The following is a 72,089-nucleotide window of genomic DNA, read 5'->3' as shown; positions in this document are numbered from 1 at the left end:
AAGAAATGAAAAGGACAGGCATTTTCAATAACTTTCCAAGATTACACAGCTAATGGCAGAGCCAGTACCAATTAAGTAACTTGGGCAATACATGTACAATGAACTCATGTTATGAAATTATCCAATATCCAAGGCTTCAAATTATATTATAGTGAATATTTTAAAGTGGAAAGGGTTTTTTTCCACTGGTGTGTTGAAAAAAATAAACCTATCAATACTATTCAATAAGAAGTAGGCTTTAGACTATTCTATAGTAGTTATTTAATCTTTTATTTGTAGAGATTCTCATAATAAAAAGGTGTGGCTCACAGCCTCTTGTAATATTGACAGTAAATTCTCTGAGATAGGTAGAGTAGGAAGCATCACTTTTTGACAAAAACAAAACAAAACTAAATAACAACAAAAAAAAACTGCCCTCAGGTTCAGGGAAGTCAAATCCTTTTCATGGTCATACCTCCAGGAAGTAGGGAGGATGGAATCAGAACCTTTCCTATCACAGTCTGCACTCTGGCTGTTCTGCTTTACAGAAGTATCTCCTGGATTGGCCTTTTGCTCTATGTGCTCCTTTGGGTTTCCTTATCTGAGCAATATCGTGTTTAATTTCCCCAGAGAATTAAGGTCTCTGAATTCTGCTCTAAGAAGTTTTCAGGTGGGAGAAGAGCAAGAATTTAAGAGCATAAGAAGCTTATTTTTATCTTTCATCACAACAAACACCCTGTAATTAAGGCATAAGAGATGGACAGAATTGTTAGCCTTAAACTCAAGGATGAATACAGTTTTTCCTTTTTCTTCAGAAATGTAGCTCATTAGAACAACTTGACTTTTTTTAAAAATTACCCAGCACAGATAAAAATTCCTTCTTTCATAGTCTTGTATTTTTCCAGTAGTAACCATAATCTAGTTCCGAAAAGAGAAAATGGACTCATGTTGCCATGCTGACCAGATGTATTTGTCAAGTCATCAAGTTCCCTTAAAGGCAGTGACATCCTTGAAATCGGTGTCAGTTTTATGACACAATAACTTTACAAACCATATACTCTATGTTAATTCTATTTTAGATGATAAATTTGATTAATTTTTAGCTACACCGACCTTCTTAAGATTATTATTATTTTGTAAATAATTGAATCAATAAATGTTTTAGATATTAATTTTAAGATATCTAATAAAAAGTAATAATTGCTACTTTTTCATTTTGAGGCCTATTGAATGTTTGGGGTGCACTTTTAAAATAATACATTTTAATTCAAAAGCAGGTATAGAATATTGAAAGGAACTCCAGCAAATAAAGATCCTGAAACTCAAGTTATATTAGCTTCTTGGTAAATCAACTTTTACTGACATATATTGAATGCTTTTACAATAGGCTTTATGGAAAATGCTTTTCATGCATTATTTCATTTTTTTTCCATATAGTAACCACAACTGATGCACAAGGATGCTGAGGCAGAGAAAATTTAAGATACTCTTAGCAAATGGTGGAGCTAGAATCAAACCTAGAAGCCTTTCCTAGATTCCTTAAAATATGATTTTTTTAAGTGATGATAAATAAAAACAGAAAAGCCCTTTACCATTTTGTCCAATAGCTTTATCATAAACAAAGAACTCTAAGATCTGAGAAGTTAAGTGACTTACCCAAGGTTGTGTAGCTGTGTCATAAAATTAAAACTGAAATTTAAGTGACATGTGACTTTTAGCTCAGTTACTTTTCCTCTCAAAATTTCTACTGGATTTTAAAAGACAATGGAAGATCACTGGGACACTCAGACATGTTAACTGTTTTCTTTCAAAATGATTTGCTTTCCAGCAATTCCAAGCTTAGCCATTTTATTTTTCACTCAGACTTTATATATATCTTTATATCTTTTGATATTTCCAGTCACAGACATCTAGGCCATAGAAAGCCATAATGTCAGATTCCATTTGTTCTTCTGCCCATTTCAATTTTGTTTCTACAAAGCTTTCTATTCTACTTATTTTTATCCTAGCTTTGGAGTTACTTACTTCACTGTCTGTCTAATTTAGATACTTTCTCTCTTGTCCCACTTGTCCCATATTCAGTGACATATCATTCTAAACTGTTTTGTCAGTCTTGCAAATTTGAATTCAACATCATTCACATTTTGCTTAGTTTTATAGAGATCCTTATGCATATCTTTGACAAGAGAATATCTCACTGATTTGTGGAAATGTGTGCTGTATATGGACAAGCATATAAACTCAATCATTATTTCTATGGCTTACTCCAGTCCTGTTTTCCTATCCAAAACAAGTTTTTATGTTATCAGGTAGATTACAATGAAACATGTACCTGACTGTCATTTGTAACTAACTCCTTGAAAAACATTAAAAATACAGTATTAATTTTACTGGGAAACAGAAAAAGTATTTTATGTACTGTGAAACTTGATCCCATACTTTTTCAAATCATCAGAGGAAAAAACGGGATATGAGATATACTAAAATATAGAAAACACATAACCAGAAATTTTACCTCACCAATATGATACTGCCTGAAATACAGGAGATATCAACCACATCCCAGGAATTCAGGATTTTTGGTTGAAAAAATGAAAAAAAAAAATGAAAGAAAATTCAGAGAAATGAATCATAGTGAATAATGTGTAAACATATTCAGGTAGTGGCACCAATTATAGTCATTTTGTAACAATGAGAGTATTGTTATTAAAACTAATCTATACAAACTTTGGCACTTGGCATGAGGCTATTTATACATGGAAAGCTTTCTTCTCAATCCTCATTAGTAGAGGTGATTGAAAGGACTGTGCAGTTATATGGCAAGAAAAGCAGTGTAACAAATATCTAGGTTAAATCTCCTGTTATCTGTAATTATATGGTCCTGAACCTCTTGTCATTCAGCAGAACATTATGGTGACCCATTATATTAATGAATAGTACCAACTCCACGTGTGAGCAGAAAGTGGCAAATTCCATAGACTTCCTAGGAAGACATAGGTATGACAGGAGGTAGAAAAAATAAATTACAGAAAAAAGAAAGGCCTGTGAACTTTTTTGTAACCTAGGGGTCTAGGATGTACTACCTTATCCCCTTTAAGGTACAAGACAAGTGACTGTACCTTGCATCTCCTGTCACTAAGAAAGAGGCACAGCACTTGGGATTTTATTATACTCTTTTAAAACCTCATTTTTTGGGTGACTTCAACAGTTGTCCAGTTTCAAGTGAGGCCCAGTACACGACAACTCTTAAGAATGTTCAGGCTGTAGGAAAGCTGCTATCTCACTTGGGACTTAAGATTTAATAGATTCAGTCTTGTTAGATGTATCCATGATGAATAACAATGGTCTGTGGAGACAGGAATGCCACCAAATGGACCCCTGGGGTTCTGAAACAAGGTGATATCCTCCTCAGAAGAGAATTCTTTTATTTTCTACAAAGAGCTATTGGTATCCACGTAGAGAATGATTCCTTGATAATAGTACACTAATTGACAAGGTGGCCATGGCTAGCCATCATGAGCTATATGCCATTCAATTCCCCAGTGCATAATGTTAGGCAGGCACAGTAGGAATCCATTGCATGATGGTAGTGGAAGAGTCAGAAAGGAGCCTGATCAGGTGCAGGAGACATGAGAAAGCAGTTGTCTCATAATCATAAACTGCTCATATTCATAGTTCTCATATCACCAATGTCTTTTGCAACAATGCCACACATACAGCTTCATGGGAAGATCCCAACAATCAACTGATGGAAGAAGAAAGGATATGAATCTTCACAAAGGGATTGACATGAAATGTGAGAGTAAGCTGGACAAAGATATCTGCTACATTGCTGTCCCTACGTTAAGTTCATCATGAGAATAAAGCTGAAGGTAAATACTTCCAATCACCAGAGCTGCTAGTAGAACATGTGTGTGTTAATATAACATAAAGAGAGAAGGAAGCTAAGGTACAGATACGCTGTGATGCTGGAGAAATGAAAAATAAACTTGGCTGGTTGATCTAAGGTCTGGCACTTGGGCAAGAATTATGTGAATGGAGCTATGGAACTGACCTTGCAGATTGTTATGTTTCTCATATAATGCCAATCAGAGGTCATCCAGCGCAGAAGGGGCTCTCAAAAACCAAATGGACGGGATTACTCAACCTGGGGGTGTTGTCACCTTCTCTCTTCAGCTTAACCTGGAGTGGACATGGACCCACAAAAAGAGTGGTAATGGTGGCAGGGATGGGGCCGTGAGTGTTGTCAACAGCACAGGTTATCTCACTACAGCTGGTCTAGCTCCTGACATGGTCAATATGCTAGTAGTAGAGGCTGATGCTGGGTTCTTGAGATAACATTATATTTTGGAGAGACCAGCCAGGTACTAGTAGTTAGTTAAAATTTCATACTTTCCACTTACAAGGAGAGTTGATTTATTCGTAACAGAATCAACATGTGACCTGGATATTAGTATAAATTATCTGTCCACAGTGACTTTACCTGTGTATTTTGTCAGTGGTGTTCAACATATGAACTTGAACCAAGAGACACATTTATAGCACAGAAGAGGATCAGTGGGCTCAGAACTATAGGATTATTGTAAATAGAGCTGCAATGAGTATTGGGGTACATGTGTCCTTTTGAATTATGGTGTTCTCAGGGTATATGCCCAGTAGTGGAATTGTTGGGTCATATGGTAGTTCTATAGAGTCTGTCATACAGAGTGAAGTAAGCCAGAAAGAGAAAAACAAATATCGTATATTAATGCATATAGGTGGAATATAGAAAAATGGTACAGATGAACCTGTTTGTAGGGCAGGAATGGAGACGTGGAGGGGAAGGGGAGGGGGGAACGAACTGAGAGGTTAGGTTTTACATAAATACACTATTGTGTGTAAAGTAGATAGCTAGTGAGAACCTGCTGTATAGCACAGGGAGCTCAGCTCAGTGCTCTGTGATGACCTAGATGGTGGGGGAGGGGAAGAGGGGAGGGAGGTCCAAGAGGGAGGGGATATAGGTATACATATAGCTGATTCACCTCATTGTAGAGCAGAAACTAACACAACATTGTAAAGCAATTTTACTCCAATTAAACAAAAAAGAACTAGAGGATTATGTCATATAACACGTATGTCTTAACCTGGAGGCAGCTGGATTTAATAGAGCATTGGAAGGGCCTATACTAAAGGCAAATCTAAGCTGAATCTGCAGCTTGGACAGACCACAATGAAAGGTTAGGATAATGTCAAAATGGACAATGTAGCATACATCTCCCTTATAATGAAAACTTACAGGTCTAAGAATAAGGGATGAAATAGAGTGGACTCATCTTATTATCAATCTCCCTATTCACTCATTTGTGGAATTTGCACCTCCCATCTCTGCAAACTTATATCTGCTAGACTTGAAGTCCATGTTTACAAAGAGTTCAACACTTCTATCAGAGTATACTCTCTGGTTTCACTGAACTGAAGACTGTATGTACGACCTGCCCACTTTGGACTCCTCCTGCCAACAGGTCAGGTGACAGAAAAATAATTTTTCTGTTGGCTGTTGTAATCAACCTTGATAACTATGAGAAGATGTAGTTGTGAATACATAATTTAGAAAGCGAGGAATGTTTGCCACACAGAGCTCATTACCTTATCTCCTAGAATATCTCTGCCCAGTGATAACTGTGAATGGGCAACTGAAGCAACATGCACAAGGCAAATAACTGCTCATATATCTCATGATGAAGATCTGGGTCATCGTAGTACAATTTAGAATGGGAGTTGAAGGAGATTGATGATGAATATTAAATATTTTCCTAGGACCAGTTGCAGAAGCAATTACAGTAGTGAGTTTAGCTAACCCTCTCTAAATTTTTAAGGCAATTACAAGCAATCATATCTTGAAGTTAGACTCCCTCTTAGGTCATATCAAAGCTTAAGAAATAATTGCATCACAGCTATTGTAGCAGGAGCCACACCAACTTCAGCACTCAGGTCAGATACCATGAGAAAACAGAGGCTTTGGTTTTCCCAGATGTAAGCCACATCCTGATTGTGTGGTTGAGTAAATGTTCTGTTGGGTGATCTTTGATCAATGAAAGGGAAAATGAAGAAGTTAGCATATAAATTAGTTGCTTTTTCTTCCCCACATAGACTGTTTTGAGATGCAGGAAATGTATTTACCTTATCTGGAGATATCCAGTATGATTGAGTGACCAGCTATGTTTTCTATGACCATAAAGTCAGTTTGATAAGATACCACCTTCCCTTTCTCATGTTCCTTCTTCTCTCATTCTGGGTCTTTTGAGATTGCTTACCTTAAATAAGTATAATATGTCAGCTTTGTCTCAGCATCTGTTTTCTAAGAACACTGGGATAAATGTGGAGTTACAGTCAAAGAGGAAGGGTCCTCTTTGACACAGCTTTTGACAGTGTGAATGGCTGCTTCAGGTAAAGGCAGAAGATACAAAACTGTGGTTCTCCATCCCAATACTCAGTATCTAATGTTGAGTCTATCTTACACAGCAAGATTATCCTTCTGACTTTCTCTCAAAAATTCCTCTTTACTGTCTTACACTAACAAGTTACCCTGTCTGTTATCAATACACATACAGGTCTCAAGTAAAGTTGTTGACCTGGAACAATTCTTCCCAATTGTACATCTGGGTCCAAACATATGAAAGACCTGTTTCATGAAATAGAACATGACTGTTAAGGAAACAGTTGTGTTTTTTCATGAGAAATAAATGTTGCTAAATACCTTGAAACTTGTTTTAAAAGTTTAGCATATAGGGTTATGGACTAAACTAAGTGGTTTCCTTGAAAAAGGTTTGCACAACCATTTTAATGCTTGGTTCTTCCTAAAAGATCCAGATCTGAAAAATGTTAATAAAAACTTGCATGTCCAGTTTCAAGTTAGTTCCACCTTTATCATTCTAAAACTCACTTCGAGTCCTTTAAGAAAGGGAAAGAATGTGACGATAGGTAAAGGAAAATGACAAGACATCTGGAGGTTCTCCTGCCAGTGCTGAATCCATGACAGTGACATTCTTGTTCTTTCAGATCAGGTCACTATGGTAACCAACTGAGAAGGACTATATCACTGCCAGACTGCCTCACTCTCTCTAAAAGCTGGGAGGTGTTTATATTTCTTTATAAAAACTTCCTTTAAAATTTATATGAGATGAGTAACTGGAGCCTTATCTAACTTAATTCTGTCTATTTGTAGTCAAATTTCAATTAGACTTGTCCTAGGAGTCCAATATTCTGGGACACAAGACATGAATGTTCTTTCAAATGGAACTACATATTTGTAAAAGTAATAAGCTCACTAAGTTTTCTAGACAATAAAAAATATGCTTTTGAAAATATACATATATATGTGTATATGTGAATAATACATGCAACTAAGTATAAATATATGTTTAATATATAAGTAAATATTTAAATATACAAATAAATGTATAAGTAAGTATATATGTGTGCCAGTATATGTGGGCACACCTGTGTGTAAGGAATGAGGGAATGAATGTCAACACAGGGAATGTTAACATTCCAACAAATTACAGTCTTTCCCATAGTTTCCAATAATGCATCCTATACATACTGTACACAGACATAGACACACAGATATGCACCCAAGTTGACAATGACTGGTTATAAATTCCTAGGATTGGACATCTACCCTGTCTTTGTAAACTGAATAATGGGCCCTAACACCTGGAGCAAAGAATTATGAAGGCAGTATCTTAACAGATATTGTATAATACGTACCCACTTCTATTTTTGTAGACTTCCTCATTTTAACTTCCTATGTCTATATTAGCTTATGAACGAAACAATCAATGGTTAAGAAGACGTTTGGAAAATAGTAGCCATTTAATATAAAACAATATTGATATTGAATTTCTATACAAAACCACAAATGTCATATTTTGTCTTGTGCCTAACATACAGCTTATAGCTAATTTCACTGCTGTCTCTTTGCTCCCTACAGTAAGTGCTGAAAAGACTGTATTATCTTCTAGGAAGACCACATAAATATGTAGCTAGTATCTTTTCAAATGTCTGTCTTTCATTTTTTCAAAGATGTTAAAACTGATCCAAATAAAGAGGCAGCAGCTACCATATTTAGAAACTGTAGGTTTGGACATTAATTTACTATGAGTAGTGCAACCTGGAGACTAGACACAAGGCATTAAAGAACTGGGCAATAAAAGCAGAAAAGGAGATTCTTCAGCAAGAATAAAGTGTTCGAATAAAAAAGTATGGCTCTAAGTTATATTTTTTACCCACTTCCTATGTGATTAGTGTATATATCACTCTACTACCCCCACCCATTTGGCTGTAGATTTTATGAATATATAAATTAAGTAATACTATTTCATTGATCCAGATAAAAGTAGTTAGCATTGCTGTCCTTAGTTACAAAATAAAAGGAAAACATTTTACACTCTAACACTTATTTATCTTAAAACTGAAAGTTTGTACTTTTTGACCACTTTCATCCTATTCCTCTTGTAAATATAAATCTGATCTCATTTTTTATGAGTTTGTTTGTTTGTTTTCTGAAATATAACTGACATACAACACTGCATTAGTTCCTGGTGCACAACATAGTGATTTGATATTACTATACAATACAAAATGATTATGTCACATTATTGAAAATTTAAAATAGTAAAATAGCTACCATTTATTGATCATTTAGTATGTACCCATATTGACTTATATGCGTTATCTGTAATTCTCTTCAGAGTAGATATTACTGTTCAAATTTTATGAAGGAAGATATAGGGGCTCATAAAAAATTAAATCCTTTCCACATACTCACAGCTAGTAAGTGGTAAAGTCAAGATCTAAACCTATAGGTTTCCAACTCCAAATGTCATGTCTGTTATAATTCCATTCTAACCTAACCATTTCTATAAGACTTTTCTATGTCCATAAAAAATCTTTTACCATGTGTGTACAAGATTTCTTAATGTTTGGTTACAATTTTTTTTTGGAAGAAAGGGAAAAAGAGCAAGTGTGAGCCTCTATATGGGGAAATAATCAGACTTTAAAAATGATTACTTCATGCTAAAGAAATAAAAGTATTCATTATCAAACATTATTTCCCTAGGAATATATTGTTTTGAGTAACAGAGATAAAGTTGTATGAGACTAGATCACTGGCATATTTTACATTCTAATATTTGTTAACCTTTGTTTTCCTAGGTGAGCTAAAACAGCTGAGACAGTAATATTTACTACTTCCTCCATGGCAATGGTCCAGTGAAGAGCAAGCTGCTCTGTTCATGTTTGGGAAGAACAAATGGAGAAGAGCCTCTGCTTTTTGCAGACACTGGAGGAGAGAGAATACTATCAAGGGACTGAGATACAGCTTGGTGCATCCTTTCCCTGATGCCTTATTTTTTCTCTGCACACATCTTGGCAGAACCATAAGCATGATCCAAAATTCCTATATTTCAAAGGGAATCACTGTATAGAGAGAGCTGTTAACCCCTTTTACATGCACAGGTAGTATCCAAGGGCTGCACTGTAAACAGGATTGGGAGAAGTGAACGAGAATAGTTGGTAATCTTTTTTTAATCTACAATACACAATTAACAAATGTGTCTTCTTTATGGAAGGGGTTGATTTGATTGCTCAATTTGCAATAAAAATTTGTCCTAAACTCAGAAATCTATCTTTAAATTTCTTAAATTAGAAGTTATTCTACAATATATGGGGGCGTTTATCATTTGGTGGTCTGCTATTTTTGTGTGATGTTTTCTGTGTTGCTACTGGGCTCACAATCATAATTTTAATGGCTCCATACAATTAAGATTATATCTATATAATTACCTTAATGAAAAATATTTAATTGCTCCTGTTGTTTACCTTTTTTAACCACCTCTAATTATTCTTTTTATGGAAATCAGATAAGACATTCATCTTTTTCTTTGTGACAGTCAATACCCTCAGAGAGATTCAGAGAAGAAGGAATATTGGCTATGTGCATACCATTTAAAGGTGTTCAAAAGAGAGTATGCCACAAGGGGAGGGGCATTTTGTTCCCTTGATGGACACTCTTCTACATATAATTTTGGAAATATGTACCATATTCTATCATACTTTTCTTAGGCTTGGCATGAATGAGAGCACAATAAAATCTTTTTCTCTGAAAAACTGTAATTAAAAACAAAATTTTGCCCTGTTTTATCAAGCTACAAAAATAGTTCACTAGGATTGTCACCATAAAAATTTTGGCTTAATTTTATTTTTTGCTTAGCTTTCTGTTGTCATATTTTAAAAGCTACGTCTTCAGTATGGAAACTATAGAAATTTTGTGGTACGCGGGCCTCTCACTGTTGTGGCCTCTCCTGTTGCGGAGCACAGGCTCCGGACGTGCAGGCTCAGTGGCCATGGCTCACGGGCCCAGCCACTCCGCGGCATGTGGGATCTTCCCGGACCGGGGCACAAACCCGTGTCCCCTGCATTGGCAGGCAGATTCTCAACCACTGCGCCACCAGGGAAGCCCGGAAACTATAGAAATTTTACAGATAATAATATTCTGAGAGCAAACCACAAATCCTATTTTTTTTCAAGTATTCCTGACAAAAGTTATTTTTGATGTAATTCATGTGATTGTTTTTATCTTTGACTATGCAACTGTATGCTTGAATCATAATTGAAATTGGATCCATTCAGGGCTTTGTTTATTTTGTTTATTACGTGGCATTACAAATGATGTTTGATCCCAAATCTATGTAGTGCTTATTACTAATATTCACACAAAACAGAAATCCCTAATTTCATATATTTTTATATTTGTAGTTGCTTAACCCAGATTATTTTGAAACCGATAAGTAGCTACATTAGCAATTTATATACCCCAAAGCAATTTTGTATACTAAAATTTTGTATATTAAAAGGCACATAAAAGCATTTCATATTTGCATCTTAAAAATGTATTTCAATGTTTAACTTTTATTTTATGTACTATTTTTTCCAGCTTTATTGGGATACAGTTGACACATAACATTGTGTAATTTTAAGGTGTACAGCATGACAATTTAATAGATGCATATACTGCAAAATGATTATCACAATAAGACTAGTTAACATATTCATTACCTCATATAATTACTTTTTTGTTATGGTGAGAGCACTTAAGATTTACTCTCTTAGCAACTTTGAAGTGTATAATACAGTGTTGTTAACTATAGTAATCATGCTTATGATATCAGATGTCCAAAACCTATTCATCTTATAACTGGAAGTTTGCCCCCTTTGACTAACATCCTCTCATTTCCCCCATCCTCCAGCTCCTGATAACCACCATTGTACCCTGTTTCTATCAGTTTGGCTTTTTTTTTTTACAGATTCCACATATAAATGAGATCATGCAGTGTTTGCCTTTCTCTGTCTGACTTATTTCATTTAGCATAATTTTTTGGCTATGTTTATTTACACAATATGCTGTAGTACAAATAAAAAATCAATGTACTAGCAACTAAAATTAATCAATTTTATATGAGTACTTTTCTCAGGTCAGAAGCAAGAGCAAGTTAAGTTACCAAAGAGTACAGGACATTTTACCTATTACTTTGCTTGTAGAACTTAGATGACTAACATATCCCAATAATATTTGTAAAAATTAACACATTGGTTAAATTGCAGAATCACTGACAACTCACAAAATGTTGGCTGATAGCAAGAATCAACATATATTTTTATTTCTTACTTTCCAATCAATTTAGAGACTGTATATGATATATGACACCAATTATGGTGTCATATTTCTGTACTTGAATCTATACACAGCTACATTTTATACTTATGAAAGAGTTTCCTGAATTACATTACTGAAACTAAGTTCCTATATATAAAAATATTACAGTTTGCAGGTTTCTGTGACCTTTGTGTTTATGTGAAGTTGCATACCTGGAATGATACTAGACAGGAGATAGAAAGTGATAATGTTGGCCAAGATGTCATGCTTGCAATGCTTGGTGGCATCTCTCACAAATCAAGATTTGGAGATTACATGTCACTCTTGATACACTGAGACCTTATGGTAGTCTAAGTTCCATGAAATTTAAAAGAAGTCATCCATGTAATGACACTATCTTCATGTTATTAATATTATACATTTTAGGGTGAAATTTTCCACTCAAGCATTGTGAACCGGAATCCACCTGGTGCCACTCTGACCTGTATCAGACATATCTGGTGCAAAGTTAGGTATAAGCTTCTAAGATTATTCACTTGTTTATTTTTCCCATGGGACAGAACAAGACAATGAATCCTGCTCACACTTGCCAAGAAGCCTTCCTCCATCACAATTTTTCTAAGAAGTAGGGGATTTCAGATGGATAATGAAATGGAACAAAAACTATGTATTCCTTGAAGTTGCAATATTGAAAACAGTTTGTTCCATGTTTATATAGTCTTTCTTTGATTAGAGTTCAGCAGGGTCTTGCCGTCAATGATCAATAGAGTGATTCTTAGTTATAGTTTGTCTGGAATAGCCAGGGTAGTTCTGTCCTATTTTCTAAGCATAATTATTAAGTCTTGCCTTCACTCTTACATACTATACTGGATGATAAGTTATATAATCATACTACTTAGAAGACCATCTTGAAATTTCTTCTCCCTATTCCATGGCCTGATATGAAGGTCTCTAGTTCCCTGCCTAAGGGAATTCTAGTCTACTCTTTCATGAGTACTCTGAAAATTTAAGGCAGTGCTTAAGTTTTAGGAGCTTCTTTTATATGAAGGAATCTAATTTTAATATCTCAATCACACGGTAGACTAGAAAAAAACCTTGGTCGTTACAATGGGAGATAACCTACATTTATATTTCAGTTTTTATACTAGTAATTCTATTGTTTTGTCTTACAAAAGGTTTTAATTTCCTTACCAAATATATAATTCATTATTTATAACCTTAATTTTCTTATTACCCTGTATTTTTTACAAAGGCAGGTGTTTTTCTCAAATTTCTAGTTTTGCACTATGTATCTCAGTTCTGGAAACAATACTTTCATATGTTTGATGCTCAATAAGTATTTTTTAAATGAAGAGAAGTAAGGGATGACTTTGGGCTATCAGTTTCCATAGTAATGAGAAGTAAACGTGATACCATGTGTAAGTTTTGGGGGATGTACTAGGCTGTAAATAACTGTAAGTCCTCCTAAAGCATTTGTCAGTACTGTTTAATACTTTTTAGTAAAAAAAAAAAACAACTACCAAGACTTGTTTGGCCTTTGTGATATACATTTTGTTAAATTTACCTATTCTGTTTTATTACATCGTTCAGTCTTATTATTTCACCTAAGTAATTTAATCTTTAAAAATGTTTAATTTGGGGCCACGAAAATATAGAAACAGAAACTGAGTCTCCCAAAACTGAGTTCCCTTGCTGAGTCTATGATTAACCTCTCTATACAAAATTTTATTCCTTTTCTTGTCCTGACCCTCTCCCCCACAGAATTGACAGGTATCAAAGAAAAGGGGGAATTAAAACCGAGTAGGACCTTGCAGGGCCCACCTAGGTACAAAATCCCCTTTGTGTCCCCCAATTTCTTGTTTGTAGAAGAAGGCTTTAGTCTCCTAGGTCTTCCCTGAGTTCCAAAAAGAAAACTCAAACAGTCACTAATTGGAGAAGTGATGGAATGCAGAAACAAAGGAAAAGCAATTAAGCTTGAACAATAGTTCAGTGATAAAACAAAGTCCTAGTTCCTCCTCAAGGGATATACATAACAATCTGATGCATATCTTTGAGTTGTTCTGAAGAAACTAAGAACCACCCACCCCCAGGTGGAAGCTGGTGACTACATGCTGACCACAAGCATGTGGACCCCAGACTGGTTGGAACCAAAAAGTTGATGATTAAGATTCCCAAAACATCACCCTGTTACCTCACCACCAACCAGTCAGACAAAGTCCATGAGCTGCAACCCTCAACCCAAATGTTGCCTCTAAAAACTCTTCCCTGAAAGTCATCAGAGAGTTCCGGTCTTTTGAGCATGAGCTGTTTGTTCTCCTTGCTTAGTGCCCTGCAGTAAACACTGTACTTTTCTTTACCATCACTGCTGTCAGTAGAATGGCTTTGCCATACAGTGGGCAAGCGGACGCAAGTTCTGTTCAATAACAAGACTGTAGATAACTCTGTGCTTTAAAATAGAATACATCTATGAGATGCTTATGGCATTTCAAATAGATGCTCCAAATAATCCAGATGATATAGTGTACTAAATATTGCCTCCTAGACGAATTTTTCAGTCTTACATTTACCTTATATATAAAAAAAAGTCAGAAATTCAGATTAACATTGGAAATTTTGCTCCCCATAACATTGGCAAGGCCAGTTACCAAAAAGTAGTTCAGGATTATAATTTATAAAGTGATATTTAGTCTCCAGGGTCATAAATTCATAAAAACATTTTGGATCTTTATTATACTGATTTCTGCCATTACTTAATCTCCCAGCTGGCCTGTTGCACTACCACTGAAGAGCTTTGTGGTATAAAGTGCTTCCCAGGGTATATTCATGAGTAAACACTTTCTGAATGGTAAATAGTATTGGAAACAAATCAAAAGACAAATAACAAGCTAGAAAAAACATTGAAAGCACACAATAAATTACCAATTTTTTTTTTTTAATTTTTAGAAAGAATACAACTCGTTCTAAAAAAATCAGTTAAAAAAAAGCAAAAACAACAACAAGACAAACACAACATACCCAATAGAAAATAAGCAAAGTAGAGAAGCAAGAAGAACTGCAGTGTTGCAGCCTGAGGAATGAAAACCACATTCACAGAAAGATAGACAAAATGAAAAGGCAGAGGACTATGTACCAGATGAAGGAATAAGATAAACCTGAGAACAACAACTAAATGAAGTGGAGATAGGCAACTTTCCAACAAAGAATTCAGAATAATGATAGTGAAGATGATCCAGGGCCTTGGAAAAAGGATGGAGGCAAAGATCGAGACAATGCAAGAAATGTTTAACAAACACCTAGAAGAATTAAAGAACAAACACCTAGAAGATTTAAAGAACAAACAAACAGAGATGAACAATACAATAACTGATATGAAAAATACACTAGAAAGAATCAATATCAGAATAACTGAGGGAGAAGAACAGATAAGTGACCTGGAAGACAGAATGGTGGAATTCACTGCTGCAGAACAGAGTAATGAAAAGAGAATGAAAGAAATGAAGACATCCTGAGCGACTTTTGGGACAACATTAAATGCAACAACATTCACATCATAGGGGTCCCAGAAGGAGAAAGGACCCAAGAAAATATTTCAAGAGATTATAGTTGAAAACTTCCCTAACATGGGAAATGAAATAACCACTCAAGTCCAGGAAATGCAGAGAGTCCCAGGCAGAACAAACCCAAGGAGAAACATGCCGAGACATGTAGTAATCAAATTGACAAAAATTAAAGACAAAGAAAAATTATTGAAAGCAACAAGGGAAAAATGACAGATAACATACAAGGGAACTCCCATAAAGCTAACAGTTGATTTCTCAGCAGAAACTCTGTAAGCCAGAAGGGAGTGGCATGATATATTTAAAGTGTTGAAAGGGAAGAACCTACAACAAGATTACCTGGCAAGGATCTCATTCATATTCGACAGAGAAATAAAAAGCTTTACAGACAAGAGAAAGCTAAGAGAATTCAGCACCACCAAACCAGCTCTACAACAAATGATAAAGGTACCTCTCTAAGAGAGAAACACAAGAGAAGAAAAAGCCTGCCAAATCAAACCCCAAACAATTAAGAAAATGGTAATAGGAACATACATATCGATAATTACCTTAAACGTGAATGGATTAAATGCTCCAACTAAAAGACACAGGCTCACTGAATGGATAAAAAAACAAGACCCATATATATGCTGTCTAAAAGAGACACACTTAAGACCTAGGGACACATACAGCCTGAAAGTGAGGGAATGGAAAAAGATATTCCATGCAAATGAAAATTGAAAGCAAGCTGGAGTAGCAATATTCATACCAGATAAAATAGACTTTAAAATAAAGAATGCTATAAGATACAAGAAAGGACACTACACAGTGATCAAGGCATCAAACCAAGGAGAAGATATAACAATTATAAATATATATGAACACAACATAGGAGCACCTCAATACATAAGGCAAATAGGCAAATGCTAACAGCCATAAAAGAAGAAACCAACAGTAGCACAATAATAGTGGGGGACTTTAACACCTCACTTACACCAATGGACAGATCATCCAGAGAGAAAATTAAGAAGGAAACACAAGCTTTAAATGACACAATAGACCAGATAGATTTAATTGATATTTATGGGATATTCCATCCAAAAACAGCACATTACACTTTCTTCATTTTCCAGGATAGATCACACCTTGTGTCACAAATAAAGCCTTGGTAAATATAAGAAACTTTAAATCATATAAAGCATCTTTTCCAACCACAACTCTAGGAGATTAGAAATAAATTAAAGGGAAAACAACCCATAAAAACCACAAAGACAAGGAGACTAAACAATACAATACTAAATAACCAAGAAATCAATGAGGAAATCAAAAAATGCCTAGAGACAAATGACAATGAAAACATGATGACCTAAAACCTATGGGATGCAATGAAAGCAGTTCTAAGAGGGAAGTTTATAGCAATACAATCCTACCTCAAGAAACAAGAAAAATCTCAAATAAACAATCTAACTTTATACCTAAAGTAACTAGAGAAAGAAGAACAAACAAAACCCAAAGTTAGTAGAAGGAAAGAAATCATAAAGATCACCTCAGAAATAAATGAAATAGAAACAAAGAAAACAATAGCAAAGATCAATAAAACTAAAAGCTGGCTCTCTGAGAAGATAAACAGAATTGACGAACTTTTAGCCAGACTCATCAAGAAAAAGAGGGAGAGGACTCAAATCAATAAAATTAGAAATGAAAAAGGAGGATTTACAACTGACACCGCAGAAATAAAAAGCATCATAAGAGACTATTAACAAGCAACTCTATATCAATAAAATGGACAACCTGGAAGAAATGGACAAATTATTAGAAAGTTATAACCTTCTAAGACTGAACCAGGAAGAAATAGAAAATATGAACAGACCAATCACAAGTAATGAAATTGAAACTGTGATTAAAAATCTTCCAACAGGGCTTCCCTGGTGGCGCAGTGGTTGAGAGTCCGCCTGCCGATGCAGGGAACGCGGGTTCGTGCCCCGGTCTGGGAGGATCCCACATGCCGTGGAGCGGCTGGGCCCGTGAGCCATGGCCACTGAGCCTGAGCGTCCGGAGCCTGTGCTCCACAACGGGAGAGGCCACAACAGTGAGGCCCGCATACCACAAAAAAAAAAAAAAAAAAAAAAAAAAAAAAAAATCTTCCAACAAACAGCAGTCCAGGACCAGATCGTTTCACAGGTGAATTCTGTCAAACATTTAGAGAAGAGCTAACACCCATCCGTCTCAAACTCTTCCAAAAAATTGCAAAAGAATGAACACACCGAAACTCATTCTATGAGGCCACCATAACCCTGATACCAAAATCAGACAGAGATACTACAAAAAAAGAGAAAATTACAGACCAATATCACTGATGAATATAGATGCAAAAGTCTTCAACAAAATACTAACAAACAGAATCCAACAACACATAAAAAGGATCATACACCATGAACAAGAGGGATTTATCCCAGGGATGAAAGGATTCTTCAATATATGCAAATCAAACAATGTGATACACCATATTAACAAATTGAAGAATAAAAACCATGTGATCATCTCAATAGACGTAGAAAAAGCTTTTGATGAAATTAAATACATATTTATGATAAAAACTCTCCAGAAAGTGGACATAGAGGGAACCTACTTCAACCTAATAAAGGCCATATATGACAAACTCACAACAAACATCATTCTCCATGGTGAAAAACTGAAAACATTTCCTCTGAGATCAGGAAGAAGACAAGGATGTCCACTCTCACCACTATTATTCAACATAGTTTTGGAAATCCTAACCATGACAGAGAAGAAAAAGAAATAAAAGGAATCCAAATTGAAAAGAAGTAAAACTGTCAGTGTTTGCCAATGACATAATACTATACATAGATAATCCTAAAGATACCACCAGAAAACTACTAGAGCTAATCAATAAATTTGGTAAAGTAGCAGGATACAAAATTACACTTACACTTATTATTTTTTGTCTTTTTTATAACAGACATTCTAAAAGAAGTTAGGTGGTAACACATTGTGGATTTGATTTGCATTTCCCTGATAATTATTGCTGTTAACCTTTTTTTCATATATCTATTGGGTGTTTGCATGTCTTCTTTGGGGGAATTTGTATGTCTTTTCATATACTTGTTGGTTATTTGTATGTCTTTATTTTGAGAAATGTCTATTCAGGTCCTTTGCCCATTTTTAAAAGCCAGATTATTTATTGTTTTGCTTATATATTTTAGATATTAAGTCCTTTTCAGATATATGGTTTGCAAATGTTTTCTCCTATTCCGTAGGATAAAATGGATTACCATGTAGATTATTTCCTTTGCTGTGCAGAAGATTTTTAGTGAGATAGCATGACCTAACATGTGACCCATCCTGTGGAATGTTCCATGTGCACTTGAGAAGAATGTGTATTTTTCTGTTGTTGATTGGAAAGTTCTATGCATGTCTTTTAAGTTTATTTGAACTATACTGTTCAGATCAGCTATTTATCGACTTTCCATTTGGATGTTCTATGTATTATTGGAAGTGAGATATTGAAGTCTCCTAGTATTATCATATTGCTGTCAATTTCTCCCTTCAGAGCTAATATTTGTTTTATATATTTAGGTGCTCTGATGTTGGGTGTTATATATTTATAATTTTTATATCTTCTTTTCTTTAATTGACCATTTTATCATTATATTATGTCCTTTTTGTCTCTTGTGACAGTTTTTGACTTAAAGTCTATTTTTCCTAAGTATTGCCCCCTCTCCTCTGTTCTGGTTACCATTTGCATGGAATATCTTTCTCCATCCCTTTACTTTCAGCCTACATGTGTCTCTAAATCTAAGTTGCGTTTCTTGTAGGCAGCATATTTCTGCATCTTGTTTTTGTTTATTTGTTTGTTTTTTATCCATTCAACCACACTATGCCTTTTCATTGGAGAGATTAATCCATTCACATTTAATTATCCATAGATGAGGACTTACTATTGCCATTTTGTTAATTGTTTTCTGTTTCCCATTTCCTGGGAACTTGAGAGAAATACAAATTTTCAGTTAGAAAGCCAGACTTACTGAATCAGAATAGGTGGTTTGTGAGGCCTTGGCATTTATTTTTTAACAAGCACTCCCAGGTGAATCCTATGCACATGGCAGTTTGAGAATTAATGCAGTTATCTCTAATTATTCTAACTTAATATACCATGTTGCTTCACTTGGTGACTTATTTAATTCACATTTGCTCTCTCTGCGTACAGTTTCTCTCCTACTTATTTCCTCTTTTATTCTCCCCCAAAGTCCTCTAGGTTAAAGGCTACTCATCTTTGAAGATGCAGATCTTGCTATACTTCTATTAGGGAGCTTTTCTGGTCTCTCCCAGGTAGAATCTGGCAATTCTTACTTTTCAGACATTTTCTGCATAATTGCATAAGTGTCTCATAAAACTACTAAACTTTATTGTACCATTTGTTCATTTATCTTTCTTAAAAAGACACTGCCTCATTCTTTATGGTAGCTTTATTGTTTGCTATAGTGCCAGAAAAGTTTTAGATGCTGAGTAAATGTTACTTGACCTAATTAATAGGAAAAAAGTTATTTCATAAACTGGTAAATTTTGCTAAATTTTGACCTCATAGAATAATAATATGACAGGCAGTAAATCAGCTTCTTTTTTTCTTTCTATTCAGTACTCCAATCATCCAAAAAGAAATTGGACCGAAATATATTCAAGGTTATGAGATAATCTCTGAAGTGTTGCAATTTGTGGTATCATGGTAGAACAGCTACAATGGTAAGTGGAATTACAATTAAATATGGAACATGATTTTTAATAGACAGATATTTAAGGTTCATTCAAGTATCCATGTGAGTCCACAAAGCAGTTCATGCCCATCTGTTGTCTTCTCTATTCAGTCGTTATCAATGGATGCCAAGGAGGAGTTACTACTTCTGTATGAATCTTAGCACAAAGGCTTTAGATAATTAAAAATGATAGAATTGGGACAGACTGCTAAACATAAACAGAAGGTTAAAATGACATTTGGCATAATTAACAGTGAATAAACCAGGTTTAACTAACCTGGATACAAAGCACATTGAAATACCATGAAAAACTGAAAAACTTCAGTTGAAAGATAATTCTGCTGATATATAACAAAATATTTCTTTTCAATTGAATTTTTATTAATTGGGACATTTCCAGAAAGTGGGATATTTGATTTTTAGATTTATTCCACTCCTGCTGTTTATTTCTCAGTTGAAGGCATAATCCTTTGTTTGTGACACTGAAATTGGCTTATGTAGAGATGATATGATGTACATTCAGAGAATTGTGACTTCAGTTGAGAAATAAGCAGCAGGAATAGATTAACTCTTAGCAACAGAGAAACTATTTTCATGCAAATATCCCCACGGTGACAGAAAGATGAGAAAAGAGAATACAGAGGGCTTACAAAAATATTATTTTATAATATTGAATCATACTCTATTTTTTTATGTAGAAGAGTCAATCAGAGGTGTTTTTTAGAAATATATTCGTATATCTGTATAAATACCATTAAACCAGTCCTTCAAGAGAAATTATATTCACTTGTTTCTGTTACTAAATCAAATCCACTATCAACAGGCCTGTGTGTTCAGGTAGTTTTTGAAAACCAGAACTGGAAGCAGTTCTATAAGCATTTAGAATCCAGTAAGCAAATTCATGTAGTAAAATAATAACTCAATATGTGGTTTGATGTTTGTGTTTGGTTGTTTTTTAAAACAATCTGTTTGTTTTTAAAAAAGAAAAAAAAAAGAGAATTGAAAGGCAGAGTCATCTGGACTAGATATAGCTGCATATACTATCCAAATGGTAACAAATCAAGATAATCAACAAATTAAGATCATCAGTGTAAGCACACTAAGCCTTAATAATGTTCTGGAATTTCCTTTAATCCTTGTCATTTGTCAGTTCTTGAGTGAGCATACAAAATGAAAGGCCAGTTGTAGTAACACCTGCCATATGTTATTTCCTACAGCTTTTGGGTGGGGTATCAAGAAAGTATGAGATTATGCTACAGAAGAAAAAACATAAAACTTTACAATTTTCAATCATACACTGCTTCTTTTTTAATTTTTTTCTTCTTAGATGTATGGCATTGACCTATATAATAATTAGGAGCTTCAATTTTATTAGTAAAAATGGGATAATATCACTCCCTCCTGGCCATACCCAATTTCTTTCAATTAAAACTAAATATAGGCCTCAGGTACTAATCATAGATCAAATGGCACAATGATGGAGAATGGTTAAGAGCTAGAATCTGGAGACACAAGGCCTAAAGTGAAATCCAGGCTCTGCCACTGGATGAAGAAAGTTTCATTGCCAGTCCCATCAAATATGCTGTGCTCCTTGTAGGAGTAAAGTGGGAAGGTCATCTCTCCCTCTTTGTCACTCTCACTCTTGTTTTCTCTCTCTTTCTGTCTCTTCTATATAAATTCCTTTACTTGATATAGATTTTTATACCAGCCCTAGCTTATCTTCTACATTTCTGATTTCTATCCCGGTTGACTACAAAATATTCTCATATTCCCAAGGTGATAGATGTGCTGCTATCCATGGATGTTAGAAAAGGGTTATTTCAAGTTGTTCCTATAGATAATCTTGAGCATCACTTCAATAGTAACATCCTTAGCAGCATGCAGTTGTTGTCTTTACATTTACTATATCCAAAAAATGTCTGTCACCTAAAACGTTTTCAGTGTTTTACATTTCCTCTCTTTATTAATCATTATAACTGTTTATCAAACTTTAACTGTCATTTTGTTTGAGTGCTTCAATGTTCCTGGTTCTTTCCATTTTATGTCAATTAGTAGTTCGATAGGAGTTTACTGAGGACCTAGAGTTGATTAGACACTAGATCAGACTCTACATATTCAGTGGTGAACAACAGAGGCATGGTGCCTGCCTTTACAATACTTACAGGTCAATGGGGGAGAGAGAAAGTTAAACATGTAGCCATTGTAAAAGTTGTGAAGTGCCATTGACAAAAAATGAACAGATAATAAAAGAGAGTAATGGAAATGCATTTGATTAATAAGGAAATGTCTCTTTGTGAAAGTGAATAGACACTTGAAGGAGTCAGATGGAGAGGTCAGATGTGAGGTTTTGCAGAAGAGTATTTCATGAAGAGGAAGCATATACAAAAATCCTAGGTGGGGGCTTCCCTGGTGGCACAGTGGTTGGGGGTCCGCCTGTCGATGCAGGGGGCGCGGGTTCGTGCCCCGATCCGGGAGGATCCCACATGCCGCGGAGCGGCTGGGCCCGTGAGCCATGGCCACTGGGCCTGCGCGTCTGGAGCCTGTGCTCCGCGATGGGAGAGGCCACGGCAGTGAGAGGCCCGCGTACCACACACACACACACACAAAAATCCTAGGTGGGAAAGATCTTGACCTTTTTTTGTTTTCCTTGATATTTCAATTTTATAAAATGAGGTAATTATTTTTGGATACTAATTGTCAAGAGCTATGTGGGAAAATATGAGATTAGGAAGTTATGCAGGATCTAGATAAAATAAGACTCTGTAATCTATGGTATGAATGGTACAAGTGAAGGCCATGTAAAAGGATTAGAAGAATGAAGCAAGAGTAGTTTAGCTAGCTTCAGAAGGAAAGGAATAGTGAGAAGGTTTCACTTATGCAAGATTCAATATACAATTTCTTTAAGAAATCACATCATCTTACTTAGGTAGAGTATTGCTTTATTATTATCATAACCTTGTTGTCACTGCTGTGCTATATCTTAACTCATAGCAAACATAGATTTGGTCCTGGTAATGCCAAGGACACACTAAATAGACTCAGTCGTGTAGTTTATGTCCATTGTCTACCAGTTTCTCTCATCCCTCTTCAGGAAAAACCTCATCTCCATACATGATTTCAGCTTAGGAATATGTCTTAACCTTGCTAGCTGTAACAGCGCTGTCCTTTGTTAAATCTTGCCTGTGTTCTAGCTTTAAAAAAAGAAACTTATACGCAAAACAGCATAAATCCAGAAGAGATTAGCAGAACATTCCTCATATTTATAAGTCCATTTTTTTTCTGCAAAAATTGAATATCAGTTATAAATTCTGTTTTATTTCTGTATAGCTTAAAAGTCATATCAATCCATATAAATAGAATTGAATGTGTGTTTTAGTAACTAGGAAATAAATTAAGTGACTGTGATAAAGAGATGCTAAAATATAGAGCAAAAAAAAAGAGGTGGGTTTTTTGATTGTTTGTTTGTTTCCCTCCTCATATTAAAATGCAGAGGACACAACTCAAGGCTAAGAGTCAGCGCTGTTCTGTGAGGTTATCCAGGGACTCAGGTTCTTTCTATCTTGTTGCTTCATCATCCCCTAGGGTGTTTTCCTCATCCATAGAGTCAGAGCAGGCTTAGTAGGGCCATATCCACATATAGCCCATTAGAAGAGAGGAAGAGCAGGGAGAAATAAACACCCAACCATTTTAAAGGCAAGACTCAGAAGCTGCACATACTAATGGTAGAAGTAATTAGACGGCCATGGAAAGCTACATGGGAGGTTTGGAAATGTTGCTCTAGCTGGGCAGTCATGAGCCCATCTAACACTCAGAAGGATATGGTCCAAGTCACGAAAAGGAAGAAGGAATGAATGGGTATTGCTAAAAAATTAGTCTATGATACTAGGAGTATTTTTAAAACACATGATGACTATCATGTTCTGTTTCATAACTGACATTCAAGATATCACCTATTCTTCAATTATGACAGATATAATCTCAGTCTCTCATATAGGTGTTATGCCTCTAACTGAAACATTCTTGATATTTTTCTTGAACCTTCATTTATCAACTTCTCTAAGAAACATTTCTTGGAGAAATTTATTTTTCTCCAGTTTTTCCTGCACACCATACAAAACCATACCAATGTTAGGTAGTTAGTCAGACATGAGCGGGTCTCGCCCCATCCTGGAAGGGGTCAGCTTTCCCTCCCCGACCTGGACACTGGTAATCAGAGAGTGCCCAGAGATCCTTCCTCTTCTAGTCAAAACCATGCAAAGTTGCCAGCCTATCAGGACCAAACAAGATAAAACTGCCAGCACAGTTTGGCACAGGTGCACCAAGACCTAAAAGGTGACTCAGAGTGACCCTGGGTTCATTACGCTGTATTTGTAATAAATTAGCGTTGTGGTTTTTGTCCCTCGTGGGTGCTTATGGGTAAGCGCCTTGCACTAGAAAAACAATTATATGACCTAAAGCTGTCAATTAACTTGTAAGTCAAATGAGGCAAGACACAGGGAGAGACCACCACTCTAAAAACCCCAACCCTAGCCCATTGCGGGGCTACTTCTGGTTTCCAGACAACCGCTCTCATCCTTTCTTGCTAATGTATTTCCAGTTTTGCTTAATAAAACTCTTGCTACTTAAACTGTCTATGTCTCTCAACTGAATTATTTCCCTAGAATAGGCAAGAAAAGAGGAAATTGCTGTTCCGCTGGTGACACAAACACAATTTATACCTGTGTTAATTTACAAATGTTTATTCAACCAATATTTAATAGGCACTTACTATACACTATATATATATATATATATATATATATATATACATATCATACATCATATGGTAGATTCTAAATATGCACTTGTGTTCATAATACACATGGTCTCTCTTCCAATGAAGCCTGTAGATCAGTGGGAAAGGTAGACATTTAAAATATTCAAATAAGGAAAACTTGTAAGTGTTGTTAAGTGACACGAGGGAAGTAAGTACTGCTATGGAGAGCATAATAGGAAGGTTTTGTCCAATCAAGGAGCTGTGGGGAGGACTCGCTAAAGAACTGTTGGTTAAAGGGATATCTGCTAGAAAAAGTCAGAGCTACCTAAATGAATGAGGTGGATGAGAGTGTTCCTGGCAGAGGGAACAGCAGGTTCCAGGGCCCTGCTGTGGGAGCATGCATGACACTTGTGGGAATAAATAGAGGAAGATGAGTGAGAATAACACACAGTAGGCAAGGGCAAGGATGTGAGATGAGTCCAAGAGCCAAGTAGGGAATAGTTAGCTTGAGCCTTGAGACCTTGCTAAGGGTTTTGTTGTTTATCATTAGAGCATTGGATTGCTATTGAGATGATTATGCAGGAGAGAGAAGTAATCAGATTTCTACTTCAAAAAGATCCTTCTGACTGCAGTGTGGAAAATGGTCTCTTGAGGATAAAACAGTCAGCATGGAGATTTGTTCTTTTCTAGTAACCCAAGTAAGAGTTGACTACTAATGGATATATCATTCTCCAAGTACTATTTTACATATCTGGAAGTTTTACCATATTTTTGAGGAAAAAGAACAGATTTGCTATACATTTTATAACCAACCAATTCTAAAAACAACCTACACCAATACAGCATTTAAAATGGTATTTCTTAGTCATTAGACATTTAAGATAATTTTCCAATGTCTTCATGTAAAAATAGATCTGAATTTGAAGAAAAGTATTTAACTAAAGAAAGATTTTTTAAAATCAATGACATTATTTAAATTGGAAACAAAGGGACATTCAAATGGAAATTATATATGAATACTTTGACTGTATGGATGATATGAGAATTAAAGGAAATTTGAATGTTTTATTAATCTGACTGTATGTTAGAAGCCTCAGCTATGATTAAACTATATTTTTAGATATGGATAAAAGAAAACAAAAGAGAAACATTAAAGAGCTTAAATTTGTTTTATCCAAAAACCACCCACCCCATATCACAAATTCAAATATATATTTAGGTTTGACATTAAAACAAGATGTGGTGCCTAAAAGCACAAACCAAGAAATGAAAGTCCCATTGCTTACTTTTATTTATATGATGTAACTCTTTAATTATATTTTTGCTGGTGTTTTATTTTCTACATGAATTGTTATAAAGTGGGTCAAATAGTTTAAATTAACTATTGAACATTTAAATATTTTAATTCAGCATAAATTCTCACAGATTTAAGTTTTAGGTTAACTGATTAACATCAAACAAAGAAACATTCAGAGGTAGGAGAATTTAAGGAGTAGCTTAAGGAGACAGATGGACCCACTGGGGAATTTGTTACGTCAAAAGATCTAAGAGTGAATGAATGGGAGAATCAGAGTGTATTATTTTCCTCAAAACACATTTTTCCCCTTAATGTGCACATTTCATGATTTCTTGTATTTTATTCTAATAAAACAGGCTCTCTGAATGTAGTTGAAATTAATCAGGCCTTATCTAAAAATTTTTAAAATGTTAATAAAAGTAAATGAGGAAAGAACAGTAGATTTAGCATGCTGGCTTCAATATTAATGAACATTTGATCTATTTATTGCAATCAAAATATAACTTTGGAACTGATTATAATCACTTTGACTTGGGTAGTCTTTGTAGCAAATAACTTTCATTAAGTATCAAGAGACAAACCAAAATGGTTATATCACACTGATGTTCTAATTTAACTTAGAATAATAAATAATACCATGTAAAATGAGAAGAAAAGAAGTATTTTTATGTTTGTATTAACTGTGTATTTAAAAGCACTTTTAAATACATATTTAACAGTATGTAAAATACTGTTAAAAATAACAGTATTTTATGCATTCAATCAAAAGTATTGTTCTTTCTCTATATGCAGAACATGGTGCTTGTCAGCAAGTTGAATGGAAAAACCTGAGGCTTTCTGAAGAGGCAGACTTGGCTCTGAAACCATGTCTGTGTGATGGTTAATTTTATGTGTCAACTTGGCTAGGCCACAGCACTTAACTACGTGGTTAAACACCAGTCCAGATGTTGCTGTGAAGGTATTTTCTTAGATGAGATTAACATTCACATCAGTAACCTTTGAGTAAAGCAGATTACTCTCTATTATGTGGATGGGTCTCTTCCCATCATTTGAATGAATTAAGAGAGGAGACTGAGGTCACCTAAGTAAAAGGTAATTATGCTTCCTGATTACCGAAAATCAACTATTCTTTCAATTTTGGACTTGCCAGTTTCACAATCCTGTGAGCCAATTTCTTAAAATCTTTCTCACTCTAATTGATACATAGACAGATGGATAGATAGATAGATAGATGGATAGACAGATTGATAGCTATATCAATTGATATAGATATATACCCATAATTTAAATATCTTATTGGTTCACTTTCTACAGAGAATCTTGACTAATATAAGCAGGAACAATGTTTATGCCATGTGGTCCATAATGGGTTTTGAACAATGTATGTTCCTTATGATGATGATGATGATGACAATGCTGATATGAAACACAATCAGAATAAAATGGCTTAAGTAGCTGTTACAGTTATATTTATTTGAAAACTTTGATGTTGATGGCATTTGACTTTTTCATATACAGTTGTAATCAAGGAGGTTTACATTGCTTCAAAATTCTTGATCAATTTAACACTGAAAGATTTTGTTTTGTTTTGTTTTTGATAAGCAAGAAAACTGTGTCATTCATAAATGTCTTTAAGTTGGCATCCATGATGCTGTGAGGAACAAGTCTCTAAATGACCCATCCTCAGTGATGGAGAGACTGTTAGGTCTAGGGGTTCTCACCATGACTCAGGATGCAAATAGTAGAATAATGTTAGGAAAAATGTCTTACCAAAAGTGGAGTGTTTCCTTTGTCCATTCATGCATTGATGGACAGCTTGTCTCTACATGCAATGCAATATTATTCAGCATTAAAAAAGAAGGAAATCTTGCTATATGGAACAACATGGATGAACCTAGAGGACTTTATGCTAAGTGAAATAAGCCTGTCACAGAGGGACAAATACTGCATGATTCAATTTATATGAAGAATCTAAAATAATCAAACTCTTAGAAACAGAGTATGGAATAGTAGTTGCCAAGGACTAGGGGAAGAGAGAAATGGAGAATTGTTCCTCAATACGTATAAAGTTTCAGTTACACAAATAAGTTCTAGAGAGCTGCTATACAACATAGTGCTTATAATTAACAATTCAGTATTCTACACTTAAAAAAATTGTTAAGAGGGTAGATCTCATGTTAAGTGTTCTTACAACAAAAACAAACAAGAAAGGGACAAGAGGAAACTTTTGGAGGTGATGGAAATATTTATCACCTTGATTGTGGTGACAGTTTCATGGGTAGAGGCATATCTCCAAACTCATCAAATTGTACACATTAAATACATCCAGTTTATTTATTTATTTTTTTTGTAAATCCACTATACCTCAATAGACCTGTTTTTTAAAAAGTGAAGGAGAAAACAGCCTTGTTGAGGAATAGACTCACAGGCCAACATGCAGTAAATCACGATGGAAATGGAAAATCTGAAAAGGGAGACCACAGTCCACCAACATTAATGCTGTGAGAAAGCAAATGTGATGGTGGCCCAAGCAAAGGATTACACTCTGCTACTTACTAGTAGCTTGACCTGAGAAAGTCACCCACTCCTGCCCTACTTACCGAACTTATTTATCTTATCTACAAAAAAGATAATACCAAACTTACAAAGCTGTTGTACCTATTAAATAGTAAGTACAAATATAAAGGTTTTGTCTATATTGTTCACCTCCATATTCCAAGAGATTAGAACTATGCTTGGAACAGTAAGTCTCAGTGGGATGTACTACTAATTAATGAAATCAAAGGTCTGGCATAGTGAATTCCTCACGGGAGACGATAAGGTTGTGGCGGCTGCTCTTTCTACACCTGCTAGCTCAAATCAGCATGAATAAAGATGGGGAGAGTAAAAACTACTTTTGTAGAAGTCAGGTTACCCTGGGAACAATTCCAGTTGTTGCACATTATTAAATAACAAATCAGTAGTTCACACACTAAAGTGCTATGCAGAAAAAAAGAGATCAGTGGGATTTAGAATAAATGGGAAGGACATTATGCAAAAGTGGGAGGCTTCTTTAGGTCTTTAAAGATGAACATCATTCGGAGACAGGCAGCTATTTAACACAACATGTTTATTGTTCAAGGAAGAGAAGCATCATGAATGCATTCTATTCGAATTGGCAAACTGTAATAATTGTTAAACACCTTGTTAATTAAGCTCACCTAAAACAACTGCAATTGGCATTCTCATTCTTCAGCACAAGTGTCACCCGTGAAATTGCTTTGTGGGAAAATGACTGCTACCAGCAGAAGAATAAAAAAATCAAGTTGGTTAAAACTCTATTCTTAACCACTTGTAGTTATGAGAGACTGAAAGAGTTTTAGTGAATGTGTTAGATTCACAGTAATTTTACTGATGCCCTGATAGGCTGTCATGCTTTACATACTGGGAGGTATTTGTGCTAGTAATAGGATGCTGCTTCTTGGAACTATATGCACACTGAATAGGTTACCTGTAGGATACCTGTACTTTCAATCATTCAAATTAGCTGTGTTTCATTCCCTCAAATTTCTTCAAAACTTGAAGCATTGGAACTCTGTCAAGAGAAGCCACTGCAATGAGAAGCCCATGTACCACAACTAAGAGTAGGCCCCGTCCACAACTAGAGAAAGCCAGCACGCAGCAATGAAGACCCAACACAGCCAAAAACAAATAAAGTAAATAAATTTATCTTTACAGGGAATATAGAAAAGCATCATATAATTTCTTTCTATAAATGTAAAAAAGTTCTAAATCCCAAAGTTATGGAAATGATGGAAGTGATTATACACAGTTTAAAAGAATCCTGTTTTAATCTGTTAAGCCTGCATGTGATCCTTTAGCTTCTCTTCTGACAGGGCAGTTGAAAGTATTAAGATAAATCCTAAAATGACTTTCTAGTCCTAATCATTTAAGAAACAAAATTTTATGAGTCTCTTTCTGATTTGTTTTTTTCAAATATTTTAGTATTAGCTAGGATGAAAATGGAATATGACATAATCATTTACAAATAGTCTCTGCCTTTTCTGAGGTACTATCATTGTTTTCTACTGGTTAGTTTTGGTCTTACGACTTGATTTGGCCAATGAAATGTGGCAGAAAATTATAAGTACTGTCATTCTTTTCCTCTACCTTATCCGTTAGCTATTTTCCAGGACAGAAGTTCTTCCATTAGCCCAATTTACAAAAGCAGTCAATGCAAAATACCATCCACAGCCAACCCATGATGGTTATGTAGAATGTGTGAGAAATGAACTTTTCTTGTTGTAAATCACTGAGATCTGGGGGTCTGTTAACACTGCTACATGTAGTACACTATTATGACACATTAACCTAGATTCTTCATCATGGATTTATTTATTCATGTCACAAATATCTTGAATACTACACCACATCAAGTACTGTACTAGATACTGAGGTTCTAATGGCGAGCAAAGGCAGATATTTTCCTGCAGTTGTGGACCTCTCTTTGGAATGAGCATGTGTCATGATGATATTTTGCTATTGCTCTCTCTCTTTTTCTTTTTATCTCTCTCTTTAAAAATATATACAACATGCTGACTATCACAGCCTCAGGCACACCTCTGTTTGTCAAATTGTAAAAGTAGTAGTATCCGAACACTAAGGCTGAAAGGAATTTGAAAAATCAGAGAGTAGGTAAAAGACAAGGCAGGAAGAGGATGGTGGTATTTTAGTCCATACAAAAGTCCTCAGATCTTATTATATGTGTGTCTGTGAGGACTGATCAAAGCAGATGAAGTTGGAGCCCTGTTTATCTTCTTTTTGTCTCCCCTCTATAGGAAGTTTCAAATTGTCCTTTGGGTTATTTTATTTTATGTGGTATCTGAGGCTCAGCCTTGAACTTTCTTACTCCTAGGTTTAGGATTAACAGTGTTTTGTAACTGTCAATAACTCTAAAACAAATCTCTACAAATACAGAGGCTGAATTGTGCAGCAAATTATTGTCCTGGGAATCTTTGCAGTATTATAACAATAAATCTCATTGTAACTGCAATACCTTTCTTACAGCTTGACTCTTAAATTTATATGATGATGTGTTGTTATATATAATCTATATCTATTTTATCTATATAATACCTATATATATTAAAGATATATACCTTATTATATGTTACACATCTATCTATATCTATATTTATATCTATATCTATCTATCTATATCTATATCAATCTCTGTATCTATATCTATAACTATATCTATCTATAGCTATATCTACCTATATCTATCTATAGCTATATCTATCTATATCTATATCTATCTCTATCTCTATATCTATCTATATCTCTCTAAAGTAGATTTGGTCTAACTGTTCTAACAGATTTATTTCTAATTTTGATTTTCTCAAGAATTTGGAAATGCTGACAAATTCATAGTGTGAGGTAATTATTTTTCTATATTTTTCCAGCATAATGAGTAAGTGAAAATGAGTCCTGCTGAGAATTAGATCATTAGAACATAAACATTGTTTCTCACAGGACATAGTCAAGGCCATAATGTAGCTGCAAACATGACTAATCTCCTCCTTCTGAGCAATGATTTCTTTTACTTTTTTATCAATGCCTCCATTCCCCCCTGATTTAATCATCCTTCTGCCTGGATAAAAATGATTAAAACATAAACTCAAGATATTTCCCCACTTTTTGACAGTATCCAATCTAGCTCTGGTCCCTACTTCTCTAATTTCTTCATAAAATTATTGAATGTAACCCAAACCCTAGAAGTCCTCTCAACTCCCTCTTGCTAGGGAACACAAAATTTCCCCTGGTGTGTGTTCCCTATTGCTGCAGACAGCTAAACAAACTGACCTGGCTTGAGTGCAAGAGTGTCATTTTTGATCTTTGGTTGGTGGATTTGAGCAATAATGATATAGGGCTGAAAGAAATTTTTTAACTAGTTGTTAAACATACACCCCTCCACACACACATGGATAGATATGATTTCCTAAGTGTCAATAAGTCTATACACCACAGGAAAAAATATTTGTGTATTTTATGTAGGAAAGTGAATTTTTCTAAGAAAGAACATTTTAGTACCATTCAGATTTAAAATGAATGGAAAATGCTCCTTTGTACATGTTTCAAAGCCTCTGAAAAGACTCCATTCTCTTTTGGCTTCCTTACAGCCAAAGTGATTGGTCATGTAAGGTGCTGAGCCATTTTTAAATAATGCTAGGAATACAACTCAGTGGGCACAGAGAGTCCTGAGAAGATCAAGCATATTGCATTTACTGCTAAAACCAATATTTCCATTGTTTATTATTTCAACCCCATGCTTCCCTGGCAGAAACAATGAACTGAATGGGACAGATTCTGAGAATTTTACTAGCAACAAATATATATCAGACATTATTCACCCAAAGTATATATTCCAATGAAAAAATAAATAGGATTTATACATTTTCTCCAAGAAAGGATGAAAATTTCTGAGTGTTTAGTTTCCTAGTCAGAATTCTGTGAACGCTTTCTGCTATAGTCACAACTTGAGATTTGTTACTTTAAGGATATAAAGGAAGACCATGAAAAAGATTCATAACCTCACATTACATTAACCGTACATTAAGGGAGATGCACAAATCCCCAGAAATAATGAAATGTCAGGGTTAGAATCTTCCCTTTTCAGGTTTAGTGCTCAATCTCCTATGATCTTGCATAAAATGCTATTGCTGTTCACCTTTCTATTAGGAAGTGCAATTGATTTGCTTGCAATATTTATTAGTGCATTAGTCATGTACATTAGCACCAAACTGGAAACAAATAATGCTTTACTTCCCCAAGTCTGTGGCAAGCCAATGCAAGTAAAAACATAGGTGCCAATATAAATAAAACCGTGACTCATGTTCCTGAAATATCCTTTCTTTACCCAGATTTACCAGAAAAAGTTAGAGAGATAAACATACTCCAACAAATTCAATCTCTGATAAGTTAGAACAGTTCACATTAGTCAGACTATTTTTTTGTTCTTTCAGCTTGCTGTCGTTTTGACAAATTAACCGGAAGAGGTCAAAAAGGTAAACCCAAACTGCAAGGAACCTTCTGTCTAATGTTAATAAATAGGATAAGCTAAAACTTGAGGCACTATTTTGCTAAATATTTATTTCAGCTCAGATTGTCTCCCTAAATCTTGCATTAGACTTGGTTGTTCATTTTAAAAATGAGAGAGAAATATATCTTCAATCAAATAAAGTAAGTTTGAAGGCCCGACGTTACTCACGAGAACTGATCCCACCACTGCCACCCCATCTGTATCTGGACTTAATTTAAGCCAACTCCATACAGTTCACTCCTTGACTGCCTACTCCAATTTCTGTCTCTGGTCACTAGTGTGTGGAATTTTCTGTAATAAAAACGAAAACTGGCATTTCCCAAAGGACTTTGGATTTTCTGATGCCTTGGTTTTCATCATTCTGAGTTTCCTCCAATAGAAATCTTTCCCTTTGCAACCATACCCTTGTCTCCTGACCCTTCAACAACTTCCCACGCAGGTGAGCCTCAGGACTGCCCACTCCCCTGCTCTCCTGGGGAGACTGCAACAACAAACACGAAGCATTGATGCTGTTCACACATGCTGTTTGTGAGAATAATTCTAAACATTGTACTGAGGGTTTATGTATTTTATACTAGGATACTATCATTTAAATTTTCTCTTCATTTTATTTATTTATTTATTTTATTTTTATTATTATTATTATTTTTGCGGTACGCAGGCCTCTCATCGTTGTGGCCTCTCCCGTTGCACAGCACAGGCTCCGGACGCGCAGGCTCAGCAGCCATGGCTCACGGGCCCAGCCGCTCCGCGGCATGTGGGATCTTCCCGGACAGGGACACGAACCCATGTCCCCTGAATCGGTAGGCGGACTCTCAACCACTGCAGCACCAGGGAAACCCTCTCTTCACTTTAATTTAGCACTACCGTCAAATCACACTATTTTTCAAATAGTCCTAATTTCATTATTACTATATGAGAATTTATAATAATCCAAACTGAGCTATTCAATCTAATATACTGCCATCATTTATTGAGTGCTTGGTGTGTCCCAGACCCTGATACATCTGGGATTTTTTACATCTTTTTTCTTTTTTGATACATCTTTATTGGAGTATAATTGCTTTACAATGGTGTGTTAGTTTCTGCTGTATAATAAACAAAGTGAATCAACTATACATGTACATATATCCCCATATTCCCTCCCTCTTGAGCCTCCCTCCCACCCTCCCTATCCCACCCCTCTAGGTGGTCACAAAGCACCGAGCTGATCTCCCTGCGCTATGCGCTGCTTCCCACTAGCTATCTATTTTACGTTTGGTAGTGTATGTATGTCAGTGCTACTTTCTCACTTCATCCCGGTATCCCCTTCCCACCCCCGTGTTCTCAAGTCTGTTCTCTGCATTTGTGTCTTTATTCCTGCCCTGCCACTAGGTTCATCAGTACCTGATACAACATTTTTTTTTTTTTTTTTTTTTTTTTTTTTTACAAATACCATATGCTAACACATATATATGAAATCTTAAAAAAAAAATGGTCATGAAGAACCTAGGGGCAGGACGGGAATAAAGATGCAGACCTACTAGAGAATGGACTTGAGGACACGGGGAGGGGGAAGGGTAAGCTGGGACGAAGAGAGAGAGTGGCATGGATATATACACACTACCAAATATAAAACTGATACATCTTTTAAACATCACAAAACCTTCATAAAATATGCATCATTGTCCCATGTGATATATTGTATTTCTTAACAATAGCCAGAACCATACCTCCTATTGGACATGCTTTTTTGCAGTACGACTTCTCCACTCCTCATCAGATTGTCTAGTCTATTCTCCATCGCCTTGACTCTGGTGGGGCCCTGTGAATTCTTTAATAAAGAACACAGTGGGAGTGGCACTGTACCATTTCTTGTCATAGACCTTCTCTGGCCGGGCAGCTTCTACTTCCTGTCTCTCAGAAATCAGTCACCATGTAAGATGTTGTGACATCCCTAGACCACCATACTTTGAAAAGCTCAAGCGACTAAGAAAGATCCCGAAATATGAGATGCTACACAGAGAAAGAGAGGCCAAGAGCATTGAGGTGGCAGCTATGATCAGGAAGAAATCCCGTCAGAACCCCATGGAAAGCCTGAGCACAGGCCCCAGATATTGTGAATCAGAGACAACAGTCCCCTTGTGCCAGGACAAAATTCCTCTCCCATAGAGCTGTGAGCATATGAACATGCTTGTTGTTTTTACCTCTAAGCTTGGGGTGGCTCATTAAGCAGAGCTGGAGAGCCAGAACACCACTGTTTTGTAGAGGCAACAAAGGCTCAGAGAAGATAATAAATTTGCCCAAGTCTTCACATATTTAAGGTGGCTGAGTGAGGATTTGAACCATATTCTTTTGTATATATATCCTGTGGTCTTAACCATTATGTAATGCAGGACCTTAATATACATTTTAAAAAGTTGTTTTTCTAAAGAGACTCAAATTGTAAGTAGTACTATAGGAAATATGTTACATAAGAGAATAATCTCAGTTTATGGGCTGTAGCATATGTGTGTTTATAACTAAACAGATGCTCCTAATTACAAATGTATTTTATTTATTTATTGAAACAAGCTGACATAGTCTTTACTTAGAAATACTTTAATTTAAAATACGTATTTTAAACAAATTAGACTGCGTGATTTTCTTTCTTCAGAAAATATATTTAGTTAGATTCTCACTAATTCACTCTAAATTTCCAAAAGCTTTTTAGTAATATTTCAGACCAAATTTACCTAAATCATGCTTTTCTATAAGTCATTTTTTTATTGCTCAGCTTAGAAAACAAGTCAAAAGAGAGATGTTAACTGACATTTTCTGATTCTTAAGATCCAGGTAAACAGACAAGAAGAACAAATTCTGTGAAAAATCGAGAAGGCTCAAACCCAAGGCTTTTCTTTTAACATATTTGCGCTTGCTTCACAAAATGTCTCCCAGGGTTGAAAACGAGACTTATGTTCGAATTTCACCAAACTCCCCACACAGTTACAACAACAAAACTCTCTTGACCAAGTTTTCATCAGTCTTGACTGAGGATGTGAGGAACACAAAGCACATTACTTTGCACTCAGAATACTTGTTCTTCAAAGTTTTCATCTACCTCGGGTCTTCTCTCTATTTGTTTGTTTGTTTGTTTTTTGTGGTACGCGGGCCTCTCACTGTTGTGGCCTCTCCCGTTGCGGAGCACAGGCTCCGGACACACAGACTCAGTGGCCATGGCTCACGGGCCCAGCCGCTCCGCGCATGTGGGATCTTCCCGGACTGGGGCACGAACCTGTGTCCCGTGCATCGGCAGGCAGACTCTCAACCACTGCGCCACCAGGGAAGCCCGTTCTCTGTATTTCATATATAGCCTAGTTTTACAAAACTATCTGCTTTCAATTTTTGCTTAATTTTTTTTCTCCTTTTTTTGACTTTTCCTCTATGAGCAAACCAAAGTAATGATCTCTCAATTTTTTTAAAAAATAAAAAACATTGGTCTTTTAAGTGTTTTTTCTTTTGTGGTTTGAGATCCTGCCTCCACCTATTCCCAAAGTCCATGTCTTCTGCTCTGATTTGTCTATAAAAACATTTTTTAAATAAAATTCTCCTTCAAAAGGAATTTTTGTGTTAGCTATGGAAAACAATAATATATTCACCACTTCTTTCTTTGTTCTGACCACTCTAACTCTAAAACATTTTTTTTTGGATGTTACTTAACACATCTTTAGCTTTCATGAAATAAACATTGAATAACAGCAACCTCAAAATGTTGCTGACAAAATTAAGTGGAAAAAAGAACTTTAAGCCTAACGTGATGAAAGAACTTCATAAACAGTTATTTCCTTCCTGCTAATCTCCTGCCACTTTTCCTCACGCCTTTCTCCTAGCTATTAAAATCAATCTAGAGTGTTTCTTCATCTTTAAAATAAATGTTACACAATATCACCAAGGTTCCTATTACTTTTCAGTAATTTTTTCTTATCCTTATATTGCCTATTAGCTTTCACCCCATCTGTGCATATGCCTGGTTTCATATATAGTATAACTTATTCTCTAGGTAAAAATACATGAAAGTAGGAAGATCTTGTTCATTCTATTTATATTCTGCACTCCTAAACCTTTGGAAAAAGAATCATAGCCTCAGAGAACCATTTTAGGTTACTCTGTTAAATTGACCATGCACAGCAATTGTGCTGATGGTGTTTGTGAAGATTGTGGGATTTTATGTTTTTCATAAACAAAAATTATACTTTAAAAAGGTAAAAGAAAATGTCTTTGAAACAGTTAAAGTTAAAATGAAGCTGTCTTATCAAGTAGAAGATATTTATTTATTTAAAAAAATATTTATTTATTTATTTATTTGGTTGTGTCAGGTCCTAGTTGCAGCAGGCGTGCTCCTTAGCTGCGGCATGTGAACCCTTAGTTGCAGCATGCATGTGGGATCTAGTTCCCTGACCAGGGATCGAACCCCAGCCCCCTGCATTGGGAGCACAGAGTCTTACCCACTGCACCACCAGGGAACTCCCTAGAAGATATTTATTGATTTGGATTTGATTTTGGAGTTTAGAAATATAATTTTTATATATTATTGTAATTAACACAATTATAGTCAAAATAATTGCCATGTTGTTCTCTGTAAATTTCAATGAAGTGATAGAATTTTGAAACCCTTCTGCCTATGTTTAGCTTTCTTTATACTCCTTACATCTATATTACTATGCTTTATTCATACTAATTCAAAAGTCATAAAGCCACTTGAATTAAAGATGTATAGCAAGAAGTCAGAAAAATAAAATATAAAAGACATATATCAATAATATTCCGAGACTAGTATATGAATAAGAAATCTTTTCTGCTTGGAATCACAAAAGGTGTTCAGATGCCAGTCAAATTCTCCTAAAATATCTGACAGGGTGAGAACAAGTCTCCTTCTCATTGTCATTCCACACCACTGCCATCAGAGGAGGGAGATCAAGGCCACAAGAGATAGAGAAATAATAAAAGAAGAACAGATGTGGACTGTTTCTCATTTAACTGGAAACAATAATAATAGTATGACCTAAAGCTATGAAGAGTGTGAAAGTGGGTGGAGGTTTTATTTTAATACTTAGTATGGAAATATTTTTTTACCTTTCACTTTTAATATAAAAGGACACATTCTTACTTAAACACGATTTTGGATCTCCAGATGCAATTTTGGATCTCACCACTCAGAGAAATTGCAATGATAGGTAAACGTAAACCTGAAGTGAATTTGCTTGTATTTTATTTCATTTTTTGCTAACAGTAAACTGCTTTCCTGTTTGATTTAGCTTCCATTTGAGTCAGGTGGTTTTATACTTGACTCTAGCTCCAGGGGCATATGTGATTGAGGACTAGCTAATAAAAACATTTCATTTCCCAGACCATAGTGATTAATTCAGAGATGTGACCATGACTCAGTTCACTCCAATGAAACAGAATCTCTGGAGCTACTAATGGGAGAATGTTTGTTTATTTATCTGGGGTTTTTTTTGTTTGTTTCCTTAGTATTGCTGAGAAGACAAATGTTGTCAAAAGAAGAGTTACTTGTACAGAAACAAAGCATGGCTTTGCCCATTAAAGCAAAGAATTGATGCTATGACTCTCGTTTTTGCGTTTTCTTTTCCCTCAGAATCAATATTGATCTCTGTCTGCTACTGAATACTCAAGGACAATTGAGTATGCAAAGCCTTAATAGCCAATGGGAAGGGTCATTTGCACCTCAGTATGCAACAGATAGCATTCCCTTGCTCCGTGGCTCATTCTAACCTGGCAAGTGAATTAGAAGATACCAGAGGTAGTATCTTATTTAGTAAGTGTACTTACTTTTTCCTTTAATTTTGAGAGAATATTTTTAAATGTGCGGAGGACACTGGGTAACATTAGAATTTATTAATACAGTGTATTAATTTTTTAAAATTTCAAATAATTTTGTAATTTCAAATAGTTTATCTTTAACCTTCTTTGCTTATGTGTGACTACCAAGACATTCAAGGCACCAGCCTATTTCTATGCTCTAGTTCTTACTAGCTTAGTATTAAGGAAGTCATGAAATAGTGATATTTTTTGAAATAGTTATATGGTCAAGGTCCATGAGAGTAAATTTGGACAATGTACGACATTTTTCAGGTGAAAGCAAACTTATCCTGAGGTAGATTGTTACCAGAGGTGGTTGGAAAAAGGAAAATCTATTTCCAGAAGAAAGGATGCATTTCAGGGGCTAGGAACTACATTATTTTGCTTTGGAATAACTGAATACTAGGTGCTAGGGACTGGAATAATTTACCTAGTAAAAAAATCAATTCTGATACAATTGTTACATCTGATATTCTCCAATATCTTCATTCTTGCACTTATTCTACTGAAGAATTAAATGGAAATGCCATAGGAATCATTACCACATTTCTCAAGTTTTTGATGGCAGCTTAATTTCTGGAGTTTCCAAGGAGGCTATATTGTATTTTGTTACTGAGAAAAAAATTTACAAATGATGAAATGCACAGATCTTATGCATTCAACTGATGAGTTTTTGCCAGTGTATACACCCAAGCAATCATCACCCCAAATAAGATATAAAACTTTTCCATCTCCCAAGAAATTTCCTTCATGTTTCCTTCCAGTTATCTCTTTGAGCTATCACCTAGCATCCTACTACATAGTGTAGCAAAACTTCTCTAGACCTGAGAAACCAAAGCTTTTTTTAATGCCAAAATGTTGTGACTCTTAACCCAATTCCTCAAATCTCCCTCACGTTCCCTTCCAGTCACACCCCATTCCACATTTACTTCGGGAAACTCTATGCTGATTTATTATCCTAAATCAGTGGTACTTGCACTTAAAGAGGCAAATAATGCAACAATGTGTAGCTTTCAAGAAATATTTTAAATTACAAATGCACAATCTTCTAGGCTTTACTCAGGGATCTGTGGTTATTTAGATATATGAGCCGATATTTCAGGGGCTTCAGAATACCATCACAATCCATTGATCAGAAGAAGCCTCATAGTAGTCAGGTGATAAATAAAATCTGACCCCCGTTTACCTCTGGTAAGGCCAAAGGATGGTAAAGAAAGCTGATGGTAATATCCTGTCTCTGAAATAGACATGTTTGAAATAAATATGTCAGTTCACACAGGCTGAGTACCATAAAAGAAGAATAGATCCACATGGGATATACTTCTAAAAGAGGAGATCATCATGCATAAACAATGTGTATCTATTCATCACCTTCCTTCTAACAAATTATTCAGACATGTATTAACTATTTGCTGCTTAAACACTCAAGCTTGCATTTCAATTAATTTAAGATTTGGGGAGCAAAACTTTGTAAGCAGGATACATTTGGAGGAAATTTGACTACACTATTGAAATAGCATTACAAATAAAAATTGAAACAAAAGGAATACACATTGAAATGTAGACATTATTTATTCAATTCAACAAATAGGTATTGATTCTCTACTTAAACATGTTGTTGTTTAATGCTCATCTCACATGTGGTGAGATACATAAAAATGTTATCGATATCTTCATTAAACTATAATAGGTGATGTAGATAGATATTGCTTATTTGGAATAATTCCTTTATCTCCTGTAGCAGAGAGAATAACTTCATCAAAGATTCTATCTGTTTCTTACACATATTCCAGGCCCCATGCAATTAGGTAGGGCCAAAGAACTGCTCTACCAAGGAGCTACAAGCAGAAGTGACTTGTTTTACATTTCATCAAAGCATGTAAAAGTCAGTGTATAACACTCCAGTTCTCCCTTCCCCTGACAATGCAACCGTTTATGGTGTATATGATCATAGATATATGATCTATGATCATATATGATCTATGATATATGACATACACATAACACATACCAGCTCAATGTTTCTTTATGCTCCTACTGTTGAGAGCACTTCTAAAAAAAAATTCCTACGTGAACATCTCTGTCACAGAGTCTGTTTTTGAAGATACTGGCCTAGAACAATGGATCTCTAAGTTCACTGCCCCCTTCTCCCCCTCAATTATAGTACCCAACTGCCTCAGTCTTCTGAAGGTTCAGTCTCTGGGATTTGCCAATTTTTTTTTTTTTATTTTGTTGTTTTGCTTTTTTTGTTTGTTTTTTTGTGTTTTTTTGCCACAAACACTCTCTTTTCTTCACATAGCTGAAGGATTCTCGGCTTTCAGATTGAGGATTGTGTTCAGATTGTGTTCTTCTCAGAGAGCCTTCCTGACCATCTTATACTTATTTACAAATTCTTACTTTAAAATTCTCAAAAATATTACATTTTTTGGAAGAGTTTCATAATGAATAGCAAATTGGTAATTTATTCAAACACAATTTTAACACACCAAATTCTTTATAATAAAAATAATGTGCATTAAAACAAAACATATATACTTATTAATCAAACATTACAAATAATGTAAGGAGTGTAATAATTTTGGTGCATTGTCACTTACTAAATTCCTTAGTTATATCTATGCCTAATACTATGAGTATGAACTCATAGATATTTACTTTATTCTGTTGCTTATAATTCAATACTAACATTATTTACTTTGTTGCTTAAATTATTCTACTTTGGCCTTCAGGATTTTCTTCAGGTTAGCTCCATTGTTCTTTTGCCATGATCTCATTCTTTTTTTTTTTTTTTTTTTTGTGGTACGCGGGCCTCTCACTATTGTGGCCTCTCCCGTTGCGGAGCACAGGCTCTGGACGTGCAGGCTCAGCGGCCATGGCTCACGGGCCCCACCGCTCTGCAGCATGTGGGATCTTCCCAGATGGGGGCACGAACCCGTGTCCCCTGCATCGGCAGGCGGATTCTCAACCACTGCACCACCAGGGAAGCCCCATGATCTCATTCTTTTTGAAACAATTCTGTGTTTCTGGCACCATGAGATAGACTTACCTTTTGTATTTTCACTAAAACAGCTCTGGAATCAAGTACTTCTTTTAAGTACTTGAGTAAATTCTTTAAAGTAGCCCTGATTTTTTGAATTGGAGAATGGTATTTAGAAACCATGATCTGGACACTAGTTGTGCTCATTGCTACTGGAGTATCATTGGTCCTAGGCCCTTTGAGTGGATTAAGCATAGAAACGTGTATGTGTGAGTGTGAAAGTGTGTGTGTATACATATATACAGTATATATATACATACATACACACAAACTGTGCATACCCACACATTCATACTAATTTCTATGTCTATCAATCCATATAATTTTCTTTTTTATATATTTAAAATATATGTATCTATATATCAGTCATGCTGATACTTCTTTTTTGTTTGTTTGTTTGTTTGTGATATGTGGGCCTCTCACTGTTGTGGCCCCTCCCATTGCAGAGCACAGGCTCCTGACGCACAGGCTCAGTGGCCATGGCTCACGGGCCCAGCCGCTCCACGGCATGTGGGATCTTCCCGGACCGGGGCACGAACCCATGTCCCCTGCATCAGCAGGTGAACTCTCAACCAGTGCGCCACCAGGGAAGCCTGCTGATACTTCCAATTCAGTACTACAGGGATTATTCTAGCCTCCCTCTTTTCATTACTTATAATATTATAAATAATTAAAAGTATTCTAAGTAATACTTATAATATATTTATGCCTTCTTTCTCCAACTGTGACAAACATATTTCAATACATGTTTACAATACATAAGTAAAATTATCTGCAATACATTTATATATTTGCTCATTCTTGTATACACTGAAAATACTTTCATAATTGCTACTGCATACGCTGCAGAAGACAAATCTACTGACTAGAGTATGGAATATACTCCAGTGAATTGTATTACAAGTATATATTTAGGGAGATTATGAATTATTAAACATACCTGTTGCCAAGAATTCCTTATAAGGTATTATATATCACACTTCAGTAAAAAGAGTAGAGAATAAGCTGACATGAAAAGTAGATAGCTTGATGAATTTCTAGATTCAACCACATCTGTAAGGTGTTAATTTAGAAACTGTCTAGTACCTACTCAATGACTATTCTAACAATACACACAAGCCATCACTTGCCTGAGCTATAAGGTTGAAAACTACCATTAATATTATGTTTACCACAGTGGAAAAAGGGAAAAAACATATAATCATCATATAGAAAATACATACCATTTAATTTATACTTATTCTTTCAAAATTATATTTCAATTCATTCATGTTATGAGAAAAGTAATAGTACTGTATTGTAGTATTCCTAAATAAGAACAGTAAATAATAAGTAGCAAATCATTATTGTTTCTGTTGGCTCATTATACTAACATTAGTCATGGTGAATTATTTTGATATTATCAATGGGGATGTTAAGATATAATACTGCCAATATGAAGAGTGAATCATTTCCCCAGCAGTTTGGTGTCTTATAAATACTTCTCTTATAATTTTAAAATTCATTTCTATTCATGACATGAACATGCAACAATAGGAGAGAAATTAACTTTTAATTCAATTGTTTAATAGAATATTATAAATGTATTACATGCTCAGAATAATGAAGCTGGGTTGTTGAAAACAATGCCAATCCATCCTTCATCCTTCAAGTTTATCTTTTCCTCCATAAAGCGTTCAGTAGTTTGTTTTTAACAATCTATCTATTTTGCATTTCATTCCAAATTTTCACCATGTGGAATGAGACACTATAACATCTCTGGGATTATACATATATATATTTTTTGCAATATGTGGGCCTCTCACTGTTGTGGCCTCTCCCTCTATGGAGCACAGGCTCTGGATGTGCAGGCCCAGTGGCCATGGCTCACGGGCCCAGCCACTCCACGGCACGCGGGATCTTCCTGGACTGGGGCACGAACCCGTATCCCCTGCATCGGCAGGTGGACTCTCAACCACTGCGCCACCAGGGAAGCCCCAGGATTATATTTTAATTGGTATGTTGTTTCATATAAGAAATAAATCTCATGATGTTCTTCTTCCATATGGAGAAGCTATGTTTGAAAATATAAGGATCATCATACTAAACACACCTATGAATTGCAGTGTTAAAACACATCTTTCAATCTTTTTTAATTTAAATTTTTGTATGATCAAAGAAAATTATGTCCAAATACACATTCAGGAATGGCAGCAATAGAAGAAACATTTGTTTTACTGTTTTTTTAAGACAAGCTAGGAAATCAATATATTTTTTTTTCAGATAGAGCTAGAAAATAAAAGAGTCTGGGTTCTAAATGCATAATTTGTCTTCCAAAAAGGGGAAAATATGTTTTAGATAATTTTCTACTTCAGGATCTTATTTCAATAATAAAATGATCCTAGTACTTCATCAGTAGTGGTTTGTGAGGCCCATTTAATTTACAAATATAGTGATGAAAACTCAGATATTATAAACCTGTCCCCTGAAACTGAAGAAGCTAATTTGTCTGGCATACTGCTTTGATGTTAGTAATTTAAACTACTTTTGTTTACATACAAATCAATTACACAAATTAGGCAACAGGGAGAGACAACTAATTTATCCATGTCTAATGCTAGAATGATATGACAATGCTAATTTAGAGCATTTGGCTCCAAAATAGAGCCCAGAAGTTGATAAGAGATTCTTCTCCAGTTGCTGACAAATATAGTGACAACATCACCAATCCACTCTTTCACTTAATGAGAATAATGAAAAGTGCTAGACATATTTTTAATTACTAAATAGGTGTAAAATTACATAGTAAATATCTCATGAAAATTGAGCTATGTTTTAAAAATATTATATTATCTTTTACTACTTACAAGATATTGATATATAGATTGTGTACATATGATTGACACACAGATAGGTATGTGGAAAAGGACATTTTATAGTATATGGACATTTTATAGTATATTAAGGTAAGAGATGCTAATATTTCTCTGTATATCTCCCAGACTGAAAAAACTAATGATGAAAGAATTTCTATTTTTGTGACTGTACAAAATTAGTTTAAAAAAAGAAAAAAAAAACTACAGCTAAAAGAGTCATTAAACTGCCCTTAGAAACATTCTTTAGAGAACAACAGGGATATAATTGATAATAAGTACCATTTATTTAATACATACTTTATGCTGAGCACAGAGATAAATAATTTTTTTATAAACATTTCACTTACACTCACAAGAGCCCTTTAAAATAAGTAATATTATCATCTGGATGATACAGATGAGAAAGTTGAGTATAAGTGAAATCAAGTAATTTCTGTAGGTCACACAACTAGCAAATAGAGGAATTTGAATTATGATTGTGGTCTGTGAGATTCCAGGGCCAGAGATTTTCTACACTATGCTGACTGTCTCATTCTACCCAGCAATTCCATCTTTATACACTCTTTGTCAAAAATTTCATTTTGTTACATTTTAGACTTAATTTAAAATATGGTAAATAATTATATTTTACTTTTCAGAAAATAAATTTGAATATATAAAAAATAAGTAAGATATGAAGGCCAGTGATTGAAAACCAGATAGAAGTTAAAATTATTTGGCTTGGTTAAATAGCACCACTCAAATATTAGGCATTCTGAAGTTCCTGTTGCATGCATGTTTAGAACGAACCTTGGACAATACCATCCTTTGAAGAGCAGAGCATCTTCTCCGTCTCTGTCTCTTTCCAGAGGCAGTGCAGTGGTACAGATATAAAAGAGTGAGACCTGTGCCATGGAATGAGGGTTGTGACATCCATTCAGTAACTTACTACACATAAATTATAACACAGTAAAATAATGTGAACATCTGGAACAGATGGAGAGCCTAAAAATATTGTAGTGCACTAAATATAACTCACTATAGCACAAAACCAAAATTACTAGGAAGCTGATTTTAGATAAAACATGCATGAACTTCTAATTTATTTTATTAAAATATATCTATAGGTTTTATAATATATTTTGGTGAATATTGGAGTATGGTTGATTTACAATGTTGCATTAGTTTCTGCTGCACAGCAGGGTGAATCAGTTATATACATACATCTATCAACTCCTTTTAAAATTCTATTCCCATATAGATCAGTACAGAATATTGAGTAGAGTTTCCTGTGCTAAACAGTAGGTTCTTATTATCTATTATATATATAGTAGTTCTGTATATGTCAATCCCAATCTCGCAATTTAGGTTGCTTCCATATCCTGGCTACTGTAAATAGAGCTGCAATGAACATTCTGGTACATGAACCTTTTGGATTTATGGTTTTATCAGGGTATATGCCCAGTAGTGGGATTGCTGGGTTTTATAGTAGTTCTATTTTTAGTTTTTTAAGGCTCCTCCATACGGTTCTCCATAGTGGCTGTATCAATTTACATTCCCACCAACAGTGCAAGAAGGTTCCCTTTGCTCCACTCCCTTTCCAGCATTTACTTTTTGTAGATTTTTTTGATGATGGCCATTCTGACTGGTATGAGGAGAAAGCACACTGTAGTTTTCATTTGCATTTCTCTAATGATTAGTGATGTTGAGCATCCTTACATGTGTTTATTGGTGAGCTGTATATCTTCTTTGGAGAAATGTCTATTTAGATCTTCTGCCCATTTTTTAACTGGATTGTTTGTTTTTTTGATATTGAGCTGCATGAGCTGCTTGTAAATTTTGGAGATTAATCATTTGTCAGTTAGTTCATTTGCAAATATTTTCTCCCATTCTGAGGGTTGTCTTTTTGTCTTGTTTATGGTTTCCTTTGCTGTGCAAAAGCTTTAAGTTTCTTTAGGTTCCATTTGTTTATTTTTGTTTTTATTTCCATTTTTCTAGGAGGTGGGTCAAAAAGCATCTTGCTGTGATTTATGTCATAGAGTGTTCTGCCTATGTTTTCCTCTAAGAATTTGATAGTGTCTGGGCTTACATTTAGGTCTTTAATCCATTTGAGTTTACTTTTGTGTATGGTGTTAGGGAGTGTTCTAATTTCATCCTTTTACATGCAGCTGTCCAGTTTTCCCAGTACCACTTATTGAAGAGGCTGTCTTTTCTCCACTGTATATTCTTGCCTCCTTTAACAAAGATAAGGTGACCACTTGTGCATGGGTTTATCTCTGGACTTTCTATCCTGTTCCATTGATCTATATATTTGGTTTTGTGCCAGTACCATACTGTCTTGATTATTATAGCTTTGTAGTATGGTCTGAAGTCAGGGAGCCTGATTCCTCCAGTTCCATTTTTCTTTATCAAGATTGCTTGGGCTATTCGGGGTTTTTGTGTTTCCATACAAATTGTGAAAATTTTTGTTGTTGTTCTGTGAAAACTGCCATTGGTAGTTTGATAGGGATTGCATTGAATCTGTAGATTGCTTTGGGTAGTAGAGTCATTTTCACAATGTTGCTTCTTCCAAACCAAGAACATGGTATATCTCTACATCTGTTTGTATCACCTTTAATTTCTTTCATCAGTGTCTTGTAGTTTTCTGCATAAAGGTCTTTTGTCTCCTTAGGTAGGTTTACTCCTAGTAAACCTACTAAATGGAAGTGCTAAATGGAAGTGTTTCCCTAATATCTGTTTCAGAGTTTTTCATCATCAGTGTACAGGAATGCAAAAGATTTCTGTGCATTAATTTTGTATCCTGCAACTTTACCAAATTCATTGATTAGTTCTAGTAGTTTTCTGGTAGCTTCTTTAGGATTCTCTATGTATACTATCATGTTATCTGCAAAGAATGACAGCTTTACTTCTTCTTTTCTGATTTGGATTCCTTTTATTTCTTGTTCTGATTGCTGTGGCTAAAACTTCCAAAACTATGTTGAATAATATTGGTAAGAGTAGACAGCCTTGTCTTGTTCCTGATGTTAGAAGAAATGTTTTCAGTTTTTCACCATTGAGAACGATGTTGCCTACGGGTTTGTCATATATGGGCTTTATTATGTTGAGGTGAGTTCCTTCTATGCCTACTTTCTGGATGTTTTTTATCATAAATTGGTGTTGAATTATTTTTAAAAGCTTTTCCTGCATCTATTGAGATGATCATATGATTTCTCTCCTTCAATTTGTTAATATGGTGTATCACATTGATTGGTTTGTGTATATTGAAGAATCCTTGCATTCCTGGGATAAACTCAAGTTGATCATGGTGTATGATCCTTTAATGTGCTGTTGGATTCTGTTTGCTAGTATTTTGTTGAGGATTTTTGCACCTCTGTTCATCAGTGATGTTGGCCTGTAGTTTTCTTTCTTTGTGACATCTTTGTCTGGTTGTGGTGTCAGGGTGATGGTGACCTCATAGAATGAGTTTGGGAGTGTTCCTCCTTCTGCTATATCTGCAAGAGTTTCAGGAAGATGGGTGTTAGCTCTTTTCTAAATGTTTGATAGAATTCGCCTGTAAAGCCATCTGGTCCTGGGCTTTTGTTTGTTGGAAGATTTTTAATCACAGTTTCAATTTCAGTGCTTGTGATTGGTCTCTTTATATTTTCTATTGCTTCCTGCTTCAGTCTCAGAAGGTTATGTTTTTCTAAGAATTTGTCTATTTCTTCCAGGTTGTCCATTTTATTGGCATATAGTTGCTTGTAGTAATCTCTCATGAACCTTTGTATTTCTGCTGTATCAGTTGTTACTTTTTTATTTCCATTTCTAATTCTATTGATGTGAGTCTTCTCCCTTTTTTCTTGATGAGCCTGGCTAATGGTTTATAAATTTTGTTTATCTTCTCAAAGAACCACCTTTTAGTTTTATTGATCTTTGCTATTCTTTCCTTCATTTCTTTTTCATTTATTTCTCATCTGATCTTTATGATTTCTTTCCTTCTGCTAACTTTGGGGTTTTTTTGTTCTTCTTTCTCTAATTGCTTTAGGTGTAAGGTTAGGTTGTTTATTTGAGATGTATGTTGTTTCTTGAGGTAGAATTGCATTGTTATATAATTCTCTCTTAGAACTGCTTTTGTTGCATCCCAAAGGGTTTGGGTCATTGTGTTTTCATTCTCATTTGTGTCTAGGTAATTTTGGATTTCCTTTTTTGATTTCTTCAGTGATCTCTTGGTTATTTAGAAATGTATTGTTTAGCTTCCATGTTTGTATTTTTTACCATTTGTTTCCTGTAATTGATATCTAGTCTCATAACACTGTGGTCAGAAAAGATTCTTGATAAAATTTCAATTTTCTTAAATTTATCAAGGCTTGATTTGTTACCCAAGATATGATCTATCCTGGAGAATGTTCCCTGAGCAGTTGATAAAAAAGTGTATTCTGTTGTGCTTGGGTGGAATATCCTATATATATCAATTAGGTCCATCTTGTTTAATGTATAATTTAAAGCTTGTGTTTCCTTATTTTTTTTCATTTTGCATGATCTCTCCATTGGTGAAAGTGGTGTTTTAAAGTCCCCTATTATGATTGTATCACTGTCAATTTCCCCTTTATGGCTGTTAGCATTTGCCTTACGTACTGAGGTGCTGCTATGTTGGGTGCAAACATATTTACAATTGTTATATCTCCTTCTTGGATTTATCCCTTGTTCATTATGTAGTGCCCTTCTTTGTCTCTTGTAATAGTCTTTATTTAAAAGTTCCTTTTGTCTGATATAAGAATTGCTACTCCAGCTTTCTGTTGATTTCCATTTACATGGAATACCATTTTCCATCCCCTCACCTTCAGTCTGTATGTGTCCCCATGTCTGAAGTGAGTCTCTTGTAGACAGCATAGGTACGTGTCTTGTTTTAGTATCCATTCAACCAGTCTATGTATTTTGGTTGGAGCATTTAATCCATTTACATTATGTTAGCTATCAATTTTTATGTTCCTATTAGCATTTTCTTAATTGTTTTGGGTTTGTTATTGTAGGTCTTTTCCTTCTCTTGTGTTTCCAGCCTAGAAAAGTTCCTTTAGTATTTGTTATAAAGCTGGTTTGGTGGCACTGAATGCTCTTAACTTTTGCTTTTCTGTAAAGGTTTTAATTTCTCCATCAAGGACTTCTCTGGTGGCGCGGTGGTTGAGAATCTACCTGCTGATGCAGGGGACATGGGTTCGTGCCCCAGTCTGGGATGATCCCACATGCCATGGAGCGGCTGGGCCTGTGAGCCATGGCCACTGAGCCTGCGCGTCCGGAGCCTATGCTCCACAATGGGAGAGCCCACAACAGTCAGAGGCCGCGTACCACAATAAATAAATAAATAAATAAATAAAATTCTCCATCAAACCTGAATTAGATCCTTGCTGGGTAGAATAATCTTTGTTGTAGGTTTTTCCCTTGCATCACTTTAAATATTTCCTACTACTCCCTTCTGTCTTGCAGTTTCTGCTGAAAGATCGGCTGTTAACCTCATGGAGATTCCTTTGTATGTTATTTGTTGACTTTCCTTTGATGCTTTTAATATCCTTTCTTTGTATTGAATTTTCTGTCATTTGTAACAATATGTGTCTTGAAGTGTTTCTCCTTGGGTTTAACCTGTATGGGGCCCTCTGTGTTTCCTGAACTTGATTGACTATTTCCTTTCCCATATTAGGGAAGTTTTCAGCTACAGTCACTTCAAATATTATCTCAGCCCCATTCTTTTTCTCTTCTTCTGGGACCCCTATAATTCGAATATTGGTGTGTTTAATGTTTTCCCAGGTGTGTATGAGACTGTCCTCCATTCTTTTCATTCTGTTTTCTTTATTCTGTTCTGTGGTAGTTATTTCCACTATTTTGTCTTCCGGGTCACTTATCTGATCTTCTGCCTCAGTTATTCAGATATTGATTCCTTCTAGAGAAATTTTAATTTCATTTATTTTGTTGTTCATCATTGTTTGTTTTCTCTTTAGTTGTTCTTGGTCCTTGTTAAATTTTTCTTGTGTTTTTTCCATTCTATTTCCAAGATTTTGGATCATGTTTACCATCATTACTCTGAATTCTTTTTCAGGTAGACTGCATATTTCCTTTTCATTTGTTTGACTTGGTGGGTTTTTACATTGTTCCTTCATTTGCTGTGTGTTTCTCTGTCTTCTTATTTTGCTTAACTTAATGTGTTTGGGGTCTCCTTTTCACAGGCTTCAGGTTTGTAGTTCCCGTTGTTTTTGATGTCTGCCGCCAGTCGCTAAGGTTGTTTCAGTGGCTTGTTTTGGCTTCATGTCATTAAGTTTGTTTCAGTGGCTTGTTTAGGCTTCCTGTTGGAGGGGACTGGTGTCTGTGTTCTGGTGGATGAGTCTGGATCTTTTATTTCCGGTGTGCAGCACTGTGTCTAGTGGTGTGTTTTGGGGTTCTGTGACCTTATTATGATTTTAGGCAGCCTCTCTGTGAATGGATGTGTTTATGTTCCCGTCTTGCTAGTTGCTTGGCATAGGGTGTCCAGAACTGTAGCTTGTTGGTCGTTGAGTGGAGTTAGGTCTTAACATTGAGATGCAGATCTCTGGGCTAGCTTTTGCTATTTGATATAATGTGGAGCCAGAAGATCTCTGGTAGACAATTTCCTGAACTCTGCTCTCCCACTTCAGAGGCACAGGCATGACACCCAGCCAGAGCAACAAGACCCTGTCAGCCACACAGCTCAGAAGAAAAAGGAGGACAAAAGAAACATAGAAAGAAAAAAATGAAGTAAAATAAAGTTATTAAAATAAAAAAATAATTATTAATAATAAACTAATTAAAAAGAAATAAATGAGGTCAGATAGAACCCTGGGACAAATGGTAAAATCAAAGCTATACAAACAAAATCACACAAAGAAGCATACACTTACACACTCTCAAAATGAATAAAAGGAAAATATATGTATATTTATATATTATAAAAAGGAAGAAACCAAATTAATAAACCAATCTACCAATGATAATAAACTCTAAATACTAAACTAAGATAAACATGAAACCAGAAAAATATTAGATGCAGAAAGCAAACCTCAAGTCTACAGTTGCTCACAAAGTCCACCACCTCAATTTGTGGATGATTCATTGTTTATTCAGGTATTCCAGAAATGCAGCCTACATCAAGTTGATTGTGGAGATTTAATCCACTTCTCCTGAGGCTGCTGGGAGATATTTCCCTTTCTCTTCTTTGTTTGCACAGCTCCTGGGATTCAGCTTTGGATTTGGCCCCGCCACTCTGTGTCGGTTACCTGAGGGTGTCTGTTCTTAGCCCAGACAGGACGGCGTTAAAGGAGCAGCTGAGTAGGGGGTTCTGGCTCACTCGGGCTGGGGGGAGGGAGGGGTACGGAATGTGGTGTGAGTCTGCAGTGGCAGAGGTTGGCGTGATGTTGCAACAACCTGAGGCAGGCTGTGTGTTCTCCTGGGGAAGTTTTCCCTGGATCATGGGACACTGGCAGTTGCTTGTTGCATAGGCTCCCGGGAAGGGTGGTGTGGATAGTGACCTGTGCTTGCACACAGGGTTCTTGATGGCTATAGCAGCAGCCTTAGCATTTCATGTCCATCTCTGGGGTCTGCTCTGATAGTTGCAGCTCCTGCCTGTCTCTGGAGCTCATTAAGGCAGTGGTCTGAATCCCCTCTCCTTGCACAACCTGAAACAATGGTCTCTTGCCTCTCATGCAGTTCTGGACATTTTCCCAGACTCCCTCCCAGCTAGCTGTGATGCACTAGCCCCCTTCAGGCTGTGTTCATGCAGCCAAGCCCAGTCCTCTCCCTGGGATCTGACCTCTGAAGCCCAAGTCTCAGCTCCCAGCCCCCACCTTCCCTGGCAGGTGAGCAGACAAGCCTTTCAGGCTGTTGAGTGCTGTTCAGCACCAATCCTCTGTGCAGGAATCTCTCTTTGCCCTCTGCACCCCTGTTGCTGTGCTCTCCTCCATGGCTCTGAAGCTTCTCCCCCACCACTGCCCCAATTTCTGCCAGTGAAGGGGCTTCCTAGTGTGTGGAAACTCTTCCTCCTTCACAGGTCCCTCCCAGAGGTGCAGGTCCCATCTCTATTCTTTTGTCTGTTTTTTTCTTTTTTTTTTCTTTTGCCCTACCCAGGTAGGTGGGGAGTTTCTTGCCTTTTGGGAAGTCTGAGGTCTTCTGGCAGCATTCAGTAGGTGTTCTGTAGGAGTTGTTCCACATATAGATGTATTTCTGGGGAGGAAGGTGATCTCCATGTCTAATTCCTCTGCCATCTTGAAGGTTTCTCGTCTTCATTTTAAATAATAGTATAACTCAAAATATTCTCATGCTTCTGTTACTGAACCAAACTTTGGTCTGCTTGCTCACCATGCAGCAAAGACAGTTTACTGACACTGTGTTGTGGTGAAGGAAAGTACAGTGTTTATTGTAGACCAAGCAAGGAGAATGGGCAGCTTATACTCAAAAGACCGAAACTTCTCAAACGCTTTCAGGGAAGAGTTTTCAAAGACAAAGTGAGGGAGAGGGTGGCAGGGTATGTGACCTACTGATGCACAGTTTTCTGATTAGTGCGTGATGAGGTAACCAGGTGAGGTCACACGTGTCAGCATTATCAATCTTCAGGTTTTAGCCAATCTGTGGGCTATATGTTCATGGTCATCATGCAGCTTCTTCCACCTGGTGAGGGTTTTAGCATCTACTAAACAAGTCAAGGATATGGCTCAGTGTATTATCTATAGCTCTTGAGGAGGAACTCAAGGTCCTTGACTTTGTTTATGGTTAAACTATTATTATTTTGTCCAATTTGACTGTTTTCCTTTGTTTCTTCATTTTCTCATTTCTCTGATTAAATTTTCTCTTTGGAACTCAGGGAAATCTTAGGATGCTAAAGCTTTTCCACTAAGAAGAGGCAGGGGACATCAGGAGTGGGGTGGGTCCATCCTTGGGAAGGTCCCCACAGGATCCTACTTAGCTTCACTTCTACTTCTATTCCATATTTTAGTGGCTATTGTACTTTAATTCCCCACAAAAGAACTGGTTGGCACAGATTTTAAAAAGAGTTGTGAAAATAATATTATTAAGTTTACATGAAATTTTGGTTAATATTTATGTGGCAGTTTCCTTTAACCTACGATTATTGGTGCATAAGCCTCTTTTTGAAATCTTATTTTGCTGTCATGATATGAAAGAAAACTAGCAAATGTCTATTTAAACAAGAGTTGTTTTTTTTTTTTCTTTTTCTTTCTCCCTTTCCTTTTCCTTTAATACACAAGTCTAATGAGGTGCAAAAGATATTTCATATTGTCAAGCTCATCTAAAGCATACAATCTTCATCTCTCCTTCATGCCACAGTGAATTAAGTAGATAAACATGTCATGAGAAATTAAGATGGATGATAAACTTGTTGGCACCATCTTGAAGGCACAAGACATCATCACCCTCTCCACAGGTATTTGTGGAGATACTCTGTCCTCATTGTCAAGCAGCACCTTGAAGAAATATCACACACATTGTTGAAAGCAGGAGGAAGTCAAAGAAAATATGACTTATAGTTTACATATTGCATACATAATATGGTCTTGATATGAACTTAAAAAGACAGAATAAAATATGCACAATACTTAACATTTATTTACAGAGATTAATTCAACCAATTTACTGATGGAGTAGAAAAGAATTTTTTTTTCTTTATTTTATAGATAAGGTCACAGAAGAAAAGGAAAACTAAGTTAGTTGCCCGAAGCCATAATTGCTTATAATTAAAGATCCAAGTCTAATTGTATTTTACTGTCTCTATTTGTTTATATCAAAGAACAGTCATTTACAATATAAATATAAAATCAAAGATGAAAAACTATGATTTTATCATTTTTTTACATGAAATCTAAACCATATAGCAAGGAGAAGCAGTATAGTTTAGGCAACTATTTTTTGATGACAAAGCCAGTTACACTTATGGAAAACTGAATGTTAGAATGATTCTCATGTCATTTCAAAGACTAATTCTTGCTCAGCTTCTTCATTAAATGGTATAAAAGGAAATAACTAAAATCTTAAAAAAAAAAAAAAGTTCTGTTAACATTTGCTGGAGATATACTTCACCATTTTTTTTCTTTCCCTGGGAGTATTTACACAGTTGAAAAGGTTGAGTGTAAATGAGACATATACAATGCCAATGAAATGAAAACTTGGAGAAATATAAACAAAGTATATTGATAAAGAATTCAAACAAATTCTATTTTAGCAAGTTAGAGACACTAATGAAGAGTTTATCTTTCCTTCCTTCTGACCTTCTTTCATCCATCCTATCTATCTATCTATCTATCTATCTATCTATCTATCTATCTATCTATCTATCTATCTATCTATCCATGCATCCATATACCTACCTAACAATTTTACTGAGCTGTTTTGTGTTACTCATCATTCTCACCTTTTCTCACCTCACTACACATTTACACTTAACTAATATGGAATATACATTTGGTAGTTAAGAAATACTGAAATAAATTGAAATGAACTAGAACGTATATAGATATCACAGACATATATTATATATATATAATTTATACTTATATTCTCATATATAGCATATAATAGCTCATAGCTCACACATATACACATATAAACATGAAGCAAACTAACCTGAACTGCCTGCTTTTCCACTTTCTCTTCTCTGAACTCCTGTTAACTCTTAACGTTCTTTTCAACCTAAGCAGTGCATATCACTAACTATCTTGTACTACTATCATTAAGATATGAATTTAACTTGTCAAATGTTTGTGCTTTAAGTCTCCAAGTCAAATGGTGGACTGTGCCATGAACACTATATTTATAACTTAGGGGAGTACTTTCCACATGGAAGAAATTAAATATTGTTGATGAGATGATATTGTTTGTGAAGGATGAAACTGCTCAAACTGATTGTGTTCACCCTATCCCCTCCTCTCTATACATGATATCATGAAGATGAGCAATACAGAATGAATAACCACTCACAAAATAACTTTAATAGGAAAAGTTGCTGAAGAAATGGAGTAATCTGATCTTGCATAGATAGTATCACAGAAGCTGAGATGAACATGAAATCTTTTATGTGAAATTTACCTTTGAAATTTCTATTATTCTAACCTTAGAAAAGCAGTTGGCTCTCTTTGTATTTCATATAAAAATTCTCCACTCTGGCTGTTTTGTAAATATCAACATAATTTTATGAAGAAAAATGCTGTAGTCCAGTACCAATAAAACAAAACAAAAGTGCTGGACCAAACCCATTGCTTAGCAATCACGTTTTAGTATAGAGCAACTTGCGTTATTTTAGCTTATAATATTCATAATACCCTTCAAGATTTTACACATTACAAAGAAACATTTATGACCATCAGTCACACAGTTTTGCAATTAATACTGATATGATTTTTCCCCACAACCCTGTATAGGACTAGGAAGTGGAAACCTTTGAATCTATAAAATATTTGCAATTGAAGAAACATATTATTAGTTTGTTTATAAAGAATCTTTTCTGTTTCTATCTTTAGTATATCCTACAATCATTTTACATAGTTTCATATAGGTTTTGTTAAATCCAAAAATGTTTACTTTTCAGAACCAATTAATTTCGTAGATCAGTGAGTGTAGTGTGGTGGGCAGCATATGTAACTTGCAGTCAGAAGACATAGTTCAAGTCATAGTTATGCTTTTTATTAATTCCATAACATATTTTTGTGAGCATAAGTGATTTTGAATGTAAAACCAAAAGAATTATAATAGCAATGTTAGTAGTAGTAGTAGCAGTAGTAACAGTAAGCCACAGAGTAATATTTATATAACATTTATTATACTTAGGATGTCAACTTAAAGATTGAGAGATATAGATATTGATGTATAGATATAGATATTGTAAAAAGATGTTAGATAACAGAAAACACTTTTAAATATTAATATCTATAACATATAGGAAAATAATAAGTATATTTCTTGGATACATTTTCTTCCAGGTACTGTTCCAAATGCTTTAAATATATTCATTAATTTAATAATTCTTATTATACTCTCCATTTTACAAATGATAGAAAGTTTCATTAACTTGTCCAAAGACATATATCTTATAGAACTCATGCTCTTCTTTTTTATTTTATTTTATTTTTTGCGGTATGTGGGCCTCTCATTGTTGTGGCCTCTCCCATTGCGGAGCACAGGCTCTGGACGTGCAGGCTCAGTGGCCATGGCTCACAGGACCAGCCGCTCCGCGGCATGTGGGATCTTCCCAGACCAGGGCACGAACCCATGTCCTCTGCCTCAGCAGGCAGACTCTAAACAACTGCGCCACCAGTGAAGCCTGAGAACTCATGCTCTTAAGTCTGATTCTAGAGCCCATACTTTTATGACACTTAAAAATGCAGTTTGTCAATGACATGAGAATTATTCAGAATTTAAAATCATCAAAATACTGATACCAAGATTCAACAGAACTAGTCATATAAAGTTTGCTATCCTCTCAAAAGTGAGTATAGAAAAGTAAAAAAAATAAATATGAAATATAGTTTATTTCATAGATGTTGACCAACTTAATGTTGCAGATGGAGTTTCAGCATTGTTATTCCATCTTTAACAATGACCCACTACTCTGCTCCCTGTCACTCTGTGTATTATTTTTACCAATTCCAGACCTTTATATAAACATAATCATATACTGTGTACTCTTTGCATACATCTTCTTTTACACATCAAAATGATTTTAAGTTGTATCCATGCTTTTGTGTGTATCAATAGTCCTTTCACATTCATTGTTGAGTAATAACATTGTATAAATATACTACCATTTGTTTATTAATTCACACTTGGTGGAAACTTGATTTTTCCCCAGTTTCTCTAAATACTTCAATAAATTCATTTTATGGATGTGTATTTTCACTTCCTTGGGTAATTACCTAGGTGTGGAATTGCTGAGCAACATATTAATTGCGCGTGTGAGTGTGTTTAATTGAAAAAAACTGTTAACTCTTTTTAAAAGTGGTTATAGCATTCTACACACCATCTGCATAACAGAGAGTTCCAGTTGCTCCACACTTTTGGCAACACTGAGTTACTAGTCATTTTTACTTTACCATTACTTTAGTGTGTGTGTAGTGATACTTAATTATGTTTATTTGGATTTTTCACAGATAACATGATTTTGAATTAAATTATAATTTTGAACATCTTTTGCATATATTTATTAACCATTCGTATACCTTCTCTTATGAAATGTCTGTTAAAATATTTAGCAATTAATTCTCTCAGCAATTATTTTACCTGAAAATGCCTTTTTTTACTTCATTTTTTGGAGATACAGACATTATTTCCTTTCAGATGTTTAAGTGTGCTATTTCACTGTCTCCTGACTTTCACTATTTCTCATGAGATATCTGTTTCAAACGTATATTTGTTTATTTTTCTGTAATAGGTCTCATTATTATAAGTACTTTAAAAAGTTTTTCATTATCACTTCTTTTCACTGAATTTATTATTCTATCTATTGATGCGGGTTTCTTTGTATTCATCCTTTTTAATGTTTGCTTAATTTCTTGGAATCATGGGTTTATAATTTGTATCACATTTTGAGAACAAAATTAGTTATTTTATCAAATATGTATTTTGTACACCTATCTCTTTCTGAGACCTATATTAAAGGACTAGTTTAGCTCCTACAACTTTTGAATCTCTGCTTATTATTTTAGGCTTTTTAAACTCTGTCCTTCAACTTGTATAATTTATGACGATATTTTATCAGGATTATTAATTTTTTTGAAGAGTATAATATACTATGAAGACCATTAAATGAATTATTTCAGTTTTTTCTCATTTCTAGAAGTTCTATTTGTTTCATGGCTTTAATTTTTTTATGTTTTCATTTAAGTCCCTGAACATATTTATAATAATCTTTTTAAGTGTGTCTATTAATTCTATAATATTTTTATTTTTTATCTGAATTTCACCCCCCCTTCCCCAATATGGTTTAAATGTTTCTGCTACTTCACGTGTCTAATTTAATTTGTTTGAATGCTTCTCATTGTGATATTATGTTGAATAGTATGTAGACTTTACTGCATGTTTCTAACAAGTGTTGGGTTTTGTTTTGGCTGGCAGTTAAGGTGCTTGTCAATAAATTTGACCACATCAGGGCGTGTGGTCAGAAGATGGGTTTTTTATGCTTTTCAGAAGATGGGTCTAACAGTAGACTTTACTATAAGGTTAGTTTAACCATTATATGCTAGCCTGACCATGTGGTTCCTACTGAATACCTTGACTGTTTAAATAGTTTTCTTCAATCTCACTCCTCAGAACTCAAATGCCACTGGCCCTGCATGAGCTGTATGATACACTCAGTTTACACTCTCTGGTAGTTGTTCTTGATCCAGTAACTGGTCTTTGCCTGTTCTTGTGGAACCTTTCTCTGTGAAACTTCAGCTAAGCCAATGCATAAATGCACCTCCATTTAGAGTTTAAAGACATCCCGACAGAAATTGTAGTGAATCCATAGTTGAAATTCTAAAAATAATTTTCTGTGTATCTTTCTCCTCTTGATAAACTATCCTACAAATTCCAGCCGTCTCATTTTCCTCAAACTCTCAGCAAGAACACCATGATTTGCTTATCTTGGGCATTCATAGGAGGCAGGAAATTACCCTCAGTTTGAAGGCTAAAGTGATTGCCAGGCTAACCTAGTATGTTTCCTTTCTTGCAGGGGTCACTGTTGTGTGCTACCTATTATCCAATATGTGAAAACATAATTTATTTGTATACTTTGTTCAGTTTTCTAGTTGTTCACAGTGAGAAAATATGTATGATACCAGATATTTTGTCACAGGCAGTAACAAAAATATGAGCACTTTTAAAATATTTTTTAAAATAATGTACAAAATTTTGAAATACAGAATATCATGGAAGAAAAATGTACACATTTCTTGTAATTACACTATTCAGAGATAGATACATTTTACATTTTGATGTATATCATTTAAGGATATATTTTTATGCACAGTACCTTTATCTATGCTTACATTTGCTAATCATGCTGTACTGGATGAATAGCATCCCTCCAAATTCATATTTATCCAGTAGTTGTTAATGTGACCTTAGTTGGAAGAGAGATCTTTGCAGATGTAATAAAGGTAAGATGAGGTCATACTGAATTAGTGTGGGCCATAACTCCAACGACTAACGTGCTTATAAGAAGAGGGAAATTTTGACAAAAAGATAAAAACACACACAAAGGGAAGATGTCCATGTTAAGACAGAGGCAAAACTTGGAATGATGCAGCTACAAACCAAAGAATGTCAAATATTGCCAGCAACCTCCAAAAGCTAGATGAGAGATATGGAATAGTTTCTCCCTCAGAGCTATGAAAAGGAACCAAAACTTGATTTCAAACTTCTGTCCTTCAGACTGACTTTCTGTTGGTTTAAGCTAGACAATTTGTAGTAATTTGTTATGGTAGCACTAAAAAGGTAATCTACATGATATTGAATATATTATGTAAAATATATATTATATATTATCATTTTTATAAAATATAGTTAACAATCATTTCTAAATTTTTTAAAAATGAGATATTATTCTTAATTATATGCTATCATATGACATTTAATTATTTAAGAGTAATTCATTATAAAATTATGTATTATCAGTCACTGATTGCTAGACATTAAGATACATTTCAATTATTTTCTTATCTTAAAAATGCCATATGTAACATGATTGGATAGAAATACTTTTTGTACTCTATAATTACTTTTTTAAAACATCTTTATTGGAGTATAATGTTTTACAATGGTGTGTTAGTTTCTGCAGTATAACAAAGTGCAACATCTATAAGTGTATATATATCCCCATATATCCTCCCTTTTGAGTCTCCCTCCCATCCTAACCATCCCACCCTCTAGGTGGTCACAAAGCACCCAGCTGATCTTCCTGTTCTATGTGGCTGCTTCCCACTAGCTATCTATTTTACATTTAGTAGGGTATATATGTCCATGCCACTCTCTCACTACATCCCAGCTTACCCTTCCCCCACCCCGTGTCTTCAAGTACATTCTCTACATCAGAGTCTTTATTCCTGTCCTGCCCGTAGGTTCTTCAGAAGCATTTTTTTTTTAAGATTCCATATATTTGTGTTAGTATATGTTTTTCTCTTTCTGACTTACTTCACTCTGTATGATAGTCTCTAGGTCCATCCACCTCACTACAAATAACTAAATTTCATTTCTTTGTATGGCTAAGTAATATTCCATTGTATATATGTGCCACATCTTCTTTATCCATTCATCTGTCAGTAGACATATAGGTTGCATCCATGTCCAGGCTATTGTAAATAGAGCTGCAATGAACATTGTGGTACATGACTCTTTTTGAATTACGGTTTTCTAGGGCGTATGCCCAGTAGTGGATTGCTGGGTCTTACGGTAGTTCTACTTTTAGATTTTAAGGAACATCCATACTATTCTCCATAGTGGCTGTATCAATTTACACTCCCACCAACGGCTCAAGAGAGTTCCATTTTCTCCAAGCCCTCTCCAGAATTTATTGTTTGTAGATGTTTTGATGATGGCCATTCTGACTAGTGTGAGGTGATACATCATTGTGGTTTGATTTGCATTTCTATAATGATTAGTGATGGTGAGCATCTTTTCATGTGTTTGTAGGCAATCTGTATATCATCTTTGCGAAATGTCTATTTAGGTCTTCTGCCGATTTTTGGATTGGGCTGTTTGTTTTTTTGATATTGGCTGCATGAGCTGATTGGATGTTTTGGAGATTAATCTTTTGTAAGTTTCTTTGTTTAAAAAATATTTTCTCCCATTCAGATGGTTGTCTTTTCATCTTGTTTATGGTTTCCTTTGCTGTGAAAAAGCTTTTATGTTTCCTCAGTTCCCATTTGTTTATTTTTGTTTTATTTCCATTTCTCTAGGAGGTGGGTCAAAAAGGATCTGGCTATGATTAATGAAATAGAGTGTTCTGCCTATGTTTTCCTCTAAGAGTTTTATACTGTCTGGCCTTACATTTAGGTCTTTAATCCATTTTGAGTTTATTTTTGTGTATGGTGTTAGGATGTGTTCTAACTTCATTATTTTACATGTAGCTCTCCAGTTTTCACAGCATCACTTATTGAAGAGGCTGTCTTTTCTCCATTGTATATTCTTGTCTCCTTTATCAAAAATAAGGTGGCCATATGTGTGTGGGTTTATCTCTGAGTTTTCTATCCTGTTCCATTGATCTATATTTCAGTTTTAGTGCCAGTACCATACTGTCTTGATTACTGTGGCTTTGTAGTATTGTCTGAAGTCAGGGAGTCTGATTCATCCAGCTCCGCTTTTCTTTCTAAAGATTGCTTAGGCTATTCGGGGTTTTTTTTGTGTGTTCTCATACAAACTGCAAATTTTTTTGTTCTAGTTCTGTGAAAAATGCCATTGGTAGTTTGATAGGGATTGCATTGAATCTGTAGATTGCTTTGGATAGTACAGTCATTTTCTCAATGTTTATTCTTCCAATCCACAAACATGGTATATCTCGCTATCTGTTGGTATCATCTTTAATTTCCTTCATTAGTGTCTTATAGTTTAATGCATACAGGTCTTTTTTCTCCCTAAGTAGGTTTTATTCCTAAGTATTTTATTCTTGTTGTTGCAATGGTAAATGGAAGTGTTTCCTTAATTCCCCTTTCAGATTTTTCATCATTAGTGTATAGGAATGCAAGTGGTTTCTGTGCATTTATTTTGTATCAGGCTACATTACCAACTTCATTGATTAGCTCTAGTAGTTTTCTAGTAGCATCTTTAGGATTCTCTATGTATAGTATCATGATTCCTTTTATTTCTTGTTCTTCTCTGATTGCTGTGGCTAAAACTTCCAAAACTATGTTGAATAATAGTGGCGAGAGTGGGTAACCTTGTCTTGTTCCTGATCATAATGGAAGTGTTTTCCATTATTCACCATTGAGAACAATATTGGCTGTGGTTTGTCATATCTGGTCATTATGATGTTGAGGTAAGTTCCCTCTATGTCTACTTTCTGGAGGGTCTTTCTCATAAATCGGTGTTGAATTTTTTAGAAAGCTTTTTCTGCATCAATTGAGATGATCATATGGTTTTTCTCCTTCAATTTGTTAACATGGTTTATCTCATTGATTGATTTGCATGTATTGAAGAATCCTTGCATTCCTGGGATAAGCCCGACTTGATCATGGTGTGTGATCCTTTTAATATGCTGTTGGATTCTGTTTGCTAGTATTTTGTTGAGGATTTTTGCATGTAAGTTCATCAGTGATACTGGTTTGTAGTTTTCTTTTTTTGTGACATCTTTCTCTGGTTTTGATATCAGAGTGGTTGTGGCCTCATAGAATGAGTTTGACAGTGTGCCTCCCTCTGCTACATTTTGGAACATTTTGAGAAGGATAGGTGATAGCTGTTCTCTAAATGTTTGAGAGAATTCGCCTGTGAGGCCATCTGGTCCTAGACTTTTGTTTGTTGGAAGATTTTAAATCACAGTTTCAATTTCAGTGTTTGTGATTGGTCTCTTTATATTTTCTATTTCTTCCTGCTTCAGTCTCAGAAGGCTGTGCTTTTCTAAGAATTTGTCCATTTCTTCCAGGTTGTCCATTTTATTGGCATAGAGTTGCTTATGGTAATCTCTCATGATCCTTTGTATTTCTGCAGTGTCAGTTTTTACATCTCCTTTTTCACATCTAATTCTATTTATTTGAGTCTTCTCCCTTTTTTTCGTAATGACTTTAGCTAATGGTTTATCAATTGTTTTTTATCTTCTCAAAGAACCAGCTTTTAGTTTTATTGATCTTTGCTCTCATTTCTTCTTTTTTTTTTTTCATTTATTTCTGATCTTATTTTAATGATTTCTTTCATTCTGCTAACTTTGGGGACTTCTGTTCTTCCTTTAGGTGTAAAGTTAGGTTGTTTATTTGAGTTGTTTCTTGTTTCTTAAGGTAGGATTTTATTGCTGTATACTTCCCTCTTAGAGCTGCTTTTGCTGCATCCTATAGGTTTTTGGTTATCGTGTTTTCATTGTCATTTGTGTCTAGGTATATTTTGATTTCCTTTCTGATTTCTTCAGTGATCTCTTGGTTATTTAGTAGTGTATTGTTTAGCCACCATGTGTTTGTATTTTTTTACAGATTTTTTTCCGGTAATTGATATCTAGTCTCATAGCATTGTTCTTGGAAAAGATACTTGATAAGATTTCAATTTTCTTAAATTTACTGAGGCCTGATTTGTGACCCAAGATATGCTCTATCATGGAGAATGTTCCTTGAGCACTTGAGAAGAATGTGTATTCTGTTGTTTTTGGATGGAATGTCCTATAAATATCAATTAAGTCCATCTTGTTTAATGTATCATTTAATGCTTGTGATTCCTTATTTATTTTCATTTTGGCTGATCTGTCCATTGGTGAAACTGGGGTGTTAAAGTCCCATAATATGATTGTGTTACTGTCGATTTCCCCTTTTATGGCTGTTAGCATTTGCCTTATGTATTGAGGTGCTCCTTTGTTGGGTGCATAAATATTTACAACTGTTCTATCTCCTTCTAGGATTGATCCCTTGATCATTATGTTGTGTCCCTCTTTTTCTCTTGTAATAGTCTTTATTTTAAAGTCTATTTTTTCTGAAGTGAGAATTGCTACTCCAACTTTCTTTTGATTTCCATTTGCATGGAATACCATTTTCCATCCCCTCACTTTCAGTCTGTATGTGTCTCTAGGTCTGAAGTGGGTCTCTTGTAGACAGGACATACATGGGTCTTCTTTTGTATCCATTCAGCCTGTCTGTGGCTTTTGTCTGGAGCATTTAATCCATTTACATGTAAAGTAATTATTGATATGTATTTTCTTATTACCATTTTCTTAATTATTTTGGGTTTGTTTTTGTAGGTCTTTTCCTTCTCTTGTGTTTCCTGCCTAGAGAAGTTTCTTTAGCATTTGTTGTAAAGCTGGTTTGGTGGTGCTGAATTTCTTAACTTTTGCTTGTCTATAAAGTTTCTAATTTCTCTGTCAAATCTGAATGAGATCCTTGCTGGGTTGAGTAATCTTGGTTTTTTCCTTTTCATCACTTTAAGTATGTCCTGCCACTCCCTTCTGGCTTGCAGAGTTTCTGCTGAAAGATCAGCTGTTAACCTTATGGGGATTACCATGTATGTTATTTGTTGTTTTTCCTTTGCTGCTTTTAATATTTTTTCTTTGTATTTAATTTTTGATAGTTTGATTAATATGTGTCTTGGTGTGTTTCTCCTTGTATTTATCCTGCATGGGACTCTCTGCTCTTCCTGGACTTGATTTACTGTTTTCTTTCCCATATTAGGGGAGTTTTAAGCTATCATCTCTTCAAATATTTTCTCAGTCCCTTTCTTTTTCTATTCTTCTCTGGGATCCCTATTATTCGAATTTTGGTGTGTTTAATGTTGTCCCAGAGGTCTCTGAGACTGTCCTTAATTCTTTTTCTTCTTTTTTCTTTAATCTGCTCTATTGTAGCTATTTCCACTATTTTATCTTCCAGGTCACTTATTCGTTCTTCTGCCTCAATTATTCTGCTATTGATTCCTTCTAGAGAATTTTAAATTTCATTTATTTTGTTGTTCATCATTGCTTGTTTGCTCTTTAGTTCTTCTTGGTCCCTTTGAAATGTTTCTTGTATTTTTCCATTTTATTTCCAAGATTTTGGATCATCTTTACTATCATTACTCTGAATTCTTTTTCAGGTAGACTGCCTATTTCCCCTTCATTTGTTTGGTCTGGTGGGTTTTACCTTTCTCCTTCATCTGGTGTGTATTTCTCTGTCTTCTCATTTTGCTTAACTTACTGCATTTAGGGTTTCCTTTTTGCAGACTACACGTTCGTAGTTCCCATTGTTTTTGACATTTGTCCCCAGTGGATAAGGTTTTTTCAGTGGGTTGTGTAGGCTTCCTGTGGGATGGGACTGGTGCCTGTGTTCTGGTGGATGAGGCTGGATCTTGTCTTTCTCGTAAGCAGGACCGCATCCTGTGGTGTGTTTTGGTGTGTCTGTGAACTTATTATAGTTTTAGGCAGATGCTCCACTAATGGGTGTGTTTGTGTTCCTGTCTTGCTAGTTGTTTGGTAAGGGGTATCCAGCGCTGTAGCTTGCTGGTTGTTTGAATGGAGCTTGGTCTTAGTGTTGAGACTGAGATCTCTGTGAGTGCTTTTGCCCTTTGATATTACATGGGGCCAGGAGGTCTCTGGTGGTCCAATGTCCTGAACTTGACTCTCCCACTTAAGAGGCTCAGGCCTGCGCTTCCCTGGTGGTGCAGTGGTTGAGAATCTGCCTGATAATGCAGGGGACATGGGTTTGAGCCCTGATCTGTGAGGATCCCACATGCCACGGAGCAACTAGGCCCGTGAGCCAGAGCTACTGAGCCTGCATGTCTGGAGCCTGTGCTCCACAACAAGAGAAGCTGTGATAGTGAGTGGCCTGTGCACCGCAATGAAGAGTGGCCCCCGCTTGCCACAACTAGAGAAAGCCCTCACACAGAAATGATGATCCAACACAGCATAAAGAAAGAAAGAAAGAAAGAAAGAAAGAAAGAAAGAAAGAAAGAAAGAAAGAAAGAAAGAAAGAAAGAGGCTCAGGCTGGACACCCAGCTGGAACACCAAGACTCTGTCAGCCACATGGCTCAGAAGAAAAGGGAGAAAAAAATAAATAAATAAAGTTATTAAAATAAAAAAAATTATTAAAAATAAAAAAATAAAATGTAATAAAAAAGAAGAAAAAAAGAAAGAAGAGAGCAATGAAACCAATAAACAAATCCACCAATGATAACAAGCACTAAAAACTATACTAAAAAAGCAAAAAATGGGGCTTCCCGGGTGGCGCAGTGGTTGCGAGTCTGCCTGCCAATGCAGGGGACATGGGTTCATGCTGCGGTCCAGGAAGATCCCACATGCTGCGGAGTGGCTAGGCTCATGAGCCATGCTCGTGCGTCCAGAGCCTGTGCTCTGCAATGGGAGAGGCCACAACAGTGAGAGGCCCACGTACCACACACACACACACACAAAAGTAAAAAATGGACAAACAGAACCCTAAGACAAATGGTAAAAGCAAAGCTATACAGACAAAATCACACAAAGAAGCCTACACATACATACCCACAAATAGGGGAAAAGGAAAAAAAAAAAAAAAATATATATATATATATATAAGAAATAAAGCAAGAGAGAAACCAAATCAATAAACAACTCTACCAATTATAATAAGCTTTAAATACTAAACTAAGATAAACATAAAACCAGAAAGAACTTAGATGCAAAAAGCAAACCTCAAGTTTACAGTTGCTCCCAAAGTCCACCACCTCAATTTTGGGATGATTCATTGTCTAATCAGGTATTCCATAGGTGCAGGGTTCATCTAGTAGATTTTGGACATTTAATCTGCTATCCTGAGGCTGCTGGGAGAAATTTTCCTTTCTTGTCTTTGTTTGCACTGCTACTGTGGTTTAGCTTTGGATTTGGCCCTGCCTCTGTGTTTTGGTCACCTGAGCGTGTCTGTTCCCTGCCCAGACAGGACTGAGTTAATGTAGCAGCTGATTAGGTGGTCTGGCTCACGCAGGCCGGCGGTGGCAGGGGTACGGAATGTGAAGCATGCTTTTGGCGCTGATGCCAGCTTGACATTCCAACAGCCTGATGCACGCCATTTGTTCTCCTGGGGAAGGTGTCCCTGGATCACAGGACCCTGGCAGTGGCAGGCTGCACAGGCTCCTGGGAGGGGATGTGTGGATAGTGACCTGTGCTTGCACAGAGGTTTCTTGGTGGCAGCAGAAGCAGCCTTAGCATTTCATGCCCGTCTCTGGGGTCCACACTGATAGCCGCAGTTCGCGCCCGTCTCTGGAGCTCGTTTAGGCGGTGCTCTGAATCCCCTCTCCTCATGCACTCCGAAAAAATGGTCTCTTGCCTTTTAGGCAGTTCCAGAATTTTTCCCAGACTCCCCTCTCAGCTAGCTGTGGCAATCTAGCCCCTTCAGGCTCTGTTCACGCAGCCAATCCCAGTCCTCTCCCTGGGATCTGACCTCTGAAGCCCAAGCCTCAGCTCCCAGCCCCCACCCATCCTGGCGTGTGAGCAGACAAGCCTCTCAGGCTGGTGAGTGCTGTTCTGCACCGATGATCCTCTGTGCAGGAATCTCTCCACTTTGCCCTCCACACCACTGTTGCTGCACTCTCCTCTGTGGCTCCGAAGCTTCCCCCACCCTTCCCTGTCTCTGCCAGTGAAGGGGCTTCCTAGTGTGTGGAAACTTCTCCTCCTTCACAGGTTCCTCCCAGAGGTGCAGGTCCTGTCCCTATTCTTTTGTCTCTGTTTTTTCTTTTTTTTTTTCCCTAACCAGGTACATGGGGAGTTTCTTGCCTTTTGGGAAGTCTGAGGTCTTCTGCCAGAGTTCAGTAGGTGTTCTGTAGGAGTTGTTCCACATGTAGATGTATTTCTGATGCATTTGTGGGGAGGAAGATGATCTCCATGTCTTACTCCTCTGCCATCTTGAAGGTCCTCCCTATAATTATTTCCTGAATATTAACTCCTAGAAAAATACTTGGTATGAATATTTTCAGATTCCTTGACAAATATCCTCAAATTTCCAAAAAGAAATATTAAAACATGAGAATGTTTATCAGAACATTCTAGCCGAAACAAAGCACAATCTCTTATATTAAACTTTGCTGTTTTGATAGTTGAGAGATAAAATGAAAAGTCATTATTGTTTTGTTATGCATTTATTTGACTACTAATGAGGTTTAACCATTTTATGTGCTTTTGTGCAATTTCTATTTGTATATTCTTGTTTATGTAGTTCTTTTACTGAATATTTGTTTTGGGTAATATATTTATTAATTTGTATTATTATAAGGGTTTATTTATTTATTTTTCATGTTGGTATTCTCCTCCTTTGATCATAGGAGTTCAAAAGTGTAGCAATATTCCTTTTAAACTGCTACATTCTATACTACATTTTGAAATTTCATTTAACACAATTCAGGACTCAAAAGTAAGAACAATTATGATATTAACTACATTTTAATTTTCTGTTTAATTTTGGATTCCAATTCATAAGTTCTGGGAAGTGTTTGAATCTGTATTTCAACCTTCAGAGATTTTTGTGTATATCACTGAGATGTTATGTGTTTCTTTGTGTATATATATATATATATATGTACATATATGCACATATATAATTGACAATAGAAACATCAATAAAAATGGAAAAATATGATGCTTAGTAGACAAGAAAAAGTAATTTGGCCACATTCAAGTCAGTGAAGTCAATTTAAGGTTCACGATGATTTCCCTTGAGGTGTACTTTGATTTGATTTCTTTGAAGTTATAGGATTCAACTATTTTCCATAGGCAAGGCAGTGTTGTATGTGTATGTAGACTCTGTGTGTATGTAGACTGATTAGAACAAATGTATTTTCAAATTTCCCTTTGGGGCTAAATAAACTCAAAAGAAACATGGAATACTGATGCACTCATACTAATAGATAGTTAACAAATGAGTTCTCCATTATATATATATATATATATATATATATATATATATATATATATATATATATATATATTTAATTTATTTATTTTACTTGTTTTTGGCTGTGTTGGGTCTTCATTGCTGCGTGCAGGCTTTTTCTAGTTGTGGCGATCAGGGGTTACTCTTCTTTGTGGTGCACTGACTTCTCATTGCAGTGGCTTCTCTTGTTATGGAGCATGGGTGGTAGGCATGCAGGCTTCAGTAGTTGTGGCCCAAAGGCTTAGTTGCTCTGCAACATGTGAGATCTTCCTGGATCAGTGCTCATACCCATGTCCCCTGCATTGGCAGGCAGATTCTTAACCACTGCACCACCAGGGAAGCCCCCTCCATAATATTTTAAAGATACACTCTGACATGTACACACTCTAATATTTAAAATGGATAACCAACAAGGACCTACTGTAGAGCACAGGGAATTCTGCTCAATATTATGTAACAACCTAAATGGGAAAATAATTTAAGAAAGAATAGCTACATGTATATGTATAACTGAATCACTCTGCTATATACCTGAAATTATACAACATTGTTAATCAACTATACTCCAATATAAAATTAAAAGTTAAAAAATAAAATGATACCCTTACATGAGATTGTGTACAGAAAGCTAATGCTAATGGGATACATGTAAGAATGATAACAATCCTCAGGTATGAGAAGCTTAACATTTGCTCTGGGGAAACAAATGAAAACTACAAGCTTTGGGCAGCTTAACACAATAAAAAAAATTGTATTCTAATAAAGTTTAGTCATTGATATAACATACAAACTAATGTGTTTCTATATTAATGGTATTAAATGTACATATACCCATAGATATTCAGAAGGTTAAATTATCTTCTTTAGAGCTTTTATAAAGTTTCATAAATCTATATCATACGTACAGATTTACATTAGTGCAACACAGTCCTAAGATACTGCAGTTTCATGGCATTTGTTTTTGGTTTATATATACTCTAAGGAGCTCAATGTATTTTACTCTGACCATTCTCATGTTATATTCATATCATAAAGTCTGAAGACAATTCTGAGGAAATGTGACAGTTTCAAACTATGAATACTGAGGTTTTGGTCCAGAGTATAATAAAACAAGCTCAAAAATCATAAATTTAGAGTTACTTGGTAGTATCTGAATATCTTTTGAAGTACCACCTAAACAATAGACAATATCACTATACACATGGGCTGCCTTTTTAAATTTACACTTTGTTATATATCTCATGTTTACACTCTCCAAGAAAGTTATTATATTTCAGAAAACAATGTTATGATTTATCAGCTTATAGTCATAAGATAAAAAGGATATTAAATTGACATGGCTAACATTACTTTAAATTTGTTGCTTCTACATTGTTTCTACAATAAAAAATGTCCTTTTATAAAGTAGGAGAAAGTATGTCATGCCCATAATTTTAACTGAGATAATTATGAAAAGACCATATGGTAAATTTAAGGTAAATGTTAAATTAGTAATACTATGAGTCTAGATGACAAAAATTATAATCTTCCAAGTTAGAAAATTTAGGAAGTATTTTTTGTTATCAATTAGCTTTTCTTCTTTTTTTATTGAAATATTGTTGATTTACATTGTATTAGTTTCAGATGTACAGCATAATGATTTAGTATTTTTGCAGATTATATTCCTCCATTATAGTTTATTATAAGATACCGGGTATCTTATAATTCCATGTGCTATAGAGTATATCCTTGTGCTTATCTATTTTATATATAGTAGTTTGTGTCTGTTAATCCCATACCCCTATTTGTCCCTCCTTTTTAGTGTACCACGACGGAATAGAAATTAATGAATTATTCATTAGATTAAAATGCAAGGGTTGTGGTGAAGCACATTCAAAAACTTGATATGTGTAATCTTGTAAATTAGATTGTAATAAAAAGGTAAAGCATGTGTCAATTTATATTTGGGGATATATATATTAAAAATAAAAATTATTATTATAGCTCAAGTGTATTGAACACTAACCAAGTTCAAGATGATATCCAAAAAACTTCACATGGATTATTAGATGTAGTCCTCGCAATAAACTATGAAGTAGTAACATTTATCTTCCCTGTTTTACTAGGCAACTCATAAATGGTAGATTTGGTGTTAAAAAAGTGATAAGCTGACTCCAGAACTTGCACTCTTAATATATAGAGAGATATTCACTTAATTCCAGTATAATAGTTTCAGGAGAGAGTGCAGATGCAAAGTTAATAGGTCCTGCTTTGATTCCATGTGAGAAAATGGGACTGGAGTTGTTGGGTGTGGGTCAGATCGTATGTGCGTAAGTGTGGAACAGAAGAAGACTATGAAATGAGACCTCTCATCTTGGATCTGTGTGCCTCTGAATACCAAAGGCTTAGCACTATACCTAGCATATTAAAATACACAACCTGTTTGAATCCTATTTCTTCCATGATATTTAACTTGCTCTTTCCATACAATATAGAAGCTAATTTGCTTTTCAGGTGAGAGTCAAGTCCTGTTTAGATCATATACCAGGTTTAAATGATAGGAGATTTGAAATTCACACCTAGAAAATTTGGAATTCAAAGTTTAATAGACATTTTCTTCATAAAATGCCATCAGTAAGTGATAAAGTGAGAAAACACTAAAATTAGGGAAATATTATTGACTCTGGGAGATTATTTCTCCAGGAATGTGACTGGTTTCAATGAACCTGTTTTGAATTTCGAGAGTCTTCACTTTTCAGCTGTGTATAAATT

Source organism: Kogia breviceps, chromosome 6 (assembly GCF_026419965.1).
Source record: "Kogia breviceps isolate mKogBre1 chromosome 6, mKogBre1 haplotype 1, whole genome shotgun sequence".
NCBI lineage: Eukaryota > Metazoa > Chordata > Mammalia > Artiodactyla > Physeteridae > Kogia > Kogia breviceps.
The sequence above is the reverse complement of the archived record's forward strand: the minus strand, read 5'-3'. Positions refer to the sequence as shown.